Here is a 72,089-nt window from a genome sequence, read left to right on the forward strand (position 1 = left end):
GAAGGTTGAGTCTGAACTCAAGCGACTAGAAGAATTACTGATCATCAGTCATGTACAGTTTTCAGAGTGGGCGACTCCAATCGTGCCAGTGGTGAAGCCAGATGGAACCATCGGATATGCCGGGACTACAAACTAACTGTGAATCAGGCAATGAAATTGGACTGATACCCAATACCAAGAATTGAATGTTTATATATGAAATTGGTAGAATATGAGTCACACGTACCAATAATTAGAGTTATACAAAACATTGAAGCAATTACCAAAACCAACAAAGGTTTATACCAGTATACCCGGCTACCTTTCAGATTCTCATCTGCATGTACAATTTTCCAAAGCACGATGGAAAGCTTACAACACAATCTACCGAAGGCGAAATTCATCTCGTAAATATCGAAGAAATTTTAAAAGGAGTTAAGAAGACCGGAGTAAGGGTGAAAAAAGAAAACTGTACTTTTCAAGCTTCTGAAGTAATGTACCTCAGATTCAGTGTAGACGCCAAAGGGCTGCATCTCATGGAGGAGAAGATCAAAGTAATTAAGAAATCACTGGCCACCACAAATCAGAATTCAAACATCAGAATTAAAATCTTTTTTAGGAATGGTAAATTATTACGGCAGATTTATCCTAATCTTTCCACAATGCTGGCATCCTTACACACACTGTTCAAGAGGTGGTATTGGAAAGAGCATCGGAAAAAACATTTGAACAAGTCAAACTAGCTTTACAGTCCTCTAGTCAGCTCAGCATCATGGAAATACGATGCTTCTCTCTTTCCAGCCATATTAGCTGCAACGGTGTGTGTGTGGGGTGAAGAATCTCTTAAGTGTGGCTGCAGCTGTGCGGCAATCACGGAACCGGTGAATCCGCTGCTGTTCCACGTACAAAGTGTGGCATTTCCCATGAAGCCTGTGCTAGACCCTTTGGAGTGGCTGATTAGTTTCTGATTAGTCACACCATTTTTGCCATTGTGAAACAGGACGGCGTTTTCATGACGACGTCAGCACTTAATCTCAGAAACGGAAAATCAAGCCCAGGATCTTTCGACCCCGCCAATGTCGACATCATTTTCCATGGCTCGCTTGTCCTGCCCCTAGGGAATCTGTCACAGGGGGTCCCCTTTGTCAGGGCCAGAGGATCCCACAGGTGAGAAGCACCAGAAAATATTCCTTTCCTCTGATAGGGGACTTAAAAGAAAGGGCATAAATAACTAAGCCTCTCTGTTACCAGTGAATCTGCAAAAAACACCTTCTCAAAAAGGATTGTAAAATTGTTAATTTTATTTCTCCAGACGACCTGAACACAGAATTGATTGATAGAGTTGAAATGAGAATTGGAACTTATTGGGTAAGTAAGTGATAAATTTTATAGGGTTGGATTGTCCATCCCGCTGGCAGCCGGCCAATGGGGTTTACGCCATCGGGAAATCTGCGGGCGCAAGCTGCCGGCGAAACGGGGGAACCCGCCGACGGAGAATCCAGCCCATGGTATTTATGGTTGGGAATGCTTGCTGATCTGAACACCTGGATTCTCGATTTGTTGCCAGGCCATTCAAATTTCTGGATCAGGATTCAATATCGTGGGCAGCACGGTGGCACAGCGGGTTAGCCCTGCTGCCTCACAGTGCCAAGGTCCCAGGTTCGATCCCAGTTCTGGGTCACGATCGGTGGAGTTTGCACATTCTCCCCGTGTTTGGGTGGGTTTCGCCCCCACAACCCAACGATGTGCAGGGTAAGTGGATTGACCATGCTAAATTGTCCCTTAATTAAAAAAAGTGAATTGGGTACTCTAAATTTAGAAAAAATAAATAAATAAGGATTCAATATCGTAACATTTAAGAGGGAGTGAAATGAATTGTGGTTGAAAAACGAGATGCTGTGACAAACAAAATGGTGGAGAAGGCTCAATGGGCCTGAATGGTTTATTTCTATTCCTGTCTTCTGATAATTCAGTGGCGTGTCCTCAGATGTCCGCAAGGCTCCGTCAACAGGTCCACCAGTTGGCCCAAAGTGTAAGTCACGGACAGTGTCAAGGCCATGAGAGCAGGCCAGAACCCTCATCCCCGCCACGTGCATTCCGTCACACGACCAGACCGGTTCCTGCATGCCTGGCAACAGTTCTAATAGGCCTGAACAATGACAATGTATTTTTATGAGCAAGATTAATATTACTGTTGCTTTTGTTTGATTAATACAGTGTAGGATAAGTATTAGTTTCTCACAAGAAGATAATTATGATGATTTTACAACACTGATTAAAAATTTTAAATAAATGTTATCTTGTAGTATTAATGTTTATAATATGAAAATGTCTATACTTTTGTTGCTGGCATGAATTGATAATTTACTCATGATATTTTTGGAAAAATGAATGCACCTCAGCATATATTTGGCGGCAAACATTTAGCAAAGTTTCCATAAGTTCCTTTTAATTTTGATAGTTTCTTTGGTGGAAGGAGCTGCGACAGTCTTTTGCCCAGTGTGGTCGGTTTGCGGTCAAAAATGTTTTAAGTAAAATCGCTGCCATGGCTATGACGATTTCGCAATCAGTGATGCATTTGGATCTGTGGAGCTGCCCCATTTCTGACAAATTTTTTACTTTATAGGAAAAAGACGCAAAAGAAAAGACACTGTAGAAATGAGTATTGAGGTTCTTTACGCAAAATTGCCAGGTAGATCTTTGTTCGCTAAGCTCGTTATGAGCCACATGTATTTACAACTTGAGTCGGACACGGCATTTCGAAAATATGTTACAGTGAATACTCACAGAGCACTTTACGAATACACCTTTTGGAATGCCCTCTGTCTGTGTTATATTTCAACGTGCAATGGATAACATCCTGAGGGATTGCCGCGTGCGATTGGCTATTCAGATGATGTTCTGGTCATTGGAGCGACTGAACTAGAGCACCTGAAGAACCTTGAGGCAGTGCTGAAGCATCATCTGAGTCTGGTGTCCGCCTGTGGGTGACATGTGTCTTCAATGTAAGGGAGGTGTTCTACCTCGGTTACCGGGTGAACCACAAAGGTTTACACCCCGTTGCAGACAAGATGCACGTCACCCAGAGGGCCCCACCCCGACGGATGCTTTGGAGATTAGTTCCTCTTTCAGACTTGTTAACTATTATGGCAAGTTCATCGCGAACCTTGAGACCATGTTGGCCCCCTTAGATAGTCCACAAGATGGTGGAAACCACGTCCCACGTGACCATCGAGAAATTGTGTTTGTCGTTTTGCATGCATGGCATCCCTGAAGTGCTTGTCACAGATAACGGGACCCCTTTCATGAGCGAGGTGTTCTCGGGGCTTTTGAAGGTGAATGGGGTGCGGCACATCAGTGCCTACCACCCGGCTTCTAATGGTTTAGTGGAGCGGGGGGGGGGGGGTGCAGATGTTCAAAAGTGACCTCAAGAACCAGTCTTCATCTTTGATGGACACTTAGGCTGGCTCATTTCTTATTTTCCGATAGGACCACTCCGCGCGCCTAACTGGGGTGGCCCCGGCTGAAATAGTGATGAGGTGCAGGCTTTGAAACTGCCTTCGTATGAACTTCCCGGACATGGTTGTGAAAATGCGCCTCAACCAAGCGCAGCAAAGGCATGGTTCGGCGTCGACCACCTCGATATTTTATTCCAAGTGATTCGATATATATTCAAAACTTTGCAGATGCCGTTTCCGAGATTTGGCTCCGCCCGACAGGGCCAGTTTCCGATCAAGTACAAATCCAAGGTCGGATCTGAGAATGCGCCTTGCTCATATTCAGTCCAGGTGATTACTTCTTTGACAGCTTCCTCGTGAACTCAACATCCTCATCCAGCTGCCTCTGATACCAAAGCAGCCCATAATGGGGCCCCTGGGGGTCAATACGCCGAGATGACTGAAGTCATGGACACTGATTCACAGATGGAAACTCAAGCATCAGAAACCTCCGATGAGGAATTCATAGTTCAGTAGCTACCGGCGGAGCAACCACCGCGATGTTCAAAGCGGAAGTGGAGCTCGCCTTCCAGATTCACAGGCACAAAGAAAGTCCGGCACCCTCCTTCCCCACAGACGTCGATGGATTCTTCGGACTTTGTGGATGAAGGATCTTCTACTCTTAGGGGTGGGAACAATTAACTTCCTCATGAACCTTGCAGAATATGAGCTCCCCCTTAAACACTGTATAGTTGTCGGAAGTATAAAGCCATCCTATTAGGCACCGGCAAGGCAGACCCAGTTTGGGCTTTACCGTGTATCTAGATAATAGTGATTGGAAATAAACAAAGTTTCTTTGAACTCCTCAGTGTGGACTGTTTCTTGGCCATATAAAAGATAGAAAAGTAGAGGCCACAATCAGTTCAGCAATGAACTTATCAAATGGAGGCTCAATGGACCAAAGAGCCTATCTCTGCTCCTAATTTATATGTTTGTATCTCTGTCATGTTGAATCCAGAATGGTATAATGTGCCTAAATTGAAAGATGAGGTGCTGTTCCTTGTGCTTGCGTTGAGTTTCGTTGGAACACTGCAGTAGGCTGAGGACAGAGATGCCAGAGTGAGGACTGGTTTCAGAATTAAAACAGCAGGCCGCAGGATGATCCAGGTCATACTTGCTGAACTGAACAGAGATGTTCCACAAAGAAGCCACTCAATTGGTGTTTGCTCTCCCGAATGAAAGGAGACCACCGTGTGAGCAGTGAACAGTGTACAGAAATGGAGACAGAGAATAGAAAGATGGGGATGGGCCACGTCAAACTGAGGGAAGGGTTGACGTTGGAAGCAATTCGGGTGGAGAGCAGAAAGCAGCTCCAGTAGTTATCAATCTACCAGAAAAAAGTGGATTAGGGGGTGGGGTGGCGGTGGTGGAGGGCAGGGTGGGGTTGCAAGTTGGACTGGAATGGGAAATGTTCCACATACCCACAGACAGGCATAACCAGGACCCATGTGGGTATCCATAGTAACCACCTTTTATTTGGAGAATGTGAGATGAGTTGAAAGAGAAGTTTTTCAGTGTGAGAACCAGTTCAACCAGCAGAGAGGATGCTGGTTATTGGAGACTGTTTCAAGGAAAGACTGGAGTACTTTCAAACTGCCCCACTGCGGTATGAAGGTTCAGACAGATTGGGTGTCGATGGTAAGGAGGAGATGGTTGAAATTGGAAACCGGAAATCTCCAATCAATTTGCCTGCTGGGCCCATGTGGGCCAATACTACAGCAGATCCCGAGAGTGGGCTGGGATCTTGGGATGCCTGATCAGCGAACCTACTTCTGGGTAACCTTGTTAGGGTGGAAACAGTCACCACTTTCACAAAATAATCCCAGATACAAGCACCTACGGTGGGACTTTGTTTATCCAGATGCCGACTGAGTTTGCAATCATTTCAGCAGGCTGCTGATAGCTGTATTATGTTGAGGGGGATTTATAAGGGAAAGGTACACCATGGAATGGATAACTTTACTGTTTGATTTTAACTCTCAACCTGGCTGGCTGAATTCTGAATTGTTCAATGGAAACTTCAATCTTCCACTACTATCAAAAGGAGGCATTGTGTATTGAAGCCTTAAAAGGTAATGAAGTTTGTACATCCACCACTCTGAGCTTCTGATCTGAGCTGTACCTGGGCAAGCGAATGGCAGCCAAACGCTCTGACATCTTCTTCGTAAATATCTCTCTCAAGCTGGCCACAAAGAACTTTAAAGAGCTCGAATGTCCTCCCTGTGTGATGTGGAAATAAGTCGTGAGCATATTAAGAGCGTGTGCTCTTGTCAAAAAATTCTCAAACTCTGTCAAGTAGCTTCACAAAAGGCTGGTTAAACCTCAAGTCCAATTAGCTCAGAAGGCTTGAGGTTCTTGGCACGGAGAATTATTGGTAAATGTGTTTCAATGGCCAGGACTCATTCAAACGAACGTTGCTCAGTCAAATACAACTCAAAGTTAGTTTCCTTTTTTAAAAATAAAAATCAGGGCAGGATTTCCTGTCCTCAATTAAGCTTGTCAAACTCACCAATTGACGTAGCCATATCCCTGACTGCCTCTGCGATTCCTATCTTTATTTGTTCTCCAGATGTGGCCTGATGCTGGAAAGGCCACATTTATGGCCTGACACCTGCTGTTCTACAGTTTCCGAACATTTTTTTTTTTGCCCTGTGCACCTGGCAGCTTCATCAGTTTGGAGCACCCCCAGACAACTTTATCTCTACTTATAACTGTTGTAATTCCAGGATGAAAGTGGCAAAATGTAACTTTATTGAAAGGAAGCTTCAATTACTGTCTTCCAGCAGCTGCTGCGTTTGACTCTTTGCCAACATTGCATTTCAACTTCTGCACATCTTACTTTTCACCCCTCTCCCATCTGCTGGCATGGTTTCAAACCCTTCCAAAGAAAATGTTGGTTCTTTTTTGGGCTGATTTTTTAAATTATTATTCTCCGATTCTAAGATGCTGAAGTTCTTAGGGGAGCTATTTCCTTCCATTTCCCCATTCTAAGTGATCAGTACCAATTTTTGGCCTTTGCGGATCGAGGGCCCTTTGTGACGACATTCTTCTTTAATAAGGAAGCTTCTGAATTTAGTCAAGAACTGTGCTGCCTCTTTGTGCTGAATTTAGTCAAGAACTGCTCCCTTACAATATCCTTATCTACAGTCTATAATAATAATCTTTATTGTCACAACTAGGCTTGCATTGACACTGTATTGAAGTTACTGTGAAAAGCCCCCAGTCTACCTTCCTTACATTTATTCTCTCCCTAAGACTCTGGGATTGTGCACCACAAGTTACCATCACACAGCTTCCCGCCCAAGCCTTGTCCATGGCTAATTAGATACCTTTCCGGTTATTTTATCTATGGTTCAGTCGACATCTCGCCCTCTAACTCTTTCTTCATTGACGTGTAGGTTCCCTAGAGCTCTTCTCTTTTCTTCTGTATTCAGTCACTTCATAACAATAGCCTCCTCCATTCGCAGCCCAGTTTTTTTTTTAGAATACCAAATTCATTTTTTTCCAATTAAGGGGCAATTTTAGCGTGGCCAATCCACCTGACCTGCCCACCTTTTGGGTTGTAGGTGCGAAACCCACACAAACACAGGGCGAATGTGCAAACCCCACACGGACAGTGACCCGGGGCCTGGATCGAACCTGGGATCTCGGCGCCGTGAGGCAGTAATGCTAACCACTGTGCCACCGTGCTGCCCTCACTGCTCAGGTTTCTGACACTTTGCTGATAACTCCACTCTCGATTCATCCTCTTTATTCAGATGACACACTCTCCAAACTTCATTGGAATGGTGGAATCATTAAGTCATGATTTCCTCCATTCTCTGGTGGAATGAAAATCGTGGTAGCAAAAGGAAAATAAGGGTCAATCCCTCAAATTTTGTTTAGATGCTCCAGCCATATCTTTCTACCCCTTTCAATAATGTACCATTTGTTTGTGTGATTTTAAGCATCTACTACTGATAATAACCCACCGGTTTCAATGGTTTTGATCAGGCTTTGTTTGGAAACTCGTTGTGAGTTGGGTTTTAATGATATACAACAAAGTTATTCTCCAATTACATGCTGTCCACCAACAACATGCCTTTTCATGAACTCATTGGTGATTAGAAGAGTGAGGGTCAAATTGATTGAAGTGTATAAGACCCTGAATGCTTTTGTGGATGAGTCCAGAGCTGTGGGGATCATCCTTTTAAAGGAGAGATGAGCCAAATTAATTTATTTCTGTCCCTATCAGCATAACCTAATACTTCCTCCCTCATATGTTCATTGAGTTCATTTGGACAGGTATCCCTTAATCTCAGAATAATAATTTTTTTAAATGAATTTAGAGTACCCAATTCGTTTTTCCAATTAAGGGGCAATTTAGCGTGGCCAATCCACCTAACCTGCACATCTTTGGATTGTGGGGGTAAGACCCACTCAGACACGGGGAGAATATGCAAACTCCACATGGAGGCCAGGATTGAACCTGGGTCCTCAGCGGCGTAGGCAGCAATGCTAACCACTGCGTCACCATACCGCCCTCCTAATCTCAGAATTATAAAGCTAAATTGAAATGAGGGATTTGTTTCCTTGTGTTACTGCACACGAGGTATTCACTGAAAATCTGACAAAATACACATCGCAAAACCTGGTGAAGTACAACAAATTTATATTAATCTTGGATGTTAAATCCCTCAATGCACGTTTCGTGGTCTGCTCGTATTTTGATGAAACAGCGGTGAAAAACAACAGTGTGCCTTTAACCCTGATGCGCGATCAATGAACACAGAAACGAAGGAGTAGTCTGAATCGAAGGCTTTAATATACAAGAACTGTGCCCAGCAGCAGGAGTACAGAAATAATGGTGGCTGCTGGAAAACACGGGTTCTTATACTCCGCCTCGTAGGCGGACCTACCTTCCTCTCGACCAATGAGAAGACAACACTTGGGCCAATGGGCAGCAAGCCTTCTACACCAATAGCAGCTCACACTCCCAGGTACCGTAGTACCTCTAGTCATACTACTACATACAAGGGTAGCACGGTAGCATGGTGGTTAGCATAAATGCTTCACAGCTCCAGGGTCCCAGGTTCGATTCCCGGCTGGGTCACTGTCTGTGCGGAGTCTGCATGTCCTCCCCGTGTGTGCGTGGGTTTCCTCCGGGTGCTCCGGTTTCCTCCCACAGTCCAAAGATGTGCGGGTTAGGTGGATTGGCCATGCTAAATTGCCCGTAGTGTCCTAAAAAAAAGTAAGGTTAAGGGGGGGTTGTTGGGTTACGGGTATAGGGTGGATACGTGGGTTTGAGTAGGGTGATCATTGTTCGGCACAACATCGAGGGCCGAAGGGCCTGTTCTGTGCTGTACTGTTCTATGTTCTATATACATTCACCCCTTGTTGAGAAAGGTACCGGGGGGGTGGGGTGGGGGGGGGTGGTGCTTTTGAGAAGCCGGGGAAGGAGGAGGGGGGCATCCCGTGCGGGTGGGATAAGATACTGGTAGTATGACTAGTGATATGGGATCATACCTCTCCAACGGTGGCTGCCCACTGGCCTGTAACTATGTACAGGGATGTGTTAGCACACGGTAACTATTTACAGAGTTGGAAAACGAGAGAACAAACAAAAAAAAGTCCATCAACAGTTCATATCGACTCGATCAGCTGATCGGTGCCTTGGATGTTCTCTGTGACCTGCGGAGGAGGTTGGAGACGTTGGAGATGCGGGCGTCCATGACTCCGGGAGCGATGATCCGGTCCTTGTTGATGTTTCCACGCCCCGAGACGGAGCTGGTGAGGGCTGGGCCGTGGGGGGCATCTGGTCCTCTAGGCGGCGCGGGTGAGGAGGTTCGCGGGTCAGGGAGGGGAGCGCCTGCGGGGAGCAGTTACGGTTGGAGGGGGGTGAGGGGCTGGTGCCGGGGGCGATGGCGGGGATCCGGCAGGCACCAGGTCCCGTAGGCAGCATGGTAGCATTGTGGATAGCACAATTGCTTCACAGCTCCAGGATCCCAGGTTCGATTCTGGCTTGGGCACTGTCTGTGCGGAGTCTGCACATCCTCCCCTTGTGTGCGTGGGTTTCCTCCGGGTGCTCCGGTTTCCTCCCACAGTCCAAAGATGTGCAGGTGAGGTGGATTGGCCATGATAAATTACCCTTAGTGTCCAAAATTACCTTCAGTGTTGGGTGGGGTTACTGGGTTATGGGGATAGAGTGGAGGTGTTGACCTTGGGTAGGGTGCTCTTTCCAAGAGCCGGTGCAGACTCGATGGGCCGAATGGCCTCCTTCTGCACTGTAAATTCTATGATAATCTATGTCCTGTCAGCCGTCGGGGTACTCCACATACGCGTATTGCGGGTTCACGTGGAGCAGCTGGACCCTCTCGACCAACAGGTCCCATTTGTGCGCCCGCACGTGTTTCCGGAGCAGGAGCGGAGTCCCTGAGGAAGACTTCCTGGAGAAGACAAGAAGGCGTTTGATTGGTAGATGTGCAAAGCAGTGACCGGATTGAGTGGAGGGCGTCTGGGAGGACCTCTTGCCAGCGGGAGACTGGGAGATTTCTGGACTGTAGGGCCAGCAGGACGGAGTTCCAGACTGTACCGTTCTCCCTCTCGACCTGTCCGTTACCCCGGGGGCTATAACTGGCCGTCCTGCTTGAGGCAATGCCCTTGCTGAGCAGGAATTGATGCAGTTCGTCACTCATAAAGGACGACCCCCTATCGCTGTGATTGTAAGCGGGGAATCCGAACAGGGAGAAAATGGTGTGTAGGGCTTTAATGATGGTGGGTGTGGTCATGTCGGGGTAGGGGATGGCGAACGGGAAGCGGGAGTACTCGTCAATCACGTTGAGGAAGTACATAGAACATAGAACAGTACAGCACAGAACAGGCCCTTCGGCCCTCGATGTTGTGCCGAGCAATGATCACCCTACTTAAACTCACGTAACCCGTATACCCGTAACCCAACAATCCCCCCATTAACCTTACACTACGGGCAATTTATCATGGCCAATCCACCTAACCCGCACATCTTTGGACTGTGGGAGGAAACCGGAGCACCCGGAGGAAACCCACGCACACACGGGGAGGACGTGCAGACTCCACACAGACAGTGACCCAGCCGGGAATCGAACCTGGGACCCTGGAGCTGTGAAGCATTGAATCTAACCACCATGCTACCGTGAGGCAGTCCCGAGTGACTGTCCTGACCTCCTCGATGGAGTAGGGCAGGTTGGGGGTCTTTACAAAGTGAAAGAAGCGGGTGACCCCCGGGTGGCAGAGGTTCGCGTGGAGGGCTTGAAGCCGGTCCACTTGTGCGTTGGCACAGGTGCCGCGGGACAGGGCATCGGGAGGCTCGTTCAGCTTCCCAGAACGATACAAGATGTCGTAGTTGTAGGTGGACAACTCGATCCTCCACCACAAGATCTTGACATTCTTTATCTTGCCCCTCTGTGCATTGTCAAACAGGAAAGCCACCGACCGCTGGTCTGTGAGGAGGGTGAACCTCCTGCCGGCCAGATAGTGCCTTCAGTGTCGCACAGCTTCTACTCTGGCCTTAGCTTCCTTCTCGACTGAGGAGTGGCGGATTTCGGAAGCATGGAGGGTACGGGAGAAGAAGGCCACAAGTCTGCACGCTTGGTTGAGGGTGGCTGCCAGAGCTACATCGGACGCGTCGCTCTCGACCTGGAAGAGGAGGGACTCGTCGATAGCGCGCATCGTGGCCTTTGCAATATCCGCTTTGATGTGGCTGAAGGCCTGGCGGGCCTCCATCAAAAGGGGAAACGTGGCTGTTTGGATGAGGGGATGGGCTTTGTCGGCGTAATTGGGAACCCACCGGGCGTAATATGAGAAAAAGCCGAGGCAGCGCTTGAGGGCTTTGGGGCAGTGGGGAGCTCCATGCGTTCCGGGTCGGGGCCTATCGCTCCATTTCGCACTACGTAGCCGAGGATGGCTAGACGGTCGGTGCTAAACACGCATTTGTCCTTTTTGTAAGTCAGATTCAGGAGCTTTGCAGTTCGGAGGAATTTGCGGAGATTGGTGTCGTGGTCCTGCTGATCGTGGCCGTAGATGGTGACATTATCGAGATACGGGAAGGTTGCCCGTAAACCGTATCGGTCGACCATTCGATCCATCTCCCTTTGGAAGACCGAGACCCCATTTGTGACACCGAAGGGAACCCTTAAAAAGTGGTAGAGCCGCTCGTCCGCTTCGAAAGCAGTGTACTTGCCATCGCTTGAGCGGATGGGGAGCTGGTGGTAGGCAGACTTAAGGTCCAACGTGGAGAAGTCCTTGTACTGCACAATCCTGTTGACCAGGTCGGATATACGGGGGGGGGGAGGGTACGCGTCCAGCTGCGTAAACCTGTTGATGGTCTGACTGTAGTCTATGACCATCCTATTCTTCTCTCCGGTCTTTACCACCAGAACCTGTGCTCGCCAGGGACTGTTGCAAGCTGCTATGACCCCTTCCTTCATAAGCCGTTGGACCTCGGACCTGATGAAGGTCCGGTCCTGGGCACTATACCATCGGCTCCTGGTGGCGACAGGTTTGCAATCCGGGTTGAGGTTTGCAAATAAGGACGGGGGATTGACCTTGAGGGTTGCAAGGCTGCAGACAGTGAGGCGAGGCATAGGGCCGCCGAATTTAAATGTTAGACTCTGGAGGTTACATTGGAAGTCTAACCCCAGGAGTGCGGCTGCGCAGAGGTGGGGAGGACGTAGAGTCTGTCATTTTTAAACTCCCTCCCCATGACCGTGAGGTCCGCTATACAACACCCCCTGATCTGCACTGAATGGGAGCCAGAGGCCAGGGCGATTTTTTGCTTGACCGGGTAGACAGGGAGAGCACAGCGTCTTACCGTGGTGGCGTGGATGAAACTCTCCGTGCTCCCGGAGTCCAGCAGGCAAGTCGTCTCGTGCCCGTTGAGCAGTATCCTTGTTGTTGCCGTAGCGAGGGTGCGGGGTCGAGACTGGTCCAGAGTGACTGCAGCGAGTCGCGGCAGATAGTTGGGGTCTTCATCGGGCAGTGAGTAGTCACCCACGGGGTCCTCGGAGCCGATCCAAGATGGCGGCGCCCGTCGATCGCACATGGTGGGGGATGGACAAAATGGCGGCGCCCGTCCCCCGCACGTTGCGGAGGAACAAAATGGTGGTGCCTGGGGGTTGCACGTGGCATTGGAAGCGTAAAATGGCACCACCTGGAGGTCGAGCGTGGCGTTGGGGGATCCCCCATCCACAGCGAGGTCCGCGGGCCGCACGGGGCCCCTGGAGAGAGAGAGAAGAGGGAGTCCCGCAGTCGCTGCCCGGGACTGCCGCGATCGCCTTGGCCTGGCAAATGGCCACAAAGTGGCCTTTCTTCCCACAGCCCTTGCAGGTTGCAGAACAGGCTGGGCAACGTTGTTGGTGGTGTTTCACCTGGCGGCAAAAATAACAGCGGGGCCCCGCGGATTTTTTGGGGTGCCCTGCTGCGCAGGCCTCGGGAGAATCCGAGTCCATGGGGGAGAGAAACGCTGAGTTCCATGCTGCCCAGGAGGCCGCCGTGCGGTCGGGGGCGTATGAGCATGCATTTCTATTCGCGACATCTAGGAAGGTAGCGAGGGACCGTGCGTCCGTGAGGCTCAAGGTTTCTCTTTCTAAGAGTCTCTGGCGGATCTGTGGGGGCTGCAGGCCTGCAACAAAGGTGTCTCAGATGAGGAGTTCCGTGTGCTCATTAACAGACACTTGTGGGTAGCCGCAGTTCCTCCCCAGTACAAGGAGGGCACGGTAAAAATCGTCCAGTGACTCACCAGGGATCTGCTGCCTTGTGGCCAGTAAGTGCCGAGCGTAGACTTGATTTACCGGACAGACGAAGTGTCCTTTGAGCAGGTCCATGGCCGCGTCGTAGTCGGTCGTGTCCGCGATTAGCGTGTAGATGGCGATGCCGACGCACGAGTGGAGGATATGTAGTTTCTGCTCCTTCGTCAGTACGTTTTCCGCCGTACTAAGGTAGCTGTTGAAACAAGCCAGCCAGTGCTTAAATGTGGCTGTTGCATTCGCTGCGTGGGGGCTGGGTCAGAGACACTCCGGCTTGATGCGGAGCTCCATCCTTTAAAGTCTTGTAGATTAAATTGATGCGTGATCAATGAACAATCATTGATCAAACAAAGGAGTAGTCCGAATCGAAGACTTTAATCTACAAGAAATGTGCCCAGCAGCAGGAGTACAGAAATAACGGTGGCTGCTGGGAAACACGGGTTCTTTAACTCCGCCTCATAGGCGGAGCTACCTTTCTCTCGACCAATGAGAAGACAACACTTGGGCCAATGGGCAGCGAGCCTTCTACACCAGTAGCAGCTCACGCTCCCAGGTACAGTACCTCTAGTCATACTACCACAAACCCCAAAGTAAGATGTACCCAGAAGTTTTATGGCAGCATTATCAAACTGAATTGGACACAAAGTTACATGAAGGATATTGGGGGAGATCCCCAAAAGCTGGTCTTTAAAGAGCATCTCAAAGGAGGAGGTAGAAAGGTTTAGGGAGGAAATTCCAGATCTTGGGGGCTAGGAATTTGAAGACACACCTCCAAGGGTGGAGAGGTAATATTCAGGGATTTGCCGAGGGTGGAGAGGTAATATTTAGGGATTTGCCAAGGGTGGAGAGGTAATATTCAAGGATTTGGAGAAATTCAGACATCTCAGGTGGCTTTAAGGCTGAAGGATGTGACAGAAACCTTCTCAAGCACAATTAGGGATAGGCAATAAATGCTGGTCTAACCAACGACACCCACATACCCTGAATTAATTTTTTTTAAATAAAGTGGGGTGAAGCCATGGAGAGATTTTAAAATAAGGATAAGACTTTTAAATTTGATGCCTTGACAAACTAGGAATAAATGTAGTCCAGCGAGCACCTGAAAGGTGGGTGAACAGGACTTCGGGCAAGTAAGTCAAGATACGAGCAGGCATAGGGTGGCACGGTAGCACAGTGGTTAGCACTGTTGCTTCACAGCGCCAGGGGCTCGGGTTCGATTCCCGCCTTGGGTCACTGTCAGTGTTGAGTCTGCATGTTATTCCCGTGTCTGCGTGGGTTTCCTCCGGGTGCTCCGGTTTCCTCCCACAAGTCCCAAAAGACGTGCTTGAATTGAACATTCTGAATTCTCCTTCTGTGCACCCGAACAGGCGCCGGAGTGTGGCAACTCGGGGATTTTCACAGTAACTTCATTGCAGTGTTAATGTAAGCCGACTTGTGGCTATAATAAAGATTATTATTACTTTGAACTGTGGTTAATGGAGAGTGGAAGACGCATTATGGGCAAGGAGAGCATTGGAGTAGTCAAGTCTAAACAAAGGCATGGGTTTCAGCTACTTTCTGTGTAAATCCCTCGATAATAATTCATATGATTGTGTATGTGCTTACCACTTTTCCAAAGTTCATAGTTGACATCTGAGGGACCAGGGACAGACAGTTAAATTGCTTGAACTCTGAGAACTGAGGATTCTGAGAATTTTAGTGGTGGAATGTCCCGGAGCTTTTTGTGTTTTCATTCCCCGACCGATAGTCTGAATTTATATATTTAGAAGAAAAACAAAAAACGTGCACAAATATAACACCCCACATCTCGAAATGCTTCATATGCAGTAAGTCAGTATGATGAATAGTGACCGTTGATCTGCAGTAATTTCCCACGCACCAAGCAACGATGGCATTAATAATCAATAAATTTGTTTTTTAATGCTCATTAGGAATGGAATGTTGGCCAAGCCATAATGTTCTTCAAATAGTGTGTAACATTCCCGTAACAGCCTCCCCGAACTGGCGCCGGAATGTGGCGACTAGGGGCTTTTCACAGTAACTTAATTTGAAGCCTACTTGTGACAATAAGCGATTTTCATTTCATTTCATTTCACATACAAACAAACCAGCAGTTGGGACTTTACTTCATCTCGTATGAAGGATGACACTTCTAACAATAGTGCAGTAACTTCAGAACATTAAAACCGTGATGGGTATGAGAACATGGGCCGAAATCCTGGAGTGTGGCTTGAACCCGACATTTTCTGACTGAGGTTTGAGTACTACCTTTTCACAGTAACTTCATTGCAGTGTTAATGTAAGCCTACATGTGACACTAAAGATTATTTTAAAAACTGAGCCAAGCTGACAATCCAGCCTTATTTCTTGCAGGACTGATGAAATTGGGAAGGATATGCATTGGGACCCTCAGCTATTTCTGAATAAGTTAGAAAATGGGATTTTTAAGACATTCATTTATGGGATGTGGGCATCGCTGATTAGGCTCGCATTTATTGTCCATTCCTAGTTGTCCTTTGGAAGGCGATCTCGAACTGCTGTAGTCCCGGAGGGTCTAGGTACACTCACAGTGCTGTTAGATTAGGAAGTTCCAGGATTTTGAGCAGCGGCCCTGAAGGAGCGACAAGGTTTTTCCAACTCAGAATGGTGAGTGACTTGGAGAGTAGCCTCCTGGTGGTAGTGTTCCCAGGAATCTGCTGACCTTCTTCTTGATGGTAGCCTGGGCCGGCTCAAGGCACCGGCAACTCGGGCTGTCGCCCGGGGCGCTATGTGCTCGGGGGCGCCAGAGACTCGGGTCCCGCGCATGCGCAGTTGGGCCGGTGCCAACCAGCGCATGCGCGGTGGCCGCCCGCCCCCAGGCTCGGTCCGCCCCCCCCGCTCGGTCCCCCCCCTGCCCCCCCCGCCCCCCTCGGGTCCGCCCCCCCCCCGCCCCGCCCTCGGGTCCGCCCGCATCCGCCCCCCCGCGTGTCCGCCCCTCCTCGGCCCCGCCCCCCCCTCGGGTCCGCCCCTCCTCGGCCCCGCCACCCCGCCCCGCCCCCCCTCCTCGGCCCCGCCATGCATTTCGCCGCCAAAGAAATGAAACACATCCTGTTCTTATACAGTCATCTGCCCATCTCGGTTGGACATTTAAAAAAATAATCTTTAGTGTCATATGTAGGCTTACATTAGCACTGCAATGAAGTTACTGTGAAAATCCCCTAGTCACCACATTCCGGCGCCTGTTCGGGTACACAGAGGGAGAATTCAGAATGCCCAAATGACCTAACAGCACATCTATCGGGACTTTGGGAGGAAACCGGAGCACCCGGAGGAAACCCATGCAGTCATGGGGAGAAAGTGCAGACTCCACACAGACAGTGACCGAAGCTGGGAATCGAACACGGGACCCTGGAGCTGTGAAGCAACAGTGCTAACCACTGTGCTAACATGCCGCCCCATATTCTAATCATAACGGTTATTGATTCATTACATCCTACCCAAGTTTAATGAAATTAGCAATTATGGGGCTTCGTGATCATTTGATGGGCAGTCAGAGGCCCTCTCCTGTTGTTTACCGAATGCCTTATCCTGTCCTTGGGTCTTCTTTGCACATCCCAGAGCTCAGGGTCCTCTTATCTTATCCTTCCTTCCTTGCTTGCTGTAAAGTCGCAGGCAAGTGACCACTTGGAAGCGATGACTGTGGAAAAGTTTTGATTTATTTTCCTTACTATTTACACCTCCGAGCAGCAGGGTGGCGCAGTGGTTAGCACTGCTGCCTCACAGCACCGATGACCCGGGTTCGATCTCGGTCTCGGGTCACTGTCCATGTGGAGTTTGTACATTCTCCCTGTGTCTGCGTGGGTCTCACCCCCACAACCCAAAGATGTGCAGGGTAGGTGTATTGGCCACGCTAATTTGCCCCCTATTTGGAAATAAAAATTTGTTGTCCTAAATTTATTAAAAAAGTACTATTTACACCTCCTGCCCCCTGAAGGGTCCATGGGCCCGACCCACGCCTGGGCCGGGGTATTTATGTCCCAACAGTGCTAGGAAAAAAGGGGCTCCCCCTTCATATAGACAGCACGGTGGCACAGTGGTTTATACAGTTGCTTCTCAGCTCCAGGGTCACAGGTTCAATTCCCAGCTTGGGTCACTGTCTGTGTCACCGGCAGAGTCTGCACGTTCTCCTAGTGTGTGCGTGGGTTTCCTCCGGGTGCTCCGGTTTCCTCCCACAGTCCAAAGATGTGCAGGTTATGTGGATTGGTCATGATAAATTGCCCTTAGTGTCGAAAAAGGCTAGGTGGGGTTACTTGGTTATGGGGATAGGGTAGAGGTGTGGGTTTAAGTGAGGTGCTCGTTCCAAGAGATGGTGCAGACATGATGGGCCGAATGGCCTTCTTCTGCACTGTAAATTCTATGATATGGGTAAATCGTACTCGGGTGAAGCTACAGGGACTGAGGTTGCAGATCCCTGGTAGGGTTATAACACTAGCACTATGTTCTAATTATTGTACACTGCATCTGCGAGCCTACATGTTAAGGGAGGCCCTGCTGAGCCTGTTAAATGTCTGTGAATCACTGCAGTAATGGGTCATGTTAGTCAGGTCCTATAATGCCTTCCATCTGGTTAGCAGTCCATTTTGATGAATATATTTCTTAATACTTATGCTCTATAGATGCTTAATCCATGGATCGCTCTATAACACCAAAGGAGCCTTGGCAAGCCAGTGCATCTTGTAGATGGGCTACATGACTGCCACTGTTTGTCGGTGGTGGAGGGAGTGAATGTTTGTGGAAGGGGTAGCAATCAAGCGGCCTGTTTTGTCCTGGATGGTGTCCAGCTCCTTCAGTGCCATTGGAGCTGCACTGATCCAGGCAAATGGAGAGTATTCCATTACACTCCTGACTTGTGCATTGTAGAGTGTGGAGTCTGGGGAGGTTCTGGGGAGCCATTTAAGGTGAGTTATTTGCCACACAATTCCTAAGCTCTGACCTGCTTTCCTAGCCATGTATAGCTTTGGGGAGAGCAGAGGTATATGGCATTGAGATAGAGGAACAGCCATGGTCATGTCGAATGGTGGAGCATGCTTGAAGGGCCGAATGGCCTACTCTTGCTCCTATTTCCTAAGTTTCTATGTTTGTATGTATTTATCTGGCTAGTCCATAGATCCATAATCCAGTTCAGATTCTGGTCAATGGTAACTCCAAGGATGTTAAGTGGGGAATTCACCCTTGGCGATGCCATTGAAAATCAAGGGTTAGATTGTCTCTTGTTGGAGATGGTCATTGCCTGATACTATGGTGGTGTTAATGTTACTTGCCACTTGTCAACCCAAGTCTGGATATTATTGAGTTTTCCTACATTTGAGAATGGACTGCTTCTATATCTGAGGAGTAGCGAATGGTACTGAACATTGTGCAGTCATCAGAGAACATCCCCATTTCTGACCTTCTGATGGAAGGAAAGTCATTGATGAAGCAGCAGCAGATGGTTGGGCCTGGAACAATACCCTGAGGAACTCCTACAGTGCACCCACGACAACCATCTTCCTTTGTGCCTGATATGATTCCAACCAGCGGGAGGTTTTCCCCTTGATTCCCATTGACTCCAGTTTTGCGCAAACTACTTGGTGCCATACTCGGTCAAATTCTGCCTTGATGTCAAGGGCACTGACATTCACCTTCACCTCACCTCTGGAGTTCAGTTCTTTTGTCCATGTTTGAAACAAGGACAAAAGGGGGCAGCAGGGTAGCATGGTGGTTAGCATAAATGCTTTACAGCTCCAGGGTCCCAGGTTCGATTCCCGGCTGGGTCACTGTCTGTGTGGAGTCTGCACGTCCTCCCCCTGTGTGCGTGGGTTTCCTCCGGGTGCTCCGGTTTCCTCCCACAGTCCAAAGATGTGCGGGTTAGGTGGATTGGCCATGCTAAATTGCCCGTAGTGTCCTAATAAAAGTAAGATTAAGGGGGGGGGTTGTTGGGTTACGGGTATAGGGTGGATACGTGGGTTTGAGTAGGGTGATCATGGCTCGGCACAACATTGAGGGCCGAAGGGCCTGTTCTGTGCTGTACTGTTCTATGTTCTATGTTCTAAGTCTGTAATGAGGTCAAGAACTGAGTGAGCCTGGCAGAACCCAAACTGAGTGTCCGTGAGCAGGTTATTGCTGAGTAAATGGTGCTTGATAACTCTGTTGATGACTCCTTCCATCACTTTAATGATGATTCAGAGTAGACTGATGAGGCAGTAATTGACCAGGATGGATTTGTCCTGTTTCTTGTGTACAGGACATACCTGGGTAATTTTCCACATTGCCATGTAGGTACCAGCGTTGTAACTGTAATTGCGTGACTTGGGGCACTGCAAGTTCAGTACTATTGCGGGAATATTGTCGGCCCATAGTCTTTGCAGTATCCAGCTCCTTCAGCCACAGACTAACATCTGTGATGCTGCAGACTTCCAGAAGAAGCGCCCCCCCCCCCCCCCCCCCCCCACCCCCACCCCGCCCACTCCCAGGATCCTGTGAATGTGACGCAGGAAAAAGATAAATGCTGTTGGGGGAGGTGGTCTTGTGGAATGGGGGTCACTGGGAGAAGGAGCCATGAGGGTCAACAGAAAAGACAAGGGGTGACTGTCAGTGGCCACCCTCCTTCCCCATGTCCATGCCCTCAATTATGCAAAAATTAATTCAGATTGAGGGAACTTCCCCCTCCAACTTACCTGTAACCCACATGGGTTAACCAGTCTTATAGGTCGCATGTCAGCAGACCTGCTTAGAGTGGCAAAGATGGCAGCAGATGTGACGAGACCCATAAATGGTCATTAATTGGCTACTTGAGGGAATTAAGTGGAGGCAGGTTAGGAATGTTGACCATAGGTCCTCTTTGCTCGAACGTAACTTCCTGTGATGACGCCCGGTATCCATCTTGACGCTAACATACCAAATTTTCAGGCCCTTCCGCCTCCTTCCTCACCTTCTCACTCCATCGACAAGTTTGCTGATGACACGACCATAGTGGGTTGTATCTCGAACAACGATGTGGCAGAGTACAGAAGGGAGATAGAGATCCGAGCGGAGTGGTGTAATGACAACAGTCTCTCTCTCAAAGTCAGCAAAACTAAGGAGCGAGCCATCGACTTCAGGAAGCAAAGTATCGCACACACCCCTGCCTGCATCAATAGTGCGGAGGTGGAGATGGTTGACAAATTCCAAGGTGTGCACATCACCAACAATCTGTCCTGGTCCACCCATGCCAACACTACGACCAGGAAAATACAACAGCTCCTATAATTCATCAGGACGTTAAGGAAATTCGGCATGTCCACATTGACCCTTTTCTTTACAGATGTGCCATAAAAAGCATCCTATCTGGCTGCATCACGGCCTGGAATGGCAACTGCTCATCCAAACACCATAAGAAACTGCAAAACATTGTGACACAGCCCAGTCCATCATGCAAACCCGTCACCAATTCATTGATTCTGTCTACACCTTCCGCTATCTTGGGAAAGCAGGCAGCATAGCTAAAGACCCCTCCCACCTGTGTTATTCTCTCTTCCAACCTCTTCCATCAGGCAGGAGATACCAAAGTCTGAGAAGACGCACTAACAGGTTCAAAAACAGTTTCTTCGTGCTTTACCAGACTCCTGAATGATTCTCTTAAGGACTGAACTGATCTCCCCACGCATCCTCTCCACTGAATAGAACTACACTCCGTATGCTTCACCCGATGTCTATGTCTATGTATTTACATTGTGCATTTATCGAATGTCCTATGTTTATTCATGCATGGAATGATCTGCCTGGACTGTATGCAGAACAATACTTCTCACTGTACCTCGGTACACGTGACAATAAATTTAAATCTAAATCTTCTGTGGGGGGTCCAATAATTGTGCTAATGGCCTTGAACACAAACTTACCCAATCATTCATTGCTGAGTGGTAATAAACTCTTGGGTTCTTTATTGATAAACAACAGACTATGCAAGGGGTTACCAGAGAACTCTACATACACACATTGTTAGGGGGTGGTGGGTCAACACTTCTCCAACTGTTGTGTCACACATTGCCTTTCATCATTTCCTGTGGTGATGATGTACTTTAGCTAGCTATATATTCAGAGATTATGCTAATCACTACACCACACTGCATACATCAAATATCACAACACCAACACATCCCCAAAACGGAAGCACCATTTCTGAGCAATATCACGGTGAAACATAGGCAACTACTTCAGTTGGTCACAAAATATACCCTGTCAACCATTCGCCCGACACCAAATATTTTTGTGCGCCTACTATGTAGTGATACCCATCTGTGAAGTCATTTGACAACCTTCTGTGTTGAAATCAACTCAATATGTTTTTCTTGTAAATTATTCATCAAATGAAAAATAACCTGGAGGGAGCCACCGCTAATATGTACAGCTGACACTTCTCCAGCAGAGAATTTTGGAAAGAAGTGCAAAATGTGGATGATCATCACTTAAGTCTGGAGGGAAACAAGTGTCAGGAGTCAAATTGGCAACCAATTATACTATAGCAGGTAATATAAATAAATAAGTGCTTTGAGAGTCGAAATAACAAACCCCTTCTGTTACTGCGAATGACTTTCAGTCAAACCCATGTGTTTCTGAGATGGATGAAATTTGGTTTCCTTCCCTGATCTATCTGAAGATTAAAAGAAAACTACCAGCTTGTCCTGGAGATGCATATTGTGCATCACCCTGACAGAGGAGAGACACTATAGTTACCCTTCAGGACTGAGGGTCCAATTGGCAAAAGGAATCATCGGATATGGAGAAGGTAAGCTGCGCATTGGACAGGAAAGAATAGAATCTGAAAGAGTAAAAGAAAACACTAATAAATGCAACAAGTAAATGCACTGTCGTGATTGATTATTCCACTCCAGTGTGGAAATACCCGTTAGGCATAGTGAAAACACTTTATATTGGGATTGTTTTCTTTAGTGCAATGCCAGGCATTCAATTCACCCACTGAGCCATGAGGGCAACCGAAGCACAATTTATGCCATGGTAGAGAATACATAGCCAAACAATTTTAATTGGCAACTGGAACTGTATCAAATCCACAGTGGCCACGTACCCTATTTCATTCCATGATTAAAAAAAATACTTGGAATAATACATTGCTGCTATAAAAATGTAGATATTTAATATAATGGTCCTGCGTACCTGCGGATTCCATGGCTAGTCCAGGACTGTGCTGCATCACTGCTATTGTGTGGTCTTTTATACTTATCGAAGGAATCCACCTAACACCTCGACTTGTCCAAACCAGAATCTTTTGATGAGCCTCATGTGGTAACATAGCAATCTAATACGTGGTTATTACGGAGTCTGCTTATTACTGCTCTGGAATCTGCACCGAGCAACAGCCAGTCACTTGTATGACTTATTATCCTCTCAATCTTCTTCTGAAGATGGCCGAATGTATCTCCCCTTATGTGGGAGTCCCTGGTCACATGACCTTGGTCTAGAGACCACATGGAGTGTCTGCACCGCCACCTGCTGGTTGGAGGTCGCACACCATCCATCTATGATATAGCCCATAGGCAGATCTCAACTGCATCCAGCAAGGACTCAATCAACGTTTGCTGGAGCAGGGGGAAGTCATCTTATTTATATGGGTAAAGGGGAAGAACCAGTAATTAGAATAATAAAAAAAGTTGCATATTTATGCCTCCCTAAAGCCTTTCCACTGCAGACATTGCCTTTTCAAATCTGAGCGAGCACAGGAGTCTAAAACCTGAGTCGGGAAATCTCCTAATTCTGTGAACCCAACCCAGGGATGAAAATCTGCAACTTTGTTCCTCTCCACAGATGTTGCTTGACCTGCTCAGTATTTCCAACCATCTCTGTTTTAATTAGACCTGGTGAGCACTTTGGTGGAAGCGATCACAAGTCAGTTAAATTTAGAGTAGCTGTGAAAATGGAGAAAGATAGATCAGGAATGGTAGTTCTCAATTAGGGAATAGTCAATCTGACTGATCTGAGAAATGATTTAGCTAAAGTGCACTGGAATCAGCTTTTTGAAGATAAATCAGTGTTAGATCAGTGGGAGAAATTTAAAGAGGAGATAATGAGCATTTAGAGTGAATATGTTCCCTTAAAGAAAAAGTGCATGCCTAATAAAATTCAGCGTGCTATTTAACAGTAATGCTGCGCCTGAAGGACAGCTCACCGCAGTGCAGCATAGCAGATAGAAGTCATGAGACCCGGCTCACAAGGCTTACAGCACCTCGCTAGATCTAACCTAATCTCGCGAGACGTTGCAATGTAAATTCCGCTCATTGTAGGTGGGATCACTTTTTCGCAAATCTGCATATTAAAGCGAGACAGCTAGACTCACTGTAACATGCAGAATCCTGAGGTAACCAAGGCATTATGATCTATCTCTTTCCCCTTGGGAGAGTCCCATTCTATACCGGTCTCCACAAACTGGGACCAAGTAGAACGACACCTGTGGCACTCTCCCAGAGGATCAGAGGCCCCCAGGTTCATGCCATTTGGACAAGGTGGTACCCTCGCTCTTCTGGGGCCATGCAGGCACCCTGGTCCTACCAGCCTGGAACCCAGGCACTGCAAGCTTGGCACGGCCAATGTGCCCAAGCGGCACTGTCAGCTGGCAGAGGTACTGCAAGGGTTCCAGGTTGGCACTGTCGAGGTGCCAAGCTGGCAATTTTTGCAGGGTGAAGATCGGGCCGTGGGTGCCCTGCGCTGGTATTCGGAGGGTGTGGGGGGGGGGGGGGGTGTGGGGGGGGGGGGGGGGAACCAGGGACCTTCCCACAGTGCGGGGCTCGGTGTTCGCTTCAGGGGCTACACTGCAGAGTTCTGGCGAGTAGAACTCCTCAGTGCAGAAAACAGGGCCGTGTGTGGCCTCGACCATGCGTTCCCCACTGACGCCCTTATCTAATGCGAGTGTCATTTTATAACGTTGTGTTTCTCAGTACTGTGAGCACCAGCAAACACAAGGCTAAACGCGCTAGCTATGGGACTTTGTTCCCATTTAGATAAATCATGCCCGAGAGTCTCCTGATGTCAAGAGGAGAGGATAACTAAAAAGGTTATGGCAGATAGCCAAGCTAAACATGACAGAAAACGAAGAGGAAAATAACAAGTGTAGGGATGTAGTTAAAAAGAAAACTGGAAAAGCAGAGAGAGGGCATGGGAAAATATTGGTATGTAAAATCAAGGAAAACCCATTAAAAAAGTAAACCATTAAGATTAGGAGGATGACTAAAAAAAGAGTAACGCTGGTTAGGTAGGCCGAATGTCCCAAAGAGTATTGTATCACATCAAACAGCATGTCCCTTCCACTTTTCCCCATTTGCATGGTGCAGGTCCTACCCAACCAGCTCGTGATTGCAAAACTCAAAACAGTGTCCAAAATTTTGTATGATTCCACGATTGGACGGTATTTGCTAAATAATCCTCAGTGTGCTGAGAACTACGCTGACAGCCAATTTAAGATTGTCAGTCGGGCTTACAGTGTGGCACATTTGCATGTACTGGAAGCTATGTATATTCTTAAACAGAAAGATCATGTACACAAATTGCACCTGTTTCAGCAAAACAAAGTAAGTGGCAGCGATTCGTTGGTTCATCCCTCAGGAAAATGTCTTGACCAATCAGAGTCAAACTGCCCGGTTTAAATTTCAAGCATTGCTTAGCAGCTAACTGTCAGTCACCATCAGCTGGTGTATTCTCCATGGCAATGCCTCTACCAATCTGAGTCCACTTGCCAAGCAATGAGCACTTTCTTCTCATGCAGTATTAATTTATTGATTTCCCTCACATTGCATTGTTGAATTGCCTTGATAAGTGCAAGACAAAAAGCCTCGACAAAAAATCTCTTTTATCAACAATAATTTTCATTTAGAAAAACATGGCCAAGAAAGTTAGCATGGATTTGCTAAGTGAGTTTGTGCCTGACTTACATGGTCAAACTTTTTGAGGAGATATCAAGGGGAGTCGATGAGGATCATGCATTTGATTTAGTTTATATGGATATAGTAAGGGTTATATTGAAGCCCTACATGGCAGAATGGTCACAAAAGTAAAACTCCATTGGTTCCAAGGTAAAGCGGAAAGTTGGATCCAAATTAGTTCAGAGGCAAAGAGGAAAAGGGTTTGAGCAGTGGGTGTTTTTGTGACATCCCGGAGGCTGGTTTCAGTCAGATTCCTGAGGGCTCAGGTCCCGTTGTTTTTGTGCTATACATTAATGTTTTGGACTTGAATATAGGATGTATGATTAAGAAGTGTGCAGCTAGGGCAGCACGGTGGCCTAGTGGTTAGCACAACCGCCTAAGTGTGCAGCTGATGCAAAAAATGGTTGGTAATGAAGAAGGAAGCTGTAGACTGCAAAGAAGAGAGTTCCAGACAGACGGGTGGAACAGTTGCAAATGAAGTTTAATCCGGCCAAGTGTGAGGTAATGCATTTTGGAAGGCTAACAAGGCAAGGAATACACAATTTTTTTTTTTTAATTTAGTGTACCCAATTCATTTTTTTCCAATTAAGGGACAATTTAGCATGTTCAATCCACCTATCCTGCACATCATAGATCATAGAATTTACAGTGCAGAACCACATCTTTGGGTTGTGGGGGCGGAACCCACGCAAACACAGGGAGAATGTTCAAACTCCACACGAATAGTGACCCAGAGCCGGGATCGAACCAGGGACCTCGGCGCCATGAGGCAGCAGGGCTAACCCACTGCGCCACCGTACTGCCCTGAAATACACAATTAACAATCAGATGCAAAGAGATACAGAGGAACACAGAGGGTGAGATTTACCAGCCAATCTGCCGCGGTTTGTTTCGGTGACGGAGGCCTGCCCACCAGTGGGATTTGCCAACCCCGTGTTGTCAATGGAATTTCCCGGTGACTGTACCCCTTAACACCGGGAAACCGGCATGATACCGGAATATCCCGCAGGCATGGCCAGCTGGTAGATCGCGCCCTTGAGTCTTTAGAGTGAATGACTACAGATCCCTGAAATTGATTGGATGGGTAGATTAAGTGGTTAAGAAGGTGAAGAAGATTCTTTATCTTATTAGCTGAGGCAAATACGAGAAGGGAGGTTATGCTGAACCAGTATGAAATACTAGTGAGGCCATAGCTGGAGTATTATATTTAGTTCTGGCCACGACACTTTGGAGGGTAGAGAAGAGATTTACGAGGATATTGTCTGAATCGGAGAATTTTAGTTAAAAGAAAAGATTTGATAGGCTAGGTATCTTTCCATTGGAACACAGGAGGCTGACTGAAGGCCTAATTGAAGTGCATAAAAATCTAGTTTGAGACAATAGGAGAGTCCTTTTCCCCTTGGTTGAGGAGTCCACTGGGGTTATCTTAGATCGGATTTCCTTCTTACATCTGTTATCTTAATCATAAATTGCTTTGTGAGCATTTAAAATGTTGCGCCTAGTCCTTCATTCTAATCCTAAGGAAAAGAATGTGACTTTTGCTTTGCCTACTGCCATTCATTTCCCGAGATGGTGATGAATAAATGCCCTGCCTGGTATCATACTGACCTGGAAAGTCCATGAAGGTCTCAAGTTTAAGCCCTGCTGAGTGCTGTTAGTTCAATCAATATCAGATGACCTCCCCAGTACCAAGTCCAAGTTACCCATCTTCCTGCATGGCCCTCCCTGGACAGTGCGTGTTAGCGAGCCAATCGTGCTTTGGGAGGGTGGGAGGTAGGGCATTATGGCAAAGACCTTCCCTATTTCCTCCAACACATTCACTTTCCCAAACGGCTTATGACATCAAATAGGGGGAAGAATTCTGTCTGACCTTTTACCTCCCTGGCCTAGGTGCAAGAGGATAGCAGTAATGTCCCAACTGTTGCCTTGGCAGTAAAATACACTGAGGATCAGATTTCAGTCCTACTTGTATTTTTTGTTGTCACATTCCTCACTGGGAAGTACATTTACCAAATGAGCTCTCGGGAGGCCTGTATATTTGAAACATTCTTGAAGTACGCCTAAGGTCCTTTGCCACACAACACCTTCAATATTGTTTCATTGTACTCTTTCACAAGCAATCTGAGATGGCAAGACCCCAATATTAGCATAGATGGGCACAGTTCGTGCAGGGGTATTTTCCAAAGGCAGGTAAGGTGTTCAGTTATGTTCCATCGGCCAGATTCTCCGTCCCGCCGGCCCCAGTTTGCAGCGCGGCACGCGCCCATCGGCAGCGGTGTTCTCTGTTCCCACAGCCGGCCAATAGGGTTTCCCATTGTGGCCACCCCCATGTTGCCGGGAAACCTGTGGGCATGGGTACGCTGTCGGCGAAACGGGAGGATTCCGCAAACGGAGAATCCCGAATCATAAGTTGAAAGGCTCTCATTTTTGGGTTATTTTAACAGAACCGCCTACTGTTGTGTGGGGAGGTGGTGGTAGGGGGAGGGGAGGTGGGGGGGGGGGGGGGGGGGGGGGAGTGTTGGGGAGTGATAATGACTCAACTCTCGTTGATGGCAGTTGGCTGAAGTGAACATGTTTTTTGCTCATTTGTTGTTAAGCTTGGCCTTCAAACAAGCTTCTAACTATCGTAACATTTCTTTCTGACCTTACACATTTTTGCATGCGTACAGCATGCAGAGTAAGGGCGTCAGTCTGGTTCACATGTTTTGGATGCCTATTATTTCACTTCACCAACAGAATAATTCCCCCCGCTCCCATAAAACAAAAGGTGGAATCATGCCACGTGACACAAACAACACACCCCTTCAGACTGTGGTTTCCTCATAGCAATTTGAATTGATATCCTATTGTTGGGGCGGTTTTCCTTTTGGTTGCAGTGGGCCAGTCACCAAAAACAGCAGGTGTAAGATTTTGATGGTTCCTGAAATTCTGCATCTTTCAATTATGATTCCGAGATGGACTTGCTGCCGGAACAGAACGTGGCCATGTCCCTTCAATTTGGCTGTTTCCACACAACGGCACGCACCCACTCAAGAAGGAGCTCATTTCAGAGACAAAGCTTCGGGAAAGTTCCTTTATCGTTGCGAATAAATCTTACAAATCTTTATTCTGAGGCGGCACAACTAAGACTGAATAACTACCTCTGCATTGCTGGTGTTCTTGTTTAAAACACTGGGGCAACTTGATACCAGTTTTCATTATTGAAGGTAGTCATCAGTTAGAGAAGTTTTCATTTCAAACGCGCGGTGCGTGTCATTTATATTTCTATCTCTGTGTTATCCAAAGGTTAACGTGATCAACGTGGCTGTGACAAAACACTGGAGGGTTAGCCTGACATTTGAAAGGGCTGATGTCTGCGAGGGAAAACAATCTTATTGTTAGAACATAGAAAAATACAGCACAGAACAGGCCCTTCGGCTCACAATGTTGTGCCTGTGTAATCCATGTACCTATCCAATAGCCGCTTGAAGGTCCCTAGTGTTTCCGACTCAACTATTTCCACAGGCAGTGCTTTCCATGCCCCCACTACTCTCTGGGTAAAGAACCTCCCTCTGATATCCCCCTTTATCTTCCACCATTCACCTTAAATTTATGTCCCCTTGTAATGGTTTGTTCTACCTGGGGAAAAAGTCTCTGACTGTCTACTCTATCTATTCCCTTGATCATCTTATAAACCTCTATCATGTCGCTCCTCATCCTTCTCCGTTCTAATGAGAAAAGACCGAGCACCCTCAACCTTTCCTCGTAAGACCTACTCTCCATTCCAGGCAGCATCCTGGTAAATCTCCTTTGCACCTTTTCCAAAGCTTCCACATCCTTCCTAAAATGTGGCGACCAGAACTGCACACAGTACTCCAAATGTAGCCTTACCAAGGTTTTGTACACCTACATCATCACCTCACGGCTCTTAAATTCAATCCCTCTGCTAATGAACGCGAGCACACCATAGGACTTCTTCACAGCTCTGTCCGCTTGAGTGGCAACTTTCAAAGATCTATGAACAGAGACCCCAAGATCTCTCTGCTCCTCCACATTACCAAGAACCCTACCGTTAACCCTGTATTCCGCATTCATATTTGTCCTTCCAAAATGGACAACCTCACACTTTTCAGGGTTAAACTCTATCTGCCATTTCTCAGCCCAACTCTGCATCCTATCTATGTCTCTTTGCAGCCAACAACAGCCCTCCTCACTATCCACAACTCCACCAATCTTCGTATCATCTGCAAATTTACTGACCCACCCTTCAACTCCCTCATCCAAGTCATTAACGAAAATCACAAACAGCAGAGGACCCAGACCTGATTCCTGCGGTATGCCACTGGTAACTGGGCTCCAGGCTGAATATTTTCCATCCACCACCACTCTCTGACTTCTATTGGTTAGCCAATTCGTTATCCAACTGGCCAGATTTCCCACTATCCCATGCCTCCTTACTTTCTGCATAAGCCTACCATGGGGAACCTTATCAAATGCCTTACTAAAATCCATGTATACCACATCCACTGCTTTACCTTCATCCACGTGCATGGTCATCTCCTCAAATAATTCAATAAGACTTGTGAGGCAAGACCTACCCCTCACAAATCCGTGCTGACTATCCCTAATCAAGCAGCGTCTTTCCAGATGCTCAGAAATCCTATCCCTCAGTACCCTTTCCATTACTTTGCCGACCACCGAAGTAAGACTAACTGGCCTGTAATTCCCAGGGTTATCCCTATTCCCTTTTTTGAACAGGGGCACGACATTTGCCGCCCTCCAATCCCCTGGTACCACCCCTGTTGACAGTGAGGACGAAAACATCATTGCCAACGGCTCTGCAATTTCATCTCTTGCTTCCCATAGAATCCTTGGATATATCCCGTCAGGCCCGGGGGACATGTCTATCCTCAAGTTTTGCAAAATGCCCAACACATCTTCCTTCATAACAAATATCTCCTCGAGCTTATCAGTCTGGCTCACACTGTCCTCTCCAACAATATGGCCCCTCTCATTTGTAAATACGGAAGAAAAGTATTCGTTCAAGACCTCTCCTATCTCTTCAGACTCAATAGACAATCTCCCGCTACTGTCCTTAATCGGACCCACTCTCGCTCTCGTCATTCTCATATTTCTCACATATGTGTAAAAGGCGTTGGGGTTTTCCTTGATCCTACCCGCTAAAGATTTTTCATGCCCTCTCTTACCGCTCCTAATCCCTTTCTTCAGTTCCCTCCTGGCTATCTTGTATCCCTCCAGCGCCCTGTCTGAACCTTGTTTCCTCAGCCTTACATAAGTATCCTTCTTCCTCTTAACAAGACATTCAACCTCTCTTGTCAACCATGGTTCCCTCACTCGACCATCTCTTCCCTGCCTGACAGGGACATACATATCAAGGACACATAGTATCTGTTCCTTGAACAGTTCCATATTTCAATTGTGTCCTGCCCTGATAGCCTATGTTCCCAACTTATGCACTTCAGTTCTTGTCTGGCAGCATCGTATTTACCCTTGCCCCAATTGTATACCTTGCCCTGTTGCACGCACCTATCCCTCTTCATTACTAAAGTGAAAATCACAGAATTGTAGTCACTATCTCCAAAATGCTCCCCCACTAACAAATCTATCACTTGCTCTGGTTCATTACCAAGTACCAAATCCAATATGGCCTCCTGTCTGGTCGGAAAATCTACATACTGTGTTAGAAAATCTTCCTGGACACACTGCACAAACACCACCCCATCCAAACTATTTGAACCAAAGAGTTTCCACTCAATATTTGAGAAGTTGAAGTCACCCATGACTACTACCCTGTGACTTCTGCACCTTTCCAAAATCTGTTTCTCAACCTGTTCCTCCACATCTCTGCTCCTATTGGGAGGGCCGATAGAAAACTCCCAACAAGGTGACTACTCCTTTCCTATTTCAGACATCAACCCATACTACCTCAGTAGGCCGATCCTCCTCGAACTGCCTTTCTGCAGCTGTTATACTATCTCTAATTAATAATGCAACCCCCCCCCCCCACCTCTTTTACCACCCTCCCTAATCTTATTGAAACATCTATAACCAGGAACCTCCAACAACCATTACCGCCCGTCTTCTATCCAAGTTTCTGTGGTGGGCACCACATCGTAGTCCCAAGTACCGATCCATGCCTTAAGTTCACTCACCTTATTCCTGATGCTTCTTGCGTTGAAGTATACATACTTCAACCCATCTTCGTGCCTACAAGTACTCTCCTTTGTCAGTGTTACCTTCCCCCTGCCTCACTGCATGCTTTGACGTCCTGAATATCGGCTACCTTAGTTGCTGGACTACAAGTCCGGTTCCCATTCCCCTGCCAAATTAGTTTAAACCCTCCCGAAGAGTACTAGAAAACCTCCCTCCCAGGATATTGGTGCCCCTCTGGTTCGGATGCAATCTGTCCTGCTTGTACAGGTCCCACCTTCCCCAGAATGCGCCCCAATTATCCAAATATCTGAAGCCCTCCCTCCTACACCATTCCTGCAGCCACGTGTTCAACTGCACTCTCTCCCTATTCCTAGCCACGCTATCACGTGGCACCGGCAACAAACCAGAGATGACAACTCTGTCTGTCCTGGCCTTTAACTTCCAGCCTAACTCCCTAAACTCATTTATTACATCCACACCCCTTTTCCTACCTACGTTGTTGGTACCAATGTGCACCACGACTTCTGGCTGCTCACCCTCCCCCTTAAGGATCCTGAAGACACGATCCGAGTCATCCCTGGCCCTGGCACCCAGGACGCAACATACCTTCTGGGAGTCTCGCTCGCGACCACAGAATCTCCTATCTATTCCCCTAACCATTGAGCCTCCTATCACTGTTGCTTTACTATTCTCCCCCCTTCATTTCTGAGCCCCAGAGCCAGACTCAGTGCCGGAGACCTCAGGCCTTCCCCCAAAGGCATCCAAAATGGTATACTTGTTTTGATCCCAGTGCAGGGAACCCTGCACTGTCTGCCCGTTCGTTTTCTTTCCCCTGACTGTAACCCAGCTACTCTTGTCCAGTACTTTGGATGTGGTTACCTCCCTGTAACTCTTCTCTATTACCCCCTCTGGCTCCCGGATGATCCAAAGTTCATCCAGCTCCAGCTCCAGTTCCCTAACACGGTCTCTGAGGAGCTCCTTTCCGTGCCCTGTCCCACCCATGGCCAGTTGCCCATGCCATCGCTTGCTCCCAACATCCCCCGCCATACTACCCCAGAAGCCCAGCCCCTATCACCCCCATACTTCACATCCCCCTTTCCTCCCCATCCTCCCATACACCCCCCCCCCCAATATGGCTCATCTCTCCCCCATGAGAACCACCTCCCCACCAAGTATCCCCCCCCCATCCCCCACGTTCACAGATGCATGAGGCTCACGATGCCCTACCTGTGTGCCCACAGGAGAAGCTGGCCTACAGCAGGAAGGAGAGGGCCCAGGTGGGTGGCCGGGTGCTGGACAAATAAGTCCTCACCCCTTACGAGGAATGGGCTTGGAGGTTACAGGGGTGCCCGACGACCATCCGTCATCACTGTGGAGGTCGAAGCGCAGCGCAGAGGCGAGGATCCGCTGGCCTCCAGTCAGATGACCTCTCGCATGTGAGTTGTTGTCATACAGACTGACCCATCCCTCCCACTGACCACGTGTCCATTCTTCCACAGGATCCACATCCAACACTACCGGCCTGTCCAGGGTAGTTCCCACTCCCGCATCCCATGAGGAAATCTCAGAGGAGAGCTCTCAGGAGACCACTTTGTGCACCTTGCAGCTATCAACCCCACCATCAACCTCGGTGGCTCAATGTAGATCGGCTTTTGGGGCACAATCTGGTGAGCACCACACAGCTGCTGATGCACATCAGGTGGAGGCAGGAACCCCCAGGCGAGACAGCAGTCAGAGCTGTGCTGGATCCCGGGACCCAGGTGGGTCTCGGTCAGATGCTGAGCCTCTGGACCAGGTTTACCCGGAGTTGTGCAGACGTTAGGGTGCATCTGTGATATTCAGAGGGAGATGTCAGCGACACTCCAGCAGGTCCATAGCTGAGTAGCCGGAAATGCGTGGCACCAAGACCAAACTGCTAGAGTGGCAACCGTTGTGGAGAGCCTGGTGCGCGGCATCAGCAACATGAATGGTGGTGTCCAAGGCGGGGCTCAGTCAGTGACGGCCATGGTTGAACGCCTCGTCAGTGTGACCCAGGTGCTGGGGGACTTGACCCACTACGAGGCGGACCTTGACGAGGCGCTGCGGAGCACGTCTCAATCTCAGGTGGGCATAGCTAAGGCACTCCAGAGCAGGTCCCGCTCACTGGGAGATGTGTCCCAGTCTCAGGTGGGCATTGCCAGCCACTCCAGAGCATGTCCCAATCGCTGAGGAGCATCGCTGAGGGTGTTGACACCATGCTGTAGACATTAGGGGGCTGGCAGAGCCAATTGATATAGGGGCAGCCAGGGCACAACCCAGCTACCCCTCCGTCTCGACATGAACCCCAGGGCTCTATGGGCACCGACCTGCAGAAGGGGGCGCTGGGTGCCAATTCTCAGCCACCCTATGGAGTGGCAACGTAGCCAACAGCCCCCCCCCTCCCCGAATCCCCCCCCCCCCCCCCCCACCCTTACCCTGAGCACACTGCATGCAGGTGATGGATGTAAGTGAGCATCCAGCAGACAGGCAGACAATGGCATAAATTGAGGAACACCAGCGCTCAACTCTCAGTGGGTTATCATCACCCCCCCGCCCTTGACCGTGACTCGCTGGCATCATAGGGGGGAGGGCTGTGGGGAGTGGGGTGAATGACGGACATGACCATGTCCTATGTGAAACGGGCGAGGTTGAGGACCTCCCTGGCCTTCCAGGACGGCTGGACCCTGGCAGCTGCTGCCTGCCCTCTATCCTCCGGCCGATGCTACAGGTCCTCCACGAGCTCATACTCCAGCCACTCCGGGGGCATCGCCTCATCACCGTTCTTGCCCTCCTCCTTGTCCTCTTCCTTCTCGTCCTCCTCCTCAAAGTGGCCACATGTTCCTTCCCGTCGACCTCCAACACGTCGCTTCACTGCTCTGCCAGATTATGGAGGACACAGCGGACCACCCAAACTGGGCGACCCTCTGGGGGGTGTACTGCAGTGCCCCACCAGAGCGGTCAAGGCATCAGAACGGCATTTTGTGGAGTCCGATGCACTGCTCAATGACAGCCCGGATAGCTTCATGGGCCTTGTTGTATCGTGTCTCCACTTCGGTCAATGGCCTCCGTCCTGGCATCATTAGCCACATCCTCAACCCTTATCCCGCAAGAGCCAACCGGTCATCGTGGGGTGGTGATACAAGAGGCAGGGGATGTCCAACTGCTCCAGAATGTTACTGTCATGCACATTCCCTGCATGTTGTGGTCACAAATGGGCAAACAGGACATCCGATACTTCAGTGATGCACTTGTGGGCTGCAGCTTGTGATATGCCACACAGGTCCCCGCTCCATCCCTGCAATGAACCTGAGGTGTACAAGTTCAGGGCTGTGGTGATCTTGATGGCCACTGGGAGCGGAATTCCTCCTCCTCCAGGTGGCCTCAATTCCGCAAGGACATGGCACAGGTGCTGCACCTTCTCTTTGTTGAGACAGAGCCTCCTGCGGCACACACAGTCTATCATCTGTTCGAAAGACCAGCGACGCCTATGCACCTTGAGCCTGTACACTGACCTCCCCCTCTGGGTCCCTCCCTGGCCGGATGGGCGGCCGGGACCTCAGGATGTGGGGAGGGGCCCTGCACATGGACAGCTGCCTCAACCCTCTGTCGACGCTGCTGCTGCGTTCTCCACCATCCGCGGGCAGCACGGTAGCACAGCAGTTAGCACTGTTGCTTTACAGTCCCAGGGTCCAAGGTTCGATTCCCCGCTTGATCATTGTGTGTGGGGAGTCTGCACGTTCTCCTTGTGTCTGAGCTGGTTTCCTCTGGGCGCTCCGCTTTCCTCCCAAAAGTCCCAAAAGACGTACTTATTAGATGAATTGGAGATTCTGAATTCTCCCTCAGTGTACCTGAACAGGCGCCGGAATGTGGCGACTCGGGGCTTTTCACAGAAACTTCATTTCAGTGTTAATGTAAGCCTACTTGTGACAATAAAGATGGCTTTACTTTAGCTGGCTACCTGGACTGTCAGCAGCACCATGAGGGAAGATGTTGCGGGTCCATGTTATAAACCATTCCATGTAATATCTGTTAGGGATGGAGAGGTTGTGAGACCGCCAACCAGCGGTATCTTCCACTACGGGGCCTTTCATTCTCCCATTACTCCCCCCACCCAACCCCTGGCCATCTGCACCCTTGGCCGCAGTGAGCCCCCTGGTCACCGGACCCCAGGACCTGTACCCCAGGCACCTGCACATGGACCAGGCGCTGGTCCCCTCCCCGGTGCACACACCCACTCTCCGATCGCCGATATATCCCCAGTGCTGGGGCCCAGCTGAATCTCGGTATTGCCTCCCGCAGTATCCAGGCCCAGTGTCCAGGCATCATGGTCTGAAGAACCCCCACAAGCTGCATGGCTTGCCTACCCATGGGTGTCCACTTGAGAGTTGAGCGCTCACTTAACTACCAAATCCAATTCTCTATCAGCAATCACCTTCAACCGCGGGGCCTGAGGCCTCTGCGGTCAGTGGGGGTTATGGGTGGTCAGTGGGGCAGGTGGGTTGGGGTTGCACCCAGCACCGGACCACGTGGTGCAGGGGGTGGCATGGTGGCCCTGCGGGTGCTGAGACACCCATCGCTTCCCCACACCAGCCCAGAGGCGGCCACCCCTCCTGCTCCACTACCCACCCCCCCGCCCCCCACCCCACCGATGGTGGGCCACCCCCACTGAGACTGACCACTCCCCGGTGGTTCCTCCCCCCTCACCCCGAGCCCCAGTGACCCCAACCTCTTTGCCTGTGAGCGAAGATGGCTACTCACCTCCTCAGGTTCCCGCAGCAGCCCTTCCACAGCTTCGCATTGTTAAGAAGCAGTACTAATCGGCGCCCGTGTGACTACTTACTGGGGAGGTGGGTTCGATCATGGGTGGCCGTTAGATAGGGGGGTCGCTCTCGTTAATTGTATGGAGATTGGGTTTAAGTGGTGATTGTTGGTTTCTCATCACGCTATGGCGGGGTCCTGATTTCACCAACGTGAGCGGGCCGGTTAGATCGCAAACAGATCGGCGCCCGTCGTTGTTCTCAATTTTGGCCTCTCCAATGATTTGATGGCCTCGTTGTGCTCTCGCTTACGCACAACACGGCCACAGAATCGCGCCCAATGTTTATAAACTGTCGCCTGTAAGGCGTAATGAAAGAACAATCTACCATCCCGTAACATCACCAGTAAGCTCATATTGCTAGGGTTTGGCATGTGGAATTAATGAAGACCCATGCAACTTTTTATTGCTTTGCTCTGATCGACAGCAATCATTCCATTCCTAAATTGGCACAGGAGAGTGATCTATCAGTTAAAGGTCCAGCATGTCAAATGCAAAAAAAATGTCTTTTTTTACCTTATCTTCTGTACTCATCAAGGTAAAGAATGCTAAACTGATTGTCCCAAAACAGAGACAAGGGTTGTTAATACTGTTCATCCCACTATAGAGATGAAGGAATATTAATACTGTTAGTCCCACTGGACTCATACCCCTGTACAGTATTGAGGAGACTGACAGTATTGTCGGAGGTGCCGTCCATTGAATGAGATGTGAAACCGAGGCCCCATCTCTCCTCAGATGGGAATCCCATATGGGAATATTCAAAGACGTGCTGAGGTGTTCCCTTTGGCATCCCAGTCGATAATTATCCTGCAGCCGACATTATTCAAACAGATCATCCGGTGATTCGCTGCATTGTTGTTTTTGGGGATCATGCGGAATGCAAATTAGCTGCCGCATTTCCGACATAACTTGAAAAGCAATGGGTAATCAAGAAGATTCAGAATGAATTTGTTGAAAGTAAATTGCGACTGACTCATTTGATCGAATTTTTGAGATAACAGAGCAGGCTCAACATTTGGAAGGCAGTTGACAAAGTCCGACATGAAAGATTTATTAAGAAGGTAGAAGCCCATTGGAATTAAGGCAAAGGTGATAGTATGGATACAAAATTGGCTAAGTGACAGGAAGCAAAGAGTGGTGGTAGATGGGCTGGTTTAGCTCAGTGGGCTAGACAGCTGGTTTGTAATGCTAGAACAAGGCCAGCAGCACGGGTTCAATTCCTGTACCAGCTTACCCGAACAGGCGCCAGAATGTGGCGACTAGTGGCTTTTCACAGTAACAATAGAAGATTATTATTATTATTAGATGGATGATTCTGGAAGGTGGTCAGCAGTGACGTTACCCAAGCACCAATTGGGTGTCCATTTTTCCATTTTTATAAATGACCTGAGCTCTAGTGTAGGAAGCAGCATTATAAGGGTTGCAGGTGAAATTATACTGAGGAAAGTAGTCAACGTATGAAGATAGTTATCGGCTTGAGGGTGACTTAGACAGGATGGTGAAATGAGCAGAAGTCTGACAGATGGAGTTTAATGTTGAGTGTGAAGAGATGCAGATTGGGGGGACTAATATAGGAAAGGCACTGAACAATAAATGGCACAATTTTGAAAAGTACAGATGAGCAGAGAGACCTTGGTGTCCATCTACACAAATCCTTAAAGGGGGCAGGTTAAGTTATTAAGGTGGTTAAAAAGCATACTTGTTGCTTGAAATTATTAATAGGGGAGGAAAATATGAAGGTAAAGAGATCATGTTCGAACTTTATAAATCACTGATAAGGCCTCAACTAGAGGATTGTGGACAATCACTTCAGGAAAATGTATAAGTGTACAAAGGAGGTTCACTAAGAAGTTACTAGGTTTGAGGTACATCTTATGTAAGCATTTTGATATTTTGTATCTTTCGGCAATGTGTTAAGGCCCTCCTTTGTTTCTTTTTAATATGTATTATCTTTGTATTTCTATCAAGATGTGACCAGTTGTGAGGTGGACCAATGTTCTGAACTAATGAAAATGAAATTAAATGAAAATCGCTTATTGTCACGAGTAGGCTTCAATGAAGTTACTGTGAAAAGCCCCTAGTCGTCACATTCCGGCGCCTGTCCGGGGAGGCTGGTACGGGAATTGAACCGTGCTGCTGGCCTGCTTGGTCTGCTTTAAAAGCCAGCGATTTAGCCGAGTGAGCTAAACCAGTCCCTGTATAACGAGGTGTAGGAATTTCCATCTGAAGAGTCGACGAGGAACACATCTCCAGCAGGGCTGGTGCCATTTCACGCTCAAACGAGCATTGATTGGCAGAAGGCGTGCCTTCACTGTGAGGAAGGCCCACCTTGAAGATCTGCTGGCCAATCGGAACAGGAACAGCGCAGCAGTGGCCAGAAGAGGTACTGCAGTTAGCTGCCTGGAACTAAGTGCCAGGACCTGGAGGAAAGAATTTTTTTAATAAATATTTTTATTGAAGTTTACATTATTACACTGTACAGGAGATGATTGAAATGGTTATTATTTACACTTTACATTCTGTTCCTTTTTGGCACCTCCTCTCCACACACCCCCCCTCCCTCCCCCCCCCACACCTTTGTTCCAAGCCCCCCATTCACATCCACTTAGAGCAGCAAAAAGGGTCTGTATGGTCCATATTCCATTGGGTCTTTGTCTTTTTTGGGTATAAGTGATATGGTGGCCTGAATTCGCGTTGGAGGCAAGGTGTCCCTCGCTAGCGAGTCTGCAAACTTCTCCCACAGGTACAGGGTGAGAGCCGGTGTAAATTCTTTGTAGAGGTCGGTCAGGAACCCATCGGGTCCCAGTGCCTTCCCCGCCTGCATGGAGCCAATACTCTCCATGACCTCTCCCAGTCCTACTGGTGCTTCCAGCTCTCTCCGTCTACCATCCCCCATGACTGGCAATGTCCAGTCTATCGAGGAACTGTTTCATCCCCGAGTCCCCGTTGGGGGACTCGGATGTGTACACTCCCAGTGGAAGGCCTCAAATGCTTTGTTGACCTTTATTGGTGCAGCTCCCGAGCCTCTACTGTCCTTTACCTGGGCTATTTCCCTCGTGGCTGCCTGCTTTCTCAGCTGGTGAGCCAGCAGGCGGCTACCTTCTCTCCGTGTTCATAGAAGGTCCCCCATGTCTGGCGGAGTTGGTGCACTGCTTTCCTGGTGGACAGCAGATTAAAGTCCATTTGTAACTTTTTCCTCTCCGCCAGTTGCTCTATGGTCGGGGCCTCAGAGTATCTTCTGTCGACCTCCAGGATGGAACCAATCAGTTGTTGCCTGGCCGCCCTCTTTTCCCTGTCTCTACGAGCCTTATCAGCTGTAATCCCTCCCCTAATCACAGCCTTCAGTGCCTCCCAGAACGTGGCAGGTGAGACTTCCCCGTTCCAATTGTTAGTGACATACTCGCCTCTGGCCTGTGATATTTTCTGGCAGAAGACCTTGCCGGCCAAGAGGCCCGAGTCCAACCTCCAACCTCACATCCATGTCATGTCAGAGTATTCCACTCTGACTATTTCTGGAAGCACAGATTTCCCCACTACAAAGAACTCGATGCGGGTGCAGACCTTGTATACTGGTGAGAAGAATGGGAATTCCTTCTCACCTAGATGTAGGAACCGCCATGATCCACTGTCCCCATCAGTTCCATAAACATTCCCAGTTCCCTAGCCATACTTGTCATTTTCCCTTTTTGGGGTTTGATCGGTCCGCCAATTAGTCCTCCAAAGTGGCTGCTTATGGTGCCATCTTCTAACTTCAACCCGAATCCGACCTGCCGAAGCCAATCTAAAACCCTTCCCTTCCTTCTCATTATGATCCCCCCTTGGCCCACCTTCCCCCGTCTCCCTTTCTACCCTCCCCCTCCCCCCCATGCCACTCCTACTTATTCTGCCCCCTACCTTCCCCTTTCCTGCCCCTGTGGTTCTCCCCCCTCTCCCTGCCAGACTTACCCTCAATGCTGGGAGGTGCGTCACAGTCCCCTTGCTTTCATACCTCTTGGCGCTCGCTTTCCCCGTTAGTGTGGCGGCCCCCTCCCCAGGCTGATCTTCTTATGCCCGATTAATTGCTGTCTCCCTCCACAGTTCATGTCCATCACTTTCCTTTCTTCCTTCTCTCTCTGCATCTTCCTCATTGCTGCCTCGACTGCTTTTTGTCTCGGCCATTCCTCTAAATGAACTTGACCACCTGTACTGGGTGGGGAAAATAATGTTCTTTGTTCTGGAATGTCACCCAGGGGTTATCATAGAATTTACAGTGCAGAAGGAGGCCATTCGGCCCATCGAGTCTGCACCGGCTCTTGGAAAGAGCACGCTACCCAAGGTCAACACCTCCACCCTATCCCCATAACCCAGTAACCCCACCCAACACTAAGGGCAATTTTGGACACTAAGGGCAATTTATCATGGCCAATACACCGAACCTGCACATCTTTGGACTGTGGGAGGAAACTGGAGCACCCGGAGGAAACCCACGCACACACGGGGAGGATGTGCAGACTCCACACAGACAGTGACCCAAGCCGGAATCGAACATGGGACCCTGGAGCTGTGAAGCAATTGTGCTATCCACAAGGCTACCGTGCTGCCCATAATAGTAATCTTCTATTGTCGCAGGTAGGAAGTTACTGTGAAAAGCCCCTAGTCGCCACATTCTGGCACCTGTTCGGGTAAGCTGGTACAGGAATTGAACCCGCGCTGCTGGCCTTGTTCTAGCATTACAAACCAGCTGTCCAGCCCACTGAGCTAAACCAGCCCATCTGGGAATAACATCCCAACTTTTATTCGGTTTTTGTACAGGGCCGATTTGGCTTTGTTGAACTCAGCCCTGCGTTTTGCCAGGTCCACCCCAATGTCTTGCTGCACCCGTATTCTGTGTCCTTCCCAACTGCTCGCTTTTGTATGCCAAGCCCAACGCAGGATCCTTTCCCGAACCTGGTGCCTGTGTAGTTTGCCGAATATCACCCTTGGCTGTTCCCTGGCCTTGGGTTTCTGCGGGAATGACCTGCGTGCCTGTCGATCTCGGACAGCTTGGGGAAGCTTTCTCTTCCGACCAAGTTTCCCAGCATCTGGGCCACATAGTCTGTCGGCTCCTTGCCCTTGATCCTCTCTGGCAGGCCCACTGTTCGAATATTTTAACACCAAGAGTGTTTCTCCTGATCCTCAGCTTGCCCCTTCAGGCTCCCCTGGGTCACCCCAACATTTTTATTTCTGCCCCCGGAGTAACAATATTGTTGCTCTGGTCAGTTGCCGCCTTTTCAAGCTCCTGGATAATCTTCCCTCAACCGCCAGCTTCTTTGGCATCCCATTGAGTTCTGTCTGCGTAGTGACCAGTGCCACCGCCACCTTTATCTCCTCTTTGATTGCCTCCCTCATCGCAGTCAATTGCTTCATCAGGAATGTCTTCCTTTTCCAATGCTTCAACCTTTCCTGCGGCCTTTTGAGCTCCAACTTGCTGGCATATCGCTCCTTTCCTCTTCCCTTTCTGTTTACGGGTAGAATGAGTCCAAATCTTTGGGCTAAATTCATCCAAAAGTGCCTATTTCACTGTGCTCTGGAGGAGAGCCACAGGATGTGCGACTGCTCCGCACATCCTCGTCCGACCCGGAGGAAGGTTAAGTGGCACGGGACAAGGTGAGGATAGATAGGTGTCATAACCCCCATGAGGCCCACGGGGAAACTATATCGATCTCCCCGTGGGGCTCATGCATATGAGCCTCTCAGGTACGGGGCTGAAGCCACCCCGCTGGTGCTCATTAGAATTGAACATAAAAGCCGGCCCAAGCAGGGCCCGGGCAATTGGTTGTCCCAACAGGGACTGTGCTTGTGGATAGTTATATGCCGTGGGCAGAATATTGTAAATAGTTAAAATAAATCTGTATTTTCTACCACCGGCTTCCTGTGTCATTAAAATAGGGAAGACCTGGATTGTCGCGGGGGGAACGACTGGGGCCTCAGGGAATAGGTCGGGGAGGAGGGAGGTATGGAGGTCACCGAGGGGAGGGTGCCCTGAGGCCTCAAAATTGAAGCTGGGTGGGAAAGGCCCTTGATTGAACATTAAGTGGCTACTTAAGGGCCTTTAGTGGGGCAAGGATAGGCTTTCCCTCCAAGGCCCTACCCGCCCCAATATAAAATCCTAACCAGATTGGGACGGATGGGATCCCGGAGGGATTTCCATCCTTGCAAATTTATGGTTCCCCACACCGCACCCCCCGCCCCCACCACCACCACCGCCACAGAACCCGCCAGGGGGTGGGGGAACATACAAATCTGGTCCTGGGGTGCAGAGAACATCGGATGATGATTTCTGACCGAAGACATCAATGCTGTGGCTTATGTGAGACTTAAAATTAAAATAAAGACAGGCCACAGACACACAGACACACACACAGACACACACGCATTGACACACACACAGGGGCACAAACACACACACACACACACACGCTCACACACGGTTACACACACAGACACACACACAGGCACACACACGCACATATATGGACACACACACAGGCACACACACAGAGACACACACACACAGATACACACACACAGACTCACACACAGTCACACACATGCATACACACACACAGCGCCGGCCCTAGGGTTGCTGGCGCCCCGGGCAAGCTGAACTTCGGCGCCCTTGGGGGCGGGGGGGGGGGGGGGGGGCGAGGGGGGGGGCGGGGGCAGGGCCGGGGGGGGGGGGCCGAAGGGGGGGAGGGGGGGGGCCGAGGAGGGGGGCGGGGGCCGGACCGAGGGGGGGTGGGGGGGCGGACCGAGCGGGGGTGCGGACCGAGGGGGCGGGCGGGGGGGCGGACCGAGGGGGCGGACGGGGGGGGGGGGGGGGGGGGGGGGCGGGGGGGGAGGGGGCGGACCGAGGGGGTGGGCGGCCACTGCGCATGCGCTGGTTGGCACCGGCCCAACTGTGCACGCGCGGGACCCGAGTCTCTGGCGCCCCCTAGCACATGGCGCCCCGGGCGACTGCCCGAGTTGCCGGTGCCTTGAGCCGGCCCTGCACACACACAGAGACACACGCACAGAGACACGCACACATACACACACACACAGACTCACACACAGTCACACACACGCAGACACATGCAGAGTCACGCACACAGACACACACACAGACACATGCACAGAGACAGACACAGAGCCACACACACACCCGGACACATACACAACACACACACGGTCATATACACAAGACACACATACATACACACACACACTCTGACAGAGATGCGCGCACACAGACACACACGGACACACGTGTCAGGACATGCCATTGGGGCTGTGGCCAACCGCTAGATACCTTGATTACAAAAACTGACTTGCCGAGGTACAGAAATCACATCCATTGCTGGTCGGTACCTGGAGATACCCCCCTCCTGTGGGCAGGAAATGATCAGACGCAGATTGCCTTTGCATGGCCATGGAGGGATTGATAATCAAATTAGAAACATAGAACATTACAGCGCAGTACAGGCCCTTCGGCCCTCGATGTTGCGCCGTCCTGTGAAACCCCTCTAAAGACCCTCTACACTATAGAAACAAAGGACATTACAGTTGGATAACTCAACCTAAGACAACCTAAGACCGAGAGACCAGGGTCAGACAGGATATAAAAGTCTGCTCTCAAGGACATCAGGGAGTCACTGGAAGCCGTGTTAGTATAATCAGTTCAGCAGACTAACCACCCGAAAACGAGCTCCTGCACACACATCTTACTGAGCAACTGGTGTTGCGAGTATATACTCTAGCTCAGTGGTTAATAAAGGTTTTCCATAAATAGTTGAAATTGTATCCACAGTTTGTTTTGTGCCGTTTCTATGAAATGGGGTGAGGACATTAGAGGGCTGTGAGAGTACATGGTGACGAGTCTTGCAGTTATGAGGAGAGGCTGGCACAGTTAGGATTGTTTTCATTGGAAGAAGGTTCAGAGGTGAACTAATTGGAATTTTCAAGATTATTTTCTGGAATAGATTTTCTGGGAAGTGGGTGAATAATCAGAGGTCACAGATTCAAAATCATTGGGAAAAATCTGGAGGTGGGATGAAGAAACGTGGCTTCACTGAGCTACAAGTCAGGTACTGAAGCATAACACCTGAAAAGTTGGTGGAAGCTGCTTCCGTCGGACCATTAAAAGAAGGTTGGGTACATAAAGATAAGGAACATCCGAGGTTGCAGTCAAAACACTGGGATATGGGACAAAGAGCAACTGATCTTTCAAAGAGCCAGAATAAATAGCCTCCTTCTGTGCTGTAAGCGTCTATGATTACAACAGTGACTACACTTGACATGAAATCCGTTGGTTGTAATTCCTGAGGAATTAAACATTTTCAACTTTTGACACAAGTGTTAGCTTTAAACTATTTATTCTTTCTGTAGATACATGGCCACTGGGACCTGGATAGAAACTGCACTAACCGTTGTCACTTAACACATTGTACAGCCAGCAGAGCAAGAACATGTTCATCCATTAGTCTGAGCTCCTCCAGTGTATCAGAATTGAAAGGAATAGCCACAAACTCCTGTGACACCCTCCCTCAAACGGGAGGGATTAACAGTGCGAGAATATGATGGTGGTTCCATAGTCAGTACTGCAGATTAGGCCTACTTCTGCTCCTGTGTCTTATGGTCTTATGGACGACATTCGATAATGTTGCAGGAGTGTTCAATCTAGAAAGATTGCATTTCTATAGCACCTTTTACAACCAATGAAGTGCTTCTGCGGTGTGATCAGTATTGTAATGTTGGTGTAAAGTTCCAGGCGGGCAGCACAATGAAGCGATGACTGTTAGAAAAACACCATATTTACTTCGCCCACTAGAATACAACTCCTACTGCCCAGAGGGTCTCCCTCGCCAGCTCCTTACTTGGGCTGGGGTATTTGTGTCCCATGGAACCCTTGCTTAAGGGTGTAACTTCGCCCCCGCATCTGGGGCCATCATATTCAAGTGAGACCACTGGGACTCTGATGTTGCAGACCCCGTGGCTTCTGGTCGGATTAACCCCCCCCACCCACACCCCCTCCCCCCATCCTGTGCCCCCAAGTCTGATACGTTGTTAATTTCAATGGATGGAGGGAACTTTTCCTTCGCCTCCTTTGCTCAGCTGCTTCTCAAGCACCCACTGTGCTGGGCCCGGTGGGGTGTTACGGACAGGGACTCAACGTTTCTGGGCTCAACGCCTGGGCAGGTCCACCGTGCGGGGGTCAGCGGCCCCGTTGGCAATGTCGCCATGTCTGACTCAGGGTCTGATGAGTTGTCATCCCGCATCGCAAGATCAAGGGGCTTGTCCACATTGCCGGGTATCAACAGTGGCTGCACCGGAGGAAGGGCCACAACTGGGCATGTGAGCTTCGGCTTTCCCACGAGGACCTTTAGGGCACGGCTGGCAAGCTGGTCCGCGTGCCTATTCAATTCCTTTAGTGCACGCTCACCGAATATGAGCCCGGCCCAATCACTGCACCATTATCCCTGGGATTCATAATGCCCTGTTGGTGAAATTCCTGATATAGACACATCGCCCGTGAAGAATTCCCTCATGGGCCTGGGTTGGCGTGCTTCAGAATGATCATGCTGGTCGCGGACCTCTCACCAATGTCCAGCAGGACAAAGCTCAACCGTGTGCGCAGTCACAGGCCTGTTAACAACTTTGAAGATGCTATCCCAGTAGTGGTGTGAGGCATGGTGTAGTAAAAGAAAAGGAAACGGGCCAGCCGGGGCTCCGGGGAACAGGTGGTCTGATTCCGTATTCCTAACTTTAAAGTCTGTCCCGCCTATCCGGCCAATCCATTGGAGGACGGCTGGTAAGGTGCGATCCGTACATGGCGGACACTGTTCACCTTCATGAAAACGCCGAAGTCCACCTTTGTGAATGTCGTGCCATTGTCTGACACTAACATCTTGAGAAGCCCATGGGTGTTGAAAGTTTGTTGGAGCTTCTCAATTGTAGCGACGTGGACATGTGGTGGACCTCCATCCACTTCGAATGGGCATCTACGATGAGTGAGTATATGGTTCCTTGGAAAGGTCCCACAAAATCCACATGGAATCGGGACCATGGTCGGCCCGGCCAATCCCATCCTCGTCGCCAGTGTAAAGGTCCAGGCGAGCGACCACATGGAAGCAATGACTTAGAAAAACTCAATATTTATTTAACCTGCCAAATACAACTCCTATTCCCCCAAAGGGTTTCCCGCACCCAGCCCACATGGGGTATTTATGTCTCAGTGAACCCTTGCTTAGGGTGTAGCTCCACATCACCCCTCTCTCTCCCCCCCCCCCCCCCCCCCGCATCTGGGGAGATCATATTCAGGTGAGGGCACTGGGACTCTGATGTGGCCTCTGGTTGGGTTAAACACCTGGAATGACAGTAGCCAATCTGTGCAGAGTAAACCCCCCCAAAGAGCACTGTGTTCAACAACTACCTGACTGTTTCAATGATATTGGTTGTGGAATCAATATTAACCAGGATACTGGGGACAATTCTCCAGCTGTTATTTGAATAGACCAATGGGATGTTTTATGTCTACCTGGCATGTAAGTTTCACATCTCATGTGAAAGACAGCACCCCAGATCGTGTCGTTCAGTATGAGGGGGACAAAAACATAAAGTGCTGGAAAAGCTCAGAGAGCCTGACAACTGTGGAGAGAAAACAGAGCTGACATTTTGAATCTGAATGACTCTTCATGAGGGCCAGAGAGAACTGGAAATACGATGAGATTTATACTGCACTATGCCCAGATGGGGGGGTTGGGGGTGATGGTGGAGCAATAGGGCTGGATAGAGGGCCATTGACAGGTGGAAGGTGGGGAAAGAGTGACAAGGGATTGTAAATGATGGTGATCGTGGCGAAGAAGGGTGCTGATGGCAGCACATTAAGATATCAGAATGTGTTAATGATAGAGCAAAGGGAAGCAAGACAAGCAGGACCAATGAACAGGTGGCCAAGTCGGGTGGAGTGGGGGTGGAAGGGGAGAGGATGGGAAGGAAAAAAAACCAAAATGGAAAGCAGGATGAAAAGTGGGATGGAGAAACAAATCAATGGAAGAAAGGAAAATAAATTAATATAAATAAAAATGGGGTGAAGGTGGAGGAGAGAGTTCACAGTCTGAAGTTTTTGAACTCAATGTTAAGTCTGGAAGGTTGTAACGTACCTAATCAGAAGTTGAGGTGCTGCTCCTGCAGTTTGCGTTGGTATTGAGGTATTACATCCTCAGGCCTCCATGATCGCATTAGCTTCTAACTCAGTGACAAAGAAGCTGTCGGTTATCAGAGCGGCAAAGGGTATTTTTTTCACATTTAACGTTTTGCCATGCAAAAAATGTAAATGTTCAAAGTTGTGATTGGTATAAACCTGGAAGAAAAAGGAAAGGGAGTCATTGTTTTTTTTTAAATAAATAAATGGCAGAGCAACAAGAATGTCATCACTAAAACGACCTGGAAATAGATTTCTTTCATTTTCACCCCTATCGTATGCTCCCCTCCCTTACCAGCTGCCAGAGGGATTAATAACAGGATGCTGAGCCAGAGATCCTGACTGCATGGACCTGTCATCATCCTGTGAGTGGAGGTTTCTGTTTGTAGTACTGCATGGGCTCAACGTGGAGAGTGAATTTGAAAATTGAAGCAGTATATGTTATAATACCCCTGCGGATTCTGTTAATACAAACAGTGGGGCCCTTACTGAATTTGCATTTCACAGAGGACAAGGCAGTGTTTCTCCCTCACCCCCTAAGATAACTCTTTTTATTGCAGTGTTGGCTCGGATGATCAAGGAAAACTACTAAAATTCTTGGCTTTGACCCAAGTGATAAAACATCACAAGGCCTCTCTATTCGTAGAAATATTATTCCACATTACTAGATCCAATATGAAACTCTCAGCTTCATAGAGCAACTCAGATACAGCTCAAGTTACCAGGAGGTCTCGCTTGAATGTTCTCTGCGCGTTGACTAACTTTTTGAAAAATGGTTTTACAAATATGGCTGGAGGTTACAGGTATCAGCCCAGTCATACTGATTCAGAACATAATGGGTTCAAGTCTCACTCTGAGGATTAGATCCTTAATCTAGACTGGCACATCAGTGCAGCAACGATAGAATGTTGGACCATTTCAGATGAACCATTGAACCATTCCCCATTTTAGCCAAGTTACAAATCTCGCAAAACTGTTTCAAGAAGAGGTGGGGAATGATCCCCAGTGTCCTTGCCAAACTTCATCCCTCAGTCACATGACTCATTGGGCGGGATACTCGGGCTGCGTTCGCTCGGTGACCGGAGAATCCCGCCCGATCAATGGATTTTTCCATTGTCGGGGTCTCGCCCGTGGAATCTTGCGACGAGCTGGGCGGGAGAATCCAGCCCATTGGCGGAATTTCTCCCTCCCATGCCCGCCGTGCTGGGTTTTTCGGAGTCAGATCTTCCGGCCCCACTGAAGGCAATGGTGGTTTCCATGGCTCTCCTACCGGTCAATGGCGGACTGCCTCCACCACCGGAAAACCAGCCGGGAGGGGGGGGGGGGGGGGGGGGGGGGGGGCAGAGGGTGCAGTAAACACAGGCCATTATCTGCTCATAATCTTATTGCCATTTGAGGCTATGTACACGTTGACTGCCATGTCCCCTACAGCACAACAGTGACTAACGATGTGTGTAAAGTGCCTTTTCGACATCCTGACCTTCAGAAAAGCTGTATATAAATATAAAGTTTTCTCTTTCTTTTTTGCGTACCATCGTAGGGAGATAGATTTAGAACAGGCAACCAACCAAGCACATCAGCTGGATTCTCTATGGGACGCCCTTCGCTGATAGTGGGGTTCTCTACTTCCGCTGCCCGTCAATAGGGCAGCAGGGTAGCATGGTGGTTAGCATAAATGCTTCACAGCTCCAGGGTCCCAGGTTCGATTCCCGGCTGGGTCACTGTCTGTGTGGAGTCTGCACGTCCTCCCTCTGTGTGCGTGGGTTTCCTCCGGGTGCTCCGGTTTCCTCCCACAGTCCAAAGATGTGCGGGTTAGGTGGATTGGCCATGCTAAATTGCCCGTAGTGTCCTAATAAAAGTAAGGTTAAGGGGGGGTTGTTGGGTTACGGGTATAGGGTGGATACGTGGGTTTGAGTAGGGTGATCATGGCTCGGCACAACATTGAGGGCCGAAGGGCCTGATCTGTGCTGTACTGTTCTATGTTCTAATAGGGTTTCCAATTGAAGCCACCCCATAGTACCGGGAAACCAACGGACGGTGGGAGGGCACTGCCAACTGATGTGTTGGGTATGCTGGGTCTGCGAGGACTGTGTTTACCATAGCAGTGAGAGAGACAGGCTACCAACACTTGTAGAAGTACAACTCTATTTTATTGAACTATGAGCCATTAAACATACTTGCACTGTGGGTTGACACTATGTTGAGTTGACTGGAGACCTGAGGCTAACCTGACCAGACTATCCTGCTAGCACATGGTGGATGTCCATGTTGCTGATCACGGGCTCTGGCAGTCCCAGAGGCTGAATCCCCAGAGAGCGGGAAAACTAGTGCCTCTGGCTTTATAGTGGCCGTGTCCTGTCTGGTGATTGGCTGCTGTGTTCTGTGTGTTGATTGGTCATTCAGTGTGTCAGTCAGTGTCTGTCTATGCACCATCATATACTCGTGTATATATTATGACACCAGCGGCAACAAAGAATCCCAACAACTGGAGAACTCTGGCCACAATGTCCAGTTACTGTCCAGAATATCACTGCTCACACCCAGAGAATATCGTGGCCCCGTAACTTATTAACCATGGTCCCTCTTTGCGAATTCTCTCAGAGTAGATCAGGGTTAGATATGAATCTTGATTTGTCAGTGAAATAAGGGAGTGGGTCAAGCCTCTGCATGACCTGAGACCCTCACTCTTCACTTTACTCTCTTGGCAAAATTACCCTAAAGACAAGTTTAAAGACCCCCGGTTCATGCTCTCTGTGAGACAATTCAACACAATTTCCAAGCGGGACAGAAGAATTATGTCATATGTTAACAGTCCTTTGGGCTGAATTCATTTAAATTTATTTTTAGCAGTCAATACCCAAGGTTCTATTCTCCTCCATTAACTAAAGGAATGGTTCGACGATACCCATGTCAGTGGGGACAACCTTTCAACCACAGGGGAGTTCTCTAATTTCAATTGAATCCAGGTGCAGCAACATCTGGCATTAAAACCTCAGCAATTTTTTGGTATAACTTCCTATTGACCCATCAGAGAAAAAAAACAAGTTACATTTCTACAGCACTTTTATTCCAATTAAAACACTCCTTTGGAGCATAGTCAAACAGAATTTGACACCAAGATACACACAGGCCTGTGTTCCCCGTTGATTGTAAGTGCCTCGTGGACTCTTCACAGAATCCCTCGATTCCTTATGATGCAGAAGGAGGCCATTAGGCCAATCAACTCTGCACCGACCTTCTGAAAGAGCACTCTACCTAGGTCCACTCCCCCGCCCTATCCCCATAACCCCAACCAATCTTCGGAAACTAAGGGGAAATGTAGCAAGGCTAATCCACCTGACCTGCAAATCTTTGGACAGTGGGGGGAATTCGGTGCAACCAGAGGAAATGCGCGCAGGTACAAGGAGAACGTGCCAACTTCACACAGTCACCCAAGGTCGGAGTCGAACTGTGGTCCCTGGCGCTGTCAGGTGGCAGTGCTAATCACTGTGCCGCCCTTTCACACTCAAATGGACATGATGTGGCTGCAGGCTGGACGTCCGACTCTCACCCGGAAGGAAGACCCACCTTAGAGAGCTGCCCATCAATCTGATTGGCCAGTAGCTACCCAGTCCCTGAGCCGACAAGGGCTGCAGTAGACTGGAGAGGAAATGCATGAGGACACCTGAGCACTGGTCTGGGCACCAAAGCCCAAAGTAGGTTCAAGGGGTCCCAAGGTGTGGAGGGTAGTCATTGTATAATATGGTAAGAACAAGTAACATACTTCATCTGCTGCCCAATATGGATTTTTTCTTGCACTTTGATTACACCAAAGGCGCAAAACTTTTAAATGATTTAATCATTTTAAACTCGGGGAAGGTCTGAGGGGAAGCGAAGAGAGCAATTGGTGTGTCGGGGAAGAGGCCAGGGGCAGGAGAAGGAGGTCTGGAGGCCGTCGGACCTTAAGGTAGATGCACCGACATTAGAAGGGGAACATTGATGGAGGCGATACCTCCACCACCCCTTCCCACTCGAGATCTATGTCGATTTACGGCCTTGCCACAAGCAAGATCAATTCTCCCACCAGCCTGATGATTGACGTTTGGCAGGAAATGCTTTGTGTGGCCAATAATTAGCCACAGAAGAGTTTCAGTTGGGAAAAGGGCGGGCTTTTTATCCGAGGCCTTGCTGGCAACAGCGTAAAACCTCTGCGGGGTCAGGAGGGGTGCGAATTCCATTCCCTAAATTTCACACTCACCCCGCCTCGTCTGAAAATCAGCCTGTGGGGGAACACAAGTGGATATTGGGACAGATGACCAAAAGTTTGGTCAGAGCGATGTTTTAAGGAATGTCTTAAAAAGAGGAGCGAGGTGCTGTGAGTTTTAGGGAGCAAATTCTAGACCTCTCCTCCTCTCTACTTAGCCACTTCCCACCCAACCACTCCCCAGACATCCACACCACCCCCTCCCACACCCCACCGCCCTCCATCCCACAGATCCTTTCGCTCCTCCATTCTGTGTCGTTGACCGTGATTTATCTGCTGTTTTATGGAGTGTTTTTCAGTATAAATGATGGAAGTTTACAAAATGATGGCTCACACCTGCACTTTCACACATGTGCGGCACACAGTTACCAAAGCGTCAAATCTGAATAAGTGAGAGGCTTGCTGGTTTTATTCTAAATTGACAAACTGCGCGAGGCTTGCTAGTTTTATTCCAAATTAACAAATCCGAACTCCCATTCTTTTTTGCCGGCTCGGTCGCAAAATGCTGGCTGCACAGTCCGCTGAGAGTTGCGATTGTTCACTTTCCTCAGTGTGACAAGTACGTCTTTCGGGGAGGGAGGGAAGGAGCGAGGGAGGGAGCGAGGGCAGGAATGCAGAGAGAGAGAGGGGGAGGCGGACAAAATTGCAACAATGAAACTAAAACACACAATTGGAAACATTTAAATCCAAAACAGTTTCATGAAATGGGGTCTGTTGTTTGCCTCCTGAAAGGATTTTGCTGTGGGAAGAATTGCCAGGCTGAAGCATGCAAATGGCACTTACACAGGTCACAGATTCCATTCAGTGTATGGCTGCAGTTATACACCACCAGTTACGAAGGAGCCTAATTAACATTCTGAATGTAACCAAAAGTAAGCACTAAAGTGGCTCTTCGGTGACCTTAGCCAGCATTGAGAATTGGGCCTTCATGGGATAAAAAGCCATTTTTTTTTCATTAAAAAATATGTGGCTTTCCTCCCTTAGGATCCGGGTGCAGCTCTGTGCTACATCCGAAAGGAGGTGCCTCAAGAGAACTGATATCGATATGGAATTTGGGGAGGGGGTGGGGAGAGAAGGGAGCAAGTGCAGCACCATCCAAATCAGAACAACCTGGGAGCATCCAAAGATCAAAATAAAGATCGGAAAGATAACGTTAAAAGCAGACTGGGAAGGGCAGCATGGTGGTGCAGTAAGTTAGTCCTGCTGCCTCACGGCGCCGAGGTCCCAGGTTCGATCCCAGCTCTGGGTCACTGTCCGTGTGGAGTTTGCACATTCTCCCCGTGTTTGCGTGGGTTTCGCCCCCACAATCCAAAGATGTGCAGGCTAGGTGGATTGGCCATGCTAAATTGCCCTTTAATTGGAAAAAATGAATTGGGTTGTCTACATTTTTAAAAAAGCAGCCTGGGAGAGGGATAGCCATAGAAAGAGGGGAGGGTATTATAGGAGGTAGGATGCGGCAGCTAGCAGGATAGAGGCAGGCAGAGGTTAGAATGAAAGCTGGTAGGAGAATGGGACGTATTCTCAAAGAGCTGGCCCAGGAGAGATGGATTGTGCTACAAGATTCTCTGATTCTATAAGGTTATGGGAGCCGGATCGCTGCTGAATTTGAATGTTCACTGACAACATTACGAACTTATCTATCTGCGCCACGAGTCACAGATGTAAGTGGAAAAAAGTGGCCTTCTATTTTAGAAATTAGACATTTGATGCCTGAGTTGCAGTTAAGACATTTCCGGACTTCCAACCCAAAAACTGGACAGTCTAGTCCAATAGAAAACAGGTGCCAGCACTTATCATGGGAGTGGGAAGCAATAGCTCAACATGTATCTCTGGAGACGGGGAGTAAAAAAACAGTGGAAACATTCAGTGGAGACTTAAAAATACACGCTTTCACCAAACAGGCTGTAAGCACCATGCTGACACTCACTAATGCTGTGAAGCAGATTTGCAGCAAAGCACAAGTCCAAGTCCCATATCATTCTCATCACGCCAGCTCCTTCAAATTGATACAAAACTCCATGGGGGAACACGCAAACATTAATATCTGTCTGTCAAATTAATAGATCTGAGGCGAGATTCTCCGGGCACACCACAGTGTGTTTCTCAGCAGCGGGAGCTAGCCTGATGTAGGCCGGCGGTGGGATCTTCTGGTCTCTTTGGACCCAAGGGGCAATTTTAGCCTGGCCAATCCACCTGTCCTGCACATCTTTGGACTGTGGAAGGAAACTGGAGCACCCGGAGGAAACCCACGCAGACACGGGAGAATGCGCAAACCCCACACGGTCACTCAAGGCCAGAATTGAATCTGGGTCCCTGGTGCTGTGAGGCAGCAGTGCGAACCACTGTGCCACTGTGCCGCTGCTGTCAATGGGATTTTCCATTGAATCCACCCCACACGGCCAGATAACCCACAGTGGGGCTGCACCATCGAGGGAGCTGAAGATCTCATTGGTGTGAACAGTCAGAAGATCTCACTAATAAAGTACCTTAAAACAAACATGTGACGATTGCTGAGTAAATACTCTCTTACGCTAATATGACCACCAGTGTCCTCATTTTTGCTTCCCACCGACTCCCAAAACCAGGCTATGAAAGATGTAGGGCAGGATTCTCTGTCGCTCGACGGCAAAGTCGGGATTTGCTTTCAGAAGGCTTCCGTAGCCAGATTCGGGGCAAGCAACGGTTGGACACCGGTCCACGATGCTCCGCCCCCTCCAAATCGGCGTCATGGGGACGCGCGCAGTCGCAACGCCATTTGCACGTCATCAGCCAGCCCACTCGTGACGTTCCACCCCTGATTGGCCGAGTTCCCAATGGCGCAGGACACGTGTGTCCCAGCGGTGGGGAACATGGCACACCAGCTGTGGACGGTGTCCAGCGCCGCTACACTCATCCGGGATCCATGCCGCTGGCCGGGGGAATGCTCCGAGGGCTGGGGGGAGTGGTAGGGAGTGGCCAGGGGGTGGGCTGTTGGGTCTGGGTGGGCGGGTTAGAGTTCCAGCACGACCGGTGCCATCTTTTCCGGTTGCGACTGGCTCAGCTCATCAGCCCTGAGTATGCGCAGCCCGGGACCCGGAGTTCCTCCGGCCGTTTTCCGCGCTATACGTTAATGTTCCACGCGGCGCCGGCGCTAGCCTCTCACTGGTACCGGAATCAGTGAGGTGTTTACGCCGATTTTCCCGTCGTGAATCACCCGCAGATTCTCCATTGGCGCCAACACTTAGCCTCAGGAATGTAGAATTCCGCCCGTAGTATCTGGTCCCTTGTCCCTAGTATGTGCTGTTAGTTGTGGAAGATGGTGTGGAGGTATGAATCGAAGCAACGATGGAGGCAGGACGGTTGGCCTCGGTGTGTCTATTATTTAGAAGGATTAAAATAGTCTTGTTTCCTGCACCTGATTTTTGTTCAGTTGAAACTAGAAGATGCTGAAAATACTCAGATCAGCTCGCATTATGGGAGCTCATGGGCTGAATTTGTCATCCTTGAGGTGGGCAGCCGGAGTCGGGAAAATGCCTGGCTCAACAGAACGTATTGCAAGGATGGGATTTTTATTGTAGTGGCGGGGGGGGGGGGGGGGGGGGGGGGGGGGGAGACGAGGGGGGTGTTGTAAAACCCTAGGGCTTGGGTGAGGATAATGTAGGCCTTGGATGGGATGGATATTAGATATATTTATAATACAGAGCATGTTTGTACCTTTCTATTTTTTTAATTTTTCCAATTAAGGGGCAATTTAGCATGCCCAATCCACCTATCCTGCATATCTTTGGGTTGTGGGGGTGAGACCCATGCAGATACGGGGAGGGGGGTGTGTGCAAACTCGACACAGGTCCTTGGCATCGTGATGCAGCAGTGCTAGCCACTGCGCCACTATGCTGTCCTTTCTGTTGAGGAATGTCACAGTCACAATCTTAAAACAGCTATTCATCATCGTCTTTCTCACTCCAAGCTCATTTGACCATCATTGTCAAGGACGGTTTGTTTCTCCCAAAACTCACTCACCACCTTCCCCCTCTCGCTCACTAGCTCAGGCTCTGGGATAGTCACTGTCAATAGTTAATACATTGGCTGAGGGTGACGGTTCGCTGACTAAGTGCCAACAGTGGTGTCACCAAATCTCCGGTAGCCCTGGTGTGTGTCTATGTGAGTGTGTCTGTTCTCTGTCTCTCTCTCTGTTGCTCTCCAGCTGCATTTCTATATCCTGCCTACAGGGAACAGGAGCACCTGCATGAAACCCACACAGACACAGGAACAGCGTGCAACTTACACAGTCGTTCAAGGCTGGAATTGAATCCGGGTCCCTAGCACTGTGAAGGAGCAGTGCTAACCACTGTGCCGCCGTGCTGCCTTCTGAGGTGCTGTGAAGCAGGACTCTTTGAAAACCTGACCTGGCTCCATAAATATTGCGGAGGGGTAGGACATGCCTCTTCTCCTCAGTACAGCAAGCCAGGTCGGGAGTGCAGGATGTGGGTTTTTGAAGCAAACTCTTAAAAGGCACAATCTAAAATTGGAAACCCCAGGAATGAGGTTGGCAATCGATCCTTGCTGTCATTTTTAAAGGATTTCCAAGCCATCCCAGCTTGGTAAAAATCCAGCCCAGTGCTTCAGGTGGATGACCCTTTGCCAGAACATTCTCAGATGTTGGGCGAGAACGAAATTGGCTTCAGCCACAAACATTAAATGGTCTTCAAATGCTCACTTTGTTCACTCACATTTGAAGAACGACTATTTAGAAAGTGTTCTGCATTGTGGATCAATAGTGCAACATAAATTAACAGGTTCATGAGAGAAAGGGGAAAACAGGAAGAATGGACAATTGTTTTGGAAGCACTCTCTTTGATAACTCCAAAAGCATCCCAGTTGTGTTTCCGTATACAGGCGAGGTTAGGTATTGGATTAACCTCATATGATTAGGGTTGGCTTTCTTTATGTTTATAAATGACTGAAATGCATGGCACAGTAGCACAGTGGTTAGCACTGTTGCTTCACAGCGCCCGGGTCCCAGGTTCTATTCTTGCATGGATCACTGCCTGTGCGGAGTCTATACGTTCTCACCATGTCTGCATGGGTGTTCTCCGGGTGCTCTGGTTTCCTCCCACAAGTCCCGAAAGACGTGCTTGTTAGGTGAATTGGACATTCTGAATTCTCCCTCAGTGTACCCAGACAGGCGCCGGAGTGTGGCGACTACGGGATTTGCACAGTAACTTCATTGCAGTTTTAATGCAAGCCGACTTGTGACAATAATAAAGATTATTAAAGTTATTAATTTCCAGGTTCATTGGGACTTATTGTGTCCCAGTACAATTTCACTAATGTTGGAAATGTGTGCCTGCTGACTTTGGTTGTGGAGGAATTGAGAAATGTAACCCTGGAGCAGGAAGTGGGGGAGTAGGCCAGGATGGCAAACAAGGTGGCTTTTCCTGTCGAAACCAACCCGTTTCTGGGAGTCTTGCTTAAAGTAACACTTGTCGGGCCGTAAATGAAACAACAGGATGACGTGCATGACCTCAGAACAATAAAGATCTGACAGTCAGGATCAAACGTATCAATGAAGAGTACATTTCTACCTGGAAAGCAATGGGGTAGGTGTTTATTCCTCTGTTCCGAATACTTTTGGTATTGCATGTGTCAAAGACTTGGTTGAACATAATAAAGAATGCAGTAGCAAACCATGAATTTGGTTGTCAGATTCAAATGTCTTTAAATTAGTGTAAGAATTCTAATGCTCAAAATCATTTCCTATCCGTAGAATTGTTCTTTTCAAAGTTAGCTCCTCCTGTGCTTTAAATCAATCCTGAAGACTGAATCCACACCTATGCATATTTTGAATTACATGCCACACAGCAAGTAATAAGTAAGCTGCAGTTTAAGGGGAATATTATCTTTGAAAATTACTTCACCTTTTCAGATGAATGTGTTGTGATCCCTACTGGTAAGGTGAGTAACTGCACACACAGCTTCCATTTAACACACGGGGCTGGATATGCAAATCCCAATGGAAGTGTGAATTGGGTCACAAAATGTGAAATTTTTATGATGGACGAAACTGTTTGTGCGCCTTTCTGACCCCATCTAATTTTTGCGTTACCTTTAAGCAGGTCAGGAAGGCCTTGGTGCAAAATACACACACGCACACCTTCAATTGTCAGAGTCCCAATGTGAGGACCACAGGAAAATTGCATTTCCTCCGGCGTAGTATTTTCATGTGCTGTTATGAGTTTTGTAAGTCCTGCAAAGAATATACCTCCTTGGAGAGCTTAAGACCACTGGGAGTAGCCTGAGTTGGGAACAATCTGAAAGATAAGTATAAAATGTTTTGACACCTTCAAATGTCACTATGAGATGCTGTATTGTAATATAGATGTGGCGTTAACAGTGAATCATCGTGGGGTTCTGTTCTGTAAAGGTGAGTTAACCATTAAATTTATCATTGCTGCGTAGTGTTGCCATGCATTACAGCACTTTTTCCAGTGGTGAAAGTACCATAATGCATCCAAAAATGCATAAATACATGTTCGTAAAAACGTCTCATCATGTTTGGTGCTGTGATTTAAATATAAAAACAGCTTTGATCGAAGAAAAACATCCGCTGCTTTGAAAGATAAAACAAATTTAAGCACATGTTCCCCTTCATTGATTGACAGAAAATCTGATTTGAAATAGAAAGGACACCATCTGTTCCTTCCATTTCAACCTTTTGCAGATGTAATAATGTTTTGATGGCTGTGGCCATTATAAATACTTGGATGATTTCCCAAAACTGTGGAATACTCACCCTGTTGACACAACTATTTTTTTTTAAAATAAATTTAAATTACCCAATTATTTTTTCCAATTAAGGGGCAATTTAGCGTGGCCAATCCACCTACTCTGCACATTTTTGGGTTGTGGGGGCGAAACCCACACAGTCACGGGGAGAATGTGCAAACTCCACACGGACAGTGACCCAGAGCCGGGATCGAACCTGGGACCTCAGCGCCGTGAGGCGGTTGTGCAAACCACTAGGCCACCGTGCTGCTCTTGACACAACTATTAAGGTTGGCACTTCGACATGGTTGTAACAACATTCTCTGCCTTTTATGTGGCTTCAGAGTAAATAATTGTTTAGGGAAATGATAGCCACTTGAAGGATAAGCTGTTCTTGTGATGGAGAAGAGCTTTTTTCTGCATCATTACAGACTATTAAATTAAGGTTTGAAGTTAAAACTCACCACTATTCTTAGAATTCCTCCTATACCAAAAGAGGGTCGATATTCTAAATGGTGAACAGAGATTCTCACTCCCTGATTCCGATGCAGGCTTCGGTGGGTGCTATTCAGGTCAAACTATATTTTCAAGTTATCCCCCGGTATAACCCATACCTTCACTGAAGAATTTTACCTACTTACCCCTTAGTAGCATCGATGTCCTGGGTCCTGCATTGTTAAGTAAGTAAAGTAGGCTAATAACCACTGTTTCAGGTTAAAACTTTTAAGTTATTTTATTATTATTTTTTTTTTAAAGCTGCAAACAATTTCTTTACAGAAAGAATGGTTCTTTAGCAGCACGGTAGCATGGTGGTTAGCATAAATGCTTCACAGCTCCAGGGTCCCAGGTTCGATTCCCTGCTGGGTCACTGTCTGTGTGGAGTCTGCACGTCCTCCCCGTGTGTGCGTGGGTTTCCTCCGGGTGCTCCGGTTTCCTCCCACAGTCCAAAGATGTGCGGGTTAGGTGGATTGGCCATGCTAAATTGCCCGTAGTGTCCTAAAAAGTAAGGTTAAGGGGGGGTTGTTGGGTTACGGGTATAGGGTGGATATGTGGGTTTGAGTAGGGTGATCATTGCTCGGCACAACATCGAGGGCCGAAGGGCCTGTTCTGTGCTGTACTGTTCTATGTTCTATGTAAAGGTAAAAAGATCTTGCTTCTGGATCCTTCCTGTTGGTTGAAGGGACCTTCAGGCCCACCTTGACAATCAATCTTCTTTAAAATCTGGTCTTCTTGAGATGTGTTCGCTGGTGAACTCGGTTGCTGTGTTCTATCCTTCCCATGTACCGCGCTGTGAGAGCTGGCTCTGCTGGCTGTCCCCTTTCTTCAGGTTTATATTATCTTTCGAAGAGTTATTAAGTTTTAACGACTTTATTGTAAATGAGCTTGTTTCACTTTGATTGTTAAAAAGTATATTTGATGTAAACATTTTAATACAACTAATTATTCAATTTGGGCATAACGTCACCTCTCAGATCTGATTTTAAAATGCTTTGGTTTCAATAGGTGTTACTTTTATTTCTGATTTTGAATCGTTTAATTTTCCAATTGACCCCAGCTCATAACTTTGCCTTTGATTTTGACTTTAAATCATGTTTCTCATAGACAGGTTGTCTCCAATTTTCTTTTAATTGACTTGATGTTAGTAGAATTTCACACTTAGAATTGACACCAAATTTGACTGAACATCATCCATCCTTTCCAGCTGTTTACTAAGAGAGTTAATTTCAATTAAGGTGTGAAACTTTGCTTTTAGCTGTATGCTAAAATTTAACTTGGTTATGACTTGAAAGACCTGCCTGTTTTAAACATTTGTCACTTAATTCAATTGAAACTCTCATCCATGCTTTTCGAGAAACTTCCTAAGATAGTTACATCCTATGAAGGTGTGAGCAATTGTTTTAGCTAAATACCAGAATCCTGTGTGTTTGCTAAGCCTGCTTGTGAGAATGAATCTGCATTTTATAATCCTGCTCTTTGCAGCTGCTATTAACCTTTTGTGGGATCTTTCCCTGTATCCTCTCTGACCAGATATTGTCAGACTTCCATGTTTCAAATGACACATTTTTCTGTATTTTCAAGAACAGGTTTCACATCATCACCTGTTTAATTCTTTTACACTGGCCTTTTAAATGATTCCCAGTACTTTTTCTTGATTCTTGGTTCTTGAAGATAATACATAGTGGATACTGGGTGAGTGTCTATGGAGGATGGATTGGATTGGATTGGATTTGTTTATTGTCACGTGTACCGAGGTACACTGAAAAGTATTTTTCTGCAAGCAGCTCAACAGATCATTCAGTGCATGGGAAGAAAAGGGAATTAAACAGAATTCAAGAAAATACATGAGAATACATAATAGGGCAACACAATATATACAATGTAACTACATAAGCATTGGCATCGGTTGAAGCATACAGGGTGTAGTGTTAATGAGGTCAGTCAATAAGAGGGTCATTTAGGAGTCTGGTGACAGTGGGGAAGAAGCTGTTTTTGAGTCTGTTCATGCGTGTTCTCAGACTTCTGAATCTCCTGCCCGATGGAAGAAGTTGGAAAAGTGAGTAAACCGGGTGGGAGGGATCCTTGATTATGCTGCCTGCTTTCCCCCGGCAGCGGGAGGTGTAGATGTAATCAATGGATGGGAGGCAGGTTTGTGTGATGGACTGGGCGGTATTCACGACTCCCTGAAGTTCCTTGCGGTCCTGGGCCGAGCAGTTGTCATACCGGGCTGTGATGCAGCCCGATAGGATGCTCTCTATAGTGCATCTGTAAAAGTTGGTAAGGGTTAATGTGGACATGCCAAATTTCCTTAGTTTCCTGAGGAAGTATAGGCGCTGTTGTGCTTTCTTGGTGATAGCGTCGACGTGAGTGGACCAGGATAGATTTTTGGTGATGTGCACCCCTAGGAATTTGAAACTGCTCACCATCTCTACCTCGGCTCCGTTGATGTTGACAGGGGTGTGTACAGTACTGTACTTTGCTTCCTGAAGTCGATGACCAGCTCTTTAGTTTTGCTGGCATTGAGGGAGAGATTGTTGTCGTTACACCACTCCGCTAGGTTCTCTATCTCCCTCCTGTATTCGGACTTGTCGTTATTCGAGATCCAGCCCACTATGGTCGTATCGTCAGCAAACTTGTAGATGGAGTTGGAACCAAGTTTTGCCATGCAGTCGTGTGTGTACAGGGAGTAGAGTAGGGGGCTAAGTACGCAGCCTTGCGGGGCACCGGTATTGAGGACTATTGTGGAGGAGGTGTTGGTGTTCATTCTTACTGACTGTGGTCTGTTGGTCAGAAAGTCAAGGATCCAGTTGCAGAGTGGAGAGCCAAGTCCTAGGTTTTGGAGCTTTGATATGAGCTTGGCTGGGATTATGGTGTTGAAGGCGGAGCTGTAGTCAATAAATAGGAGTCTGATGTAGGAGTCCTTGTTTTTGAGATGCTCTAGGGATGAGTGTAGGGCCAGGGAAATGGCGTCTGATGTGGATCGGTTGCGACGGTATGCGAATTGAAGTGGGTCAAGGCGTTCCGGGAGTATGGAGGTGATGCGCTTCATGATCAACCTCTCGAAGCACTTCATTACAACTGACGTCAGGGCCAACGGGCGGTAGTCATTGAGGCACGTTGCCTGGTTCTTCTTTGGTACCAGTATGATGGTGGTCTTCTTGAAGCAGGTGGGGACCTCGGAGTGGAGTAGGGATAGGTTAAAGATGTCTGTGAATACCTCTGCCAGCTGGTATGCGCAGGCTCTATGTGCACGACCAGGGATCCCGTCCGGGCCCATCGCCTTCCGTGGGTTCACTTTCAGGAAGGCCGATCTGACTTTGGAAACTGTGATGGTGGGTATGGGTGAATTATGGGTTGCTGGGGCACTCGATAGCGGATTGTTGGTTACCTGCTCAAACCGAGCATAGAATGCATTAAGTTCATCGGGGAGGGGTGCACTGCTGCCAGAGATACTGCTCGGCTTCGCTTTGTAGCCTGTTATGTTGTTTAGTCCTTGCCACAACCGCCGAGAGTCTGTCTGTGACTCTAGCTTAGTTTGATATTCTCTCTTGGCATCTCGGATGGCTTTGCGGAGGTCGTACCTGGATTTCTTGTATAGGACAGGGTCGTCTGCCTTGAATGCCTCAGATCTGTCCTTCAGTAGGGAGTCAATCTTGCGGTTGAGCCATGGTTTCCGGTTGGGGAACATATGTACTTCTTACTTTGGCACGCAGTCGTCCACACATTTGCTGATGAAGTCTGTGACGGTGGTGACATACTCATTTAAGTTAGTCGCTGAGTTCTTAAATATGGATGGATTGAGCATATGGAGGTGGCATGAACAATCTGAATAGCATGGAATGGTGTTTAGGGATATGAGAGGACATGGAGGTGGCATGGGGGGTGTGGGGGTGTGGATGGCATGTGGGTGAGGGGAGAGATTTAGGGGGATTTTAAACACGTTTACATCTGGGCTGTTGTGTCTGGAAACTAGAGTGGGCTTTCTAACTAGCCGGCTCCAGCACCTCACGAAGTACACTGCAAACTTAATCCCTGTGTAAGAAAATGGAAATCCCAGGAAAAGTCACACATGGATTGGGTGTGCAGTTTGGAAGCCACATAAATGTGTAAGCCATTTTTTCATGAACCTATGTGCAAACCCTGGCCATAGTTTCCCACAATATTTTCCCACAATATTTTTTATGGATTGGAATTAGTTTATTGTCATGTGTACCGAGGTACAGTGAAAAGTATTGTTCTGTGTGCAGCTCAAACACATCATTCCATACATGAAGAGAAAATACATAATACGGCAAACATTAAATATACAATGTAAGTACATAGACACAGGCACCCGGTGAAGCATACAGGAGCGCAGTACTACTCAGTCGCGAGGATGTGTGAAGAGATCAGATCAGTCCATAAGAGGGTTGTTTATGAGTCTGGTCACAGCGGGTTAAAAGCTGTTTTTTAATCTGTTTCTGCGTGTTCTCAGATTTTTGTATCTCCTGTCCGATAGAAGAAGATGAAAGAATGTGTAAGATGGGGTGAGATGGGTCTTTGATGATGCTGCCCGCAGCGGGAGATGTAGATAGAGTCAATGGATGGGAGGTGGGTTCCTGTGATGGACTGAGCTGTGTTCATGACTCTCTGAAGTTTCTTGCGATCTTGGGCCGAGCAGCTGCCATACCAGGCTGTGATGCAGCCGGATAGGCTGCTTTCTATGGTGCATCTGTAAAAGTTGGGAAGAATCAATGTAGCCGTGCCAAATTTCCTTAATTTCCTGAAGGAGTATAGGCGCTGTTGTGTTTTCTTGGTCGTAGTGTCGACGTGGTTGGAGAGATTTTTGGGGATGTGCACCCCTAGGAATTTGAAACTGCTAACCATCTCCACCTCAGCCCCGTTGATGCAGACAGGGGTGTGTACAGTGCTTTGCTTCCTGAATCAATGACCAGCTCTTTAGTTTTGCTGGCATTGAGGGACAGATTATTGTTGTTACACCACTCCATTAGGTTCTCTATCTCTGTCCTGTACTCTGACTCATTGTTCGAGATCTGACCCACTATAGTCGTGTCGTCAGCAAACAGGTACATGGAGTTGGAACCACATTTTGCCACACAGTCATATGTGTATAAAGAGTACCCATGATGTGGAGATGCCGGCGTTGGACTGGGGTGAGCACAGTAAGAAGTCTTACAACACCAGGTTAAAGTCCAACAGGTTTGTTTCAAACACGAGCTTTCGGAGCACGGCTCCTTCTTCACACCTGAAGAAGGAGCCGTGCTCCGAAAGCTCGTGTTTGAAACAAACCTGTTGGACTTTAACCTGGTGTTGTAAGACTTCTTACTATAAAGAGTACAGTAGGGGATTCATACGCAGCCTTGCGGGGCCCCAGTATTGAGGACTACCGTGAAGGAGGTGTTGTTGTTTATTCTTACTGATTGTGGTCTGTGGATCAGGAAGTCGAGGATCCAGTAGCAGAGGGAGGAGCCAAGTCCGAGGTTTTGTGCAACAGTGAACTGAAGAAAGAGCTGAGGTTAAAAATAAAAGAGAAAAAATCCTGCCTCATTTTAGCACCTTTTAAAACCCGAGGTTGTCCCAATGTGCTTTACAGCCAAAGAAATACTGGGCAGGATTCTCCACCTCGCAACGCTGGCAACGCAGATCGCTATTGGGCGGAGAATCAGGCAACCAGTCACTATGCTCTGCCCTACCCCTGCTGGTGGCGTGATCGGGGTTCACCCCCATGCGCCAGCAGGAGGGTGCTAATGGATGCAAATAACAAAGTATTCAGCAGATACCAGAATATTTCTACAGTCTGTCTCAGTACCAAGTCCCATTCCCAGAGTCTAAGACTGAGGGACACATAGCAAGCTGGAGTTATTTTCACTTCACCATGTGCCTGGAGGTGGTATAGTTGGAGTCATGCTCCAATGGAGCAGAATGTTTTTCCACAAATTTCCTCAGAGTATTAACATTGTAATGAGCAATGTTTTTTTTAAATTACCATCCTTGCTGATTTGTTGTAGTACGACGCATGCTATTCTGAACAAAAACATTTTAGAATCTGATGTTGGTTAATATATTGGTGGATCAGTTGTGAAATTCTTCAGTAAAATGAATTTGCATTGAAGTAGCACCTTACTTAGGTCCTCCGAGCATCACATTACAAGAGAAGGGTTAGTTTGGTAGTACTGTTACATGAAGTTTGCACTTCATGTCAATGAATGAAGGAACACATAATCTGATTTTGATTATGTTGATTGAGGAAGGAATGTTGACCAATCAATAGCAAATTTCCAAGTTTAAATCATCCAATGAGATGCTTTGGATTTGTATGTACTTTTACTAACACCCCTGGGCGGCTGTCACACTTTGTGATACTGATAACAAAGATGTGAACTCATTTTTAAATTCTGCAATCTGCTATTTTAACAAAAGTGCCAACCAGATAATTAGTAATATCAAAGGAATGAGGTCACATGGTGTCTTAGCTCAGTGATTTAAGTCCTCTTGTCTGAGCCAGAATGCTGCGGGTTTAGATCCCACTCTCAAGACTTCTTACTCAACAGTGAATACACTTCAGAAGTACTTGAGTAGTACAAAGCACGTTGTGAAAGACGTCTCTTCTTTTCCGTCTAATTCTAGATGGTTGAAGTCAATTTACATCAGTTGGCTAAGAAAGGGTGCATTTGTCTAGCACCTCCCACAATCTCAGTATGTCCCAAAGCACTTTACAACCAATTACGATGTGGACACCATTGCAATCCAGACATTGGGTGCAATGCTGAAAAATCTCACCTCAAAGTACTATTTACCTGCATCTGAAAATCCACAAACCATTTGTCCAAACAAATCTTGGTCATGTCTATTGCCCACTCAGGTAAACTCATAGGGTATAATTGTTTACCTCAGGCTTTTGCAATCTAGTACTATGCTAAGGTGGGTCAGCACTGCTGTGCTAGTGATGATTGACTAAACAGCCCGACTCATTAATGGGATCTCAAGGGGGAAACCTGTCACTGGGAGCTGGGATTTCTCCAACATATTGCAGTGAGGGTGATTAGGGCTTCACGATCATCAGTTACCAGTGATACCCGCTGTTGAGTTGCGAAGTTTCAGCTGTTTAAACTTTAGCAGTGCACCTGCATGAAATCCTTAAGCTGTCGATCCTGGCAGCCTGCACTCCCGAGGTCAGTGTGTGGCCTCCATGGAGACTAGAGTGTGTACTTCATATCAGCAACTCTATTTGTGTGGATTTTTCAGCAGCGTGGATTGAAGGTTGCAATCATGGTGCTGGGATGCTGCACTTCAGTGACTTAATTTAATCAACTAATAAACACCATTGGAAGTCTACATGCAGCATAATTCTGGCTAGTTACGACCGTTCGCTGGCCAGAGATAGAAAGAGGCAATTAGCTTTGATGCATGAACCATCAGTGTATGTAAGATTGCCTTGATATTTCTGCCTGCACGTTCCGCAAAGAATCTCCAACATGTCCACGCAGGCTGCTAGTGATTCTCAGTTGGTTTCAGATTCGCTCATTTACTTTCAGCTGCAAGAATAGAAGTTCTAGACTTTTAACTCCCTCCGCTCTGCTCGCTGTGAAAGAACCTTATTTTGTTCAACCACCAAACTGAACTCAAAAGCTGAGTAAATCCCCAAGGGTTTTTTTTTTTAAATTTTGTTTTATAGAAGCTTGTTTTACATCAATGTTTAGGGTGTTAGCGAGAGGACCATTTTGACCGCAATACATTTTTTAAAAGTATGTATAACATGGAAACAGGAAACACTCAGTAGGTAACAGCTGTAGATAAATATCAGCCTAGATTTATTTTGTGCTCGAATCTCTGGAACGGGACGTGAACCCACGATATTCTGGTGCCACTGGCTCAGCCACAGTTTACATCGAGTTTGTACATATTTCGGATTACCAACATCCTCTGGATTTTGGTTTCTCGTTGCTTCTTAACAAATAATTTTGTTGGAAGAAGCACCACAGCTTGTGTCTTTTTTCTGTCGAGGAGGTGAAGGGGCAGGCGGATTAGTTTAGTTAGAGGGTTGTTGAATTGGATGAAAGCCTTGATTCAGCTGACGGGGGGGGGGGGGGGGAGAGAAAGAGAGAGACTACGCCATTAGGAATAAAACCAAACCTGCCTCGAAGCAGTCATTAAGCACTGCGACAGAGCGACAACACACAAAAATCCTCCAAACACACCAAGGCAGATTGCTCTCAGCAATGCTATTTTCTCAAAGGCCCCTCTGATTCAGCTGCAGAGTGCAACTCCAGCTGTCGATGTGCATGTCTATTACTGGTCTCCACCTGAGCATTGCCGTGGTGCTCAGTCCTCGGGCTCTGTATCAGTGACAGCAGCAGAGAGATGACTCCTGTACCTCGAGGGAATGCCAGAAAGCCAGAGCTAGGAAATAGACAGATTATGCAAGAAGCAAAACATAAATTGATCCAGATTAGTGTCTTTCCTTTCGCCCTCCCCCCTCCGTGCTGCTAATCTCATGAGGGAAACCGAGTTTCCTGGTAAATCCACACTTATGCGATGACTCCATTTTGGCCTTAATCAAACCCAGTGTTCCTTCAGCTGGATATCAGTCTGCGCCTCCAGCTATTTGCACCATGATCAGTCTAGTAATTAGCAGACTGTTTAATATAATGTAGAAGCAATTAGGAGGTGATAACATGCAATTAAGATGTGTTCTCAGATTAGAGTTTGTGATGAACAAGCAATTGTACCCGCGCTCTCTCAAAGATGAAGTACCCATCTCAGGAATGTCAAACTGTAGTGATTTAATCTGAATTATTTTCAATTAATATGCATGTCAACCTCCACTGTTCTTACCACTCTATTGACATTGATAAATTAAACTGAACCTGCCAGAATTTGGCCCCCAGTCACTGTGTGTGTCACATTTTCTGGATTTCCCCCCCTCCCTTTCCTTTCATCTGCCTTGGAGCCCTGTCTGTTTTTACTTCAGGTCCCTTGATTCATCTTCGGGATTACAGCAACGTGTGAGTGGAGCAATAATCTGAAAAGGGGATTGTAAAAAATAGAGTGCTAAAATATAATTGTTTATCATGTCATTTCCCCCCCGTTCAATCCCTTTGAGTCCTGTTGGGGTAAATTAGATAGCTTGGATGACAAGAGTCCTGGGACTGTGTTTATAGAGCTGTCGAGCCAGACACCAGCTTGGTTTCACATTTGAGCCCACTGCATTTGTAAAGTGTGAAGCAAGGTGCTTTATCGATACCTTCTCAACCGCATTCCGGACACTGCTTTCGACCATTTACAAAACCACAAGAAGTTTTTTAAAGAGCAGCTTGCGCTGTCTCAAAACCTCACCGAGATTTTCACCCATTTTTTGCTTTATTCTTCTCCGTCCCTGAAAACACAACGAGAAGCGGATTGTGGCGTAGCTCACTTAAACTTAAAGTTTCCCGATCTTTTCCTCTAGCTCAGTCAATTTCACTCAGAAAACGACATAAACAAGCAAAGCATTACTCAGCGATTGCTTCATGCTGTTGCATCTTGGAGAGTATTGCAGCCAAATTGAATCTTTTCTTCTGATGTTCAAATGCATATTTTCCATATGTATATTTATATATCTTTATTCGACATGCATATTTTTCCATATTATATATGTCCATATGTATATTTTCTAGCAGCAGTCATTCTGCTAGAGAAACTCCCCTTCACGAGCCCACAGTTGCTGAAGCCAATAACTGTGCCATGACAACTATGCTTTCGGAAACCAGCCAACTCGACAAAGATATATATTTTTTAAGTCGGTCTGGAAGACATGGTTTGAATGTAGCATCCTTTTTGATTTCTCTTCTGGAGTGATTTTGTTGCTGATGACCTCATCAGGGGGAACTGGTTTGGAGGAATTACCAAGCCCAATCGAGCGAGGGAACTGAATTAACATCAGTAGAGATACAACCATTAACCCTGGGGTGCTTGACTGATCATCGTGCCATTTTAACTGTGTGTGTTGCCTCATGCAGACAGTCCCGGCAACTCGCGAAAGCTGATTGTCTCCAATTATGTCATAAGTGTGTGCTAATCAAGCCAAGGCATGGGGTGGGTCTTGCTGGACCCGAACATTTTGCAGTGTCAAATGTTTCCCCGGTTCCATCAGATTACTAATATTACACCCGAACCTGCTGGAAGTGAGAACTGTTAGTGGAGAGGGCAAGGGCCAAAGTAAATGGGATGATGAGTTACAGTAACTCCAGCAAGAGCCCTTGAGGGTTGAAGAGAAAAATTAAAGGGGATCACCGGAGAAGGAGGGTGAGTTTGAGTGAAGTTAGTGACAGAAAGGAAAAATAAAGAGGTGGGAAGATAGATTTGATGAAGGGAATGAAAATTTTTTTTTTGAATTTGACATATTTTTATACCTCTAACATTTTACCACCATCAACTGAGATTGAACCATTTTGCCACTTTTCTGGGTCAGAGAGATTGATTGGCACTGCAAAACCGATTATTACATCAGTAGAGGGATTCCTATACTCTGAGGTACCAGATATAACTTGCCGTGGCAAATTTAATGGGCAAGTTTTTTAAAAATAGCTAAGATCAAAGTGCTGCTTGTCTGAAGTAAATGCAGAGCTGCATAATGTGTGTAGGTTTTATGGATCATATTAAAGGAGATGGAGGGGATTTCAGAGCTCAGGCCTGTGCAATGCTGCCAGTGATTGGGTGGGGGTGGTTGGGGGGGGGGGACAAAATTCAGGAATGCACAAACGGGTGAAATAGGAGGAGTACAGAGATCTCAGAGCGTTATAGCCCAAGGAATATTCCAGAGTTAGAGCGGGGCATGAGCATGGAGGGATTTGAAAAACATGAGTAAAGATTTTAAATTGGAAATATCTCTGGACTTGGACTCAAGGTAGGTCAGCGAGTAAGGGGCGGTGCGGGGGTCATGCTTGGAGAATGGGACTTGGTACCAGTTATGACACCTAACAGACACCTGTTTGTGTGCTTGGCAATACCAAATGTGGGTGTTGCAAAAATAAATTCCAGACGTCCCAATTACTAGTGGATTGTAAATGGCAGCACATCCCTGAGGTGGCTGTTTACAGTAGGCAAAGTACTGACTGTACTCAACCAAACCGTGCTTGCAAAACTCAGAATATAATGTCTGTGGGCAAACACGGTGGCGCAGTGGTTAACACTGCTGCCTCATGCCGCCGAGGTCCCAGGTTCGATCCCGGCTCTGGGTCACTGTTCATGTGGAGTTTGCACATTCTCCCTGTGTTTGTGTGGATTTTGCCCCCACAACGCAAATATGTGCAGGGTAGGTGGATTGGCCACACTAAATTGCCCCTTAATTGGAAAAAGTGAATTGGGTACTCTAAATTTAAAAAAAAAGAATATAACGTCTAACATTGGATGTAATTCTATGATGGGACAGCACTTGCCAGACAATTCTGTAAGGATTACACTAACAACCAATTTGAATGAGCAGTCAGACTTGCAATGTGTTCATTTAGGCCTGCTAAAAGCTACATATATTCATACGCAAGGGTGTATCCATTGCAGGCAAAAGGAACATATCCAATCATTTTTTGAATTAAATGAATGCATGGGGACAATAGTTCCCTGCTGCATTCTCCATGGCAACATCTCAACCAACCAGAAACGACTTGCCAACTAAATATCACTCTTTTCTAATGCAACATTAATTGTTGCTCCCTTTGAAATTTGTCATTCTTGTGTCTGTCCTGAAGAGTGCTAGATGGAAAAATTCAACAGCATGTCTTTTTTCAGCAATACATTTGCGGCAGTCACCTCTGTCATTATTATGCTGCTACTTTGCAATCATTCCTTCATTCAGCTCACTGACACGAGGTCTGACCTGGAATGTTTCAGACCAATTTGATGTTTTCGCTGCAGAATGAACTATAAATTCATTGCTAATGGTTTTTAATAAGTCACGACTGAAAAAAAAACTTTTTTGCTAACCTACTTTGTTTTAATCTCCTTTTTTGTTGTTGCTGTAGGAAGATCAGCCCAGAACATAACACAAATTATTCACTGGTGACTTTCTCTTTGCAGTTCACCACTTGGTTGCTAAACTTAGCAACGGGAAAAACCGTCAGTCTCCAGGAAGCATTGCCTGGGGTCGTTCGTTTAACCACAGTGGTTGCACAGAACACAAGACTCACTGCACCCCACCATATAAACAGTGGATTACAGAGCCCCAGCCTGCAGCACTTATATATTTGCTGGTAGCCCCTCGAACAGGAATTGTATAAATAAGGAGAAGCTAAGGAGCAATGTTTGCCTTGTCCTTGTGAAGTTGAAAAGTTGTTTTGATGTGTACAAAGAGCAATGCTTGGGTGAATTGCTATCTGCCAGTTTTGCTCCAATCCTGTTTGTGCGGTAATCTCGCCTGCTTCCTCTGAAGTATCCAATAGTTGACTCATCTGCAGCAAGACCCAGTGACACCACAGGAATCTACTCAGTGCATACACATCCAATAATACTATTAGTCAGCTCCAGGTCTCTCAAAGTTTAATGAAAAGGTGGGAGTGAATCATAGCTGCAGCAATAGATTTCATATTTAAAGGGGTAAATCAATGGAATCATGCTTCCAGCAAAGAGTTTTGTCCCGTAAACATCCTTTGGGAATTTGAGTGTGTGCTGCCCACAATTCTCCATCTGATCATTGACCAGAGAGGTTAAATTGAGCAGGTTAGAGACAGGCAGAAACTATTGTTTGAAATGTCGAAGGGGCAACTGGCTTTGCAATAAAGCCTTGACAGTTCAGTTCCCAGCTTCGTTTTGAAAGCCTTCGGAAAAAAACCGAAAACTTGTTTCTCAGATCATCACAGAATAACAGGACTTTCCCTGAGCTTCAGCTGCAGGAGAAACAGACTTCACCACCTGTTTAGTTGAATGGCTTGTTTCTGTGCTTTAACTACGATTTTAAACACACTGTTGATGCATCCTGTGAAACAGCAAACATGCTCACACATCACAGATTGTTAGCTGGGGAAATTCTGCAAACTGTGCATGCCCAGAATACACAATTATTGGTGGCTACATCCTGTAACTTTGCAGGAGAATCAAATGTGGAAGTGAACCGAAGATAGGCTGAGACCATGCAAATTTCAGTGAAAGTACTAGTAAACACACACACAAGACAATTCAATGTTACAAGCTTAATAAGTGCTATTGTAAAATGTGTTACTTTGCGTAGTCATTTTGTTTAAACCTTTATTTTGGGCATTAGAATTTTCATTTAG

The sequence above is a fragment of the Scyliorhinus canicula genome, chromosome 13 (assembly GCF_902713615.1).
Source record: "Scyliorhinus canicula chromosome 13, sScyCan1.1, whole genome shotgun sequence".
In the NCBI taxonomy this organism is placed as follows: domain Eukaryota; kingdom Metazoa; phylum Chordata; class Chondrichthyes; order Carcharhiniformes; family Scyliorhinidae; genus Scyliorhinus; species Scyliorhinus canicula.